The sequence below is a fragment of the Meleagris gallopavo genome, chromosome 16 (genome assembly GCF_905368555.1).
Source record: "Meleagris gallopavo chromosome 16, MGAL_WU_HG_1.1, whole genome shotgun sequence".
NCBI classification, from domain to species: Eukaryota; Metazoa; Chordata; class Aves; order Galliformes; family Phasianidae; genus Meleagris; species Meleagris gallopavo.
This window is the reverse complement of record NC_139419.1, coordinates 5,485,014-5,556,715: the sequence shown is the minus strand read 5'-3', so window position 1 is coordinate 5,556,715 and position 71,702 is coordinate 5,485,014. Positions and strand designations below refer to the sequence as shown.

Here is a 71,702-nt window from a genome sequence, read left to right as displayed (position 1 = left end):
TTGGGGTCTGTAAATGTTTCACCTGGACAGAAGAGGAAGTTCTCAGCTTTTCCTTTCCCAAAACCATTTCTCCAGTTCAGCTTCTTTGGCTCTTCTTTGAGCTTGAGTTTATATTGTAACAGTTGATGGATAAATGAGGTTGAAAAATTTCCGCTGCAAATCTTGTGGCGACATTCAGAAAAATGAGGATTGTTTGGATGTTTCTGGCGCTTCCTGCAGAATGCTTGGGGAGTAGGAAGCTCATTGGGAGGCCAGGCATTCAGCTGGTTCAGGTGTAACACATAATGCTAAGATAAATGAGCTCAGTCTCCCCGAAATGCTTCCAAACCTCCCCGTGCCATAGCCATGGAACACCACACAACCAGCAGCTCCAGGACAGAACCAACCAAGATGCGAGGAAAGAAGAAATTCTCTCTATATTAAACGGGCATAGCAATATTTAGCAATATTTTGGCAAATAATGAAGATTTATGTGAATCGTGAAATGAGACATTGAAATCTGAGAAAAGCAGTTAATTTCAGGGCATTTCCGTGCTGACAGTGGCTGATGGTTGGTTGTGTTCATCATAACGTTAGAATATATACCGCTGTCGGACGGCTGTTTGAATGTAATAGAGGGTTTCTTTGGCTGGAACTATACTTTGTTGGTTTTGGTTTTTCTTTTTTTTTTGGGTCCCCTCTCTGAATTTGAGTAGATGGACCAGTTTACAACACAAAATATAAACCAATGGGCATTTTTATCTGTGTCTCAAAACTACTGGTTTTCCTGCAACACCTGTCATTCCTGATGTCTCCCTGATGAAAAAAGCAAATTTCTTCCATGCAGAACTCTAGGGATGCCACAAACATTTGTGAGGGAAGGACAAAAACCATTGTTTCTATTCTGGGAGTTAAATGAGGTGATGCTTTCTACCTGTATGCAACTTCTTTATTTAAATATGTTTGCTTGGCACTGAGAGCACCTTGATTGATTTCTCAGTTCATGATTGAGTTTAATCTTGCAGCTCAAAGTAGTAGCTTATGTATGAGATGCATCTGCTCATGCAAAGCTTTTTAATGACACTGTATTCCTGAAGAATTTTAACACTTCCATATAAAGCACCACATCTGGGCAACAGCAAGGACAAAAAAAATCCCCTAATAACTGCAAAAATATCTTACTTTCTCTGTACATGGAGAAAAACAAAAGGAAACAAAGCAAATGTGTCTGGGGGCTGAACCAAAAGAGACTCCCCTGTATTAGCAATGTGGGGTCAGCACAGTCTAAACCATGATGGGTTTCCTTGAGCTCTGCAAGCAGCTCCTATGGGATTTGCTGGGCTTCTCCTATCACTAGTGGTACAGATCAGCATTAACCCACTGTAGGGCCCTGCTTTCACTGGCAGGAGTGTGGGTATGTTATACCCTTACCTTGCAGGGGTTCTCGAAGATTAAATACCAGCCATCGCTGTGCTGAGCTCATGCACTGCAGCAGGAAGAGTTCATGAGGCAGAAATCATTCTTGGAACTTGGAGCTGCACTTTAAATTTTTGCTAACATTTTACTTCCTGTTATTGCTATGGCTTCACTTGGAAAAGCAATCTATGACTGTCTTTGCTCTGAATTCACTGTACACGGGACAACACCAGCCACTGCCCATTTTAATTAGTGATAAATACGAGCCAAAAAACTCATGAGGGTGATTAAGATTAAAACCCTACTTGTGCCGTAGGGATGGAAAACACATGGATGTGTCAGCTTCGGACCTTGGCACTATTCCAGAGACAGAAATCATTCAGCTTCTGCTTTTTTACCTTTTGTCTGCTTGCACACTCTGAGCTCCTTGTTGCTCCAGTCTTCCTAGCATTGCTAGCAGCAGGAAACAAAGCAGTGCTGAGGCCACTCCTGTCTGGATGCTGGACTTCTTCTTGGAAACTATTTGTTTGAGATTCATTTTTTTTTTTTTTCTTTTCCCCAGGAGGATCTAAAATTTCTTCATGAGTCCAAAACTATGGAGGAGAGTCAGTGCTGAGCGTGGGGCAATTCTGCTCCAACTCGATGCTGCAGAGATGCCCCTCTCAAACTGGACATCAGCAGCCTGTGTGCAGTCATGGAGCGACTTCAAGTCTTGCAGATGAGAATATTTGGATCCTGAAGAGAAGCATGGTTTAAAAGTTTCCACTGGTTTGCAGATGACCTTGTTATAACACCCTCTTGTTCTCAGTGTTTATACATTGCACTGGGGTGAAGAAGGGTTGCAATGCTAGGGACAGCTCGAGCCCTGTGAGCTGGCTGGGAATGGAGGCACAGCCAGGATCTGGCCACTGAGAGGGCCAGGAATGTTACCGTATCCGCAGTTTGCAATAGCTGCTGGGTTGTTTGGTCAGTTTGTAGATTTTTCTGGGTAATCCTATTTTTGGATGCATTTTGGTGTATGGATGAAGTCCCTGATATCCCTGCCCAGGAGGAACTGTTCTTGCTGTGATGCCCATGGGAAACCATCACTCCCAATGATGTGCAGCAGCATCCTGCAAGACGACCATGATGCCACATGGACATCCCACCCATGTGCATAGGAAGAGGTGAGGATCCCAAGCAAAGCCCCTCTCCTGTTGCTGCACACGCCCAGGCCTAGGGAATTCCATGGATTTAATGTGGGTGCCCTGCAAAGCGCACTATGGGAAGAAGGTGTGCCTGTGTGGAAATGGATGGGTACACATGGGCACCCGCATCTTCACTACAGACAGCTATCACACATCACAAAGAGGCAGCAAAAGGATTTTTTCTGGCTCCTAAACAAACACCCATCCCAATGCAAGCCTAGACAGTGATTCAACCCCATGCTCTGCCACACCAGCCCACTTGCAGTGAAATCATTCGCAGGGCAGCTTCTCCCATGGAGCAAAGAGTACTGGTGAGGTGAATGGCACCAAGAATCCTTCACCTATCATAGCTGAAAGGCACATTCTTGGGCATGGTTCTGCTCCATCCTGCCCCGGCTGCAGCCCCATCCTGAGCACAAGCAGACCGGGCAGTGGTGCTGCAGCTGAGGGTGGGTGTGGAAGCAAGCAGCATTAGCAGAAACAAACTGCAGCTGGTGCAGCAGTAACCTGACCTTGTGCTTCTTTCTCCCGCTGTGGTGAAGCAAAAGAGAGGAAGCAGTGTGGGCAGAGACCACCTCTTGCTATGACTCACCCCACGCAACCTGCTTCTGCAGGGTGGGAATGCTTTGTTCCCCATAGCAATAGTATTTTTCTCCCAACTTATTCAGACCCGTTTAACTTACCTTGTGACTCAAAACCCTGTCTCTTACTTTCCTTGCTGTTGCTTAGCAGAATGCATAATATGAAAGCTGCTGTTCATTCAGGTTCTTCAGTCCTCAGCAGCTGCTGCAGCTTCCTAGCTGGAGTCCAAATGAAACACTGAAAGTTCGTCCTGCTCCTTATGAAATCCAGCAGCGAGGTTGTTTGCAAAAGCTATTTTTTTTCTTGGTTCTTTGCTTGCATCAACTTGTGCTGAGTTTCTGTGCTTTTGTCCTACTATGGTTTCCCTACAATGCTCAGCCAGTCTGTCTGCTTGCACAGTGCCTCACACAATGATGGAAATGAAAACCAAAAAAGTTTGTGAATAAGGGAAAAAAAAAAAAAAAACAAACCACAGACCCAAAACCACATTCAATGTTCCAGCCAAAGGAGAAAGTGCTGGGATCACATGGAAATAATTTTTCTTTGGGAGATTTCAGCATCATTTTGGGCAGTAGAAAGGAGAAAGAAAAATACACAGTGAAAGCTCAGGTTTTTATGCAGCTCTTTTCCAGAGAAGTAGATTTAGGGACCATCTCAAGAAGGTGGTATGTGGCAGCAGCACCTTCCCCGTGCAAAATTATGCTGGTCTCCTTCCATTCCTTAAAGGTCTGGGGGATAAAGCCAGATGCCAAAACACCCATGCTGGAATGCAACGAGTGCCAGCATCCTAGGAATGAGAAAGGAAGGAAAGCTAGCGCACATTTGTGGCCTTATTTAAAGCCAGAAAAAAATGTGAGTGCAAAAAATAATGCAAGCTCCACCATCATTCCTGCACTAAAGCTCCAGAAGTAGCACCTTTGATCACTCTGTGAACATCAGGAGAGAAAAGGTGTGTTTTGTCCTCTCTCAGTGCCCTTCCCGGCTTCAGGTCACAGCTCAGTGCTTTAAATATCCCCCCCCTGCAGTCCTGGCCAGACAGCAACACTTGGACCCCTCACCGTGGGGGCTTTACCCTATACACTGACCAGCTTATGCTCCTTTTTGGCACACTGCCTGTCCGCAGTAGCTCAGAGCTGTGGTCAGAGGCAGGGAAACAGACATCATGCTGGAAAAGGGATTTTGGACATCCTTGCAAATTTTTTTATTTTTATTTTTTAAAGGCAGTGATAACATTTAAAGATGTAGGGTGGATCTGGGTGATGTAATGGAGAACACAAATTGTTTGCAGATGACTTATGTCGGGAATGTTTTCATAGCGGCGGTGGGAGATAAAACTAACAGGTGATTAAAACAGACTGCAACACGAGTTTGCTTTTAATTCACAGATCTGCAACCAGAGTGACAACGAGGAGGACCAAAGGTTGTTGGGGAGAGAGGGCTGACGCTGTACCATGGGGAAGAGTTACACACTAGTGCCGTGCTCAGAGGCTTCATCAGCGAAATAACTGAGGTTTGCTGCTGTCCCAGTGTGAACTCAAGCAGTGTCCAGCTCTCCATGAGTCACCTCCAGTGCCGAGCTCCTCCAGCCCTCCTGGAGCACCTCCTGCTCTTGTCCTTCTCTGTCCCCATTCCCATCTCCATCCCATCCCTGTCCTCAGCCCCATCCCCATCTCCATTCCTGTCCTCAGCCCCATCCCTCTCCCCGTTGTCATCATCTCCATCTCCATCACCATCCCTCCCTGCAGGAGCAGGCTGTGCCCAGCACAATCCAATGGGGAATGCTCACACAGAGGGGAGCATGCGGCCGCAGACTTTCAAAAGCAGCCAAGGAAAGAAAACTCTTACTCACTCATTTTTTAGGAGGGACCTTAAAGAACCTCTAAGAAAAGAAATAACTTTGCCTCATGTATGCCAACCAAAAGCTTGCTTTTTTATTTTTATTTTATTCTTATTTTTTTTCTTGTGTTGAATTGGTAACTATAGTACAGAGGTTGATTTTGCCTATTTTTCTCATAGTAACAGAGTCTGAAATTAACCCTGGAAGGAGCTTGGTTCTCCACTTGGCTGTGTTGGCTCTTCTCAATGCAACCCCTGTAGCCCCCCTCACTTCTGGGAGCTGTTGCTGAGTTCTCCCTTCTTGCTTGGTCCCACAAAATCATCTGGGCTCCAGAAACAAATAGTCTACATTTACATACTGTGTCATTGTAGAGGTACTGCATGGCTTATTTGCATGCATACGAAAATAACTCCTAGATGTCACCCAGCAGAAAGAGTGTTTGGGGCTCTGAAAACGACCGTAGCTGGGCAAAAACTGTACAAAAAAACTGTACAAAACCAGTTTATATGAGATATTTTAATTTTCACTCTGAAACTTAGGACAGACATAAACTGTTATGGTAACGGCGTCTGGCATCAGAACCAGTCTCTCCAGATTAAACAGGTTCTCTGCCTCGTAAAACGACAGCCTCTTTCTAAATAGTAATCGTATTCAAGGAAGGAGGATATTTCTGTTTACACACATGATTTATAAAGCTTGGCTTTTGTCCGTGCAGGGAGCAAGGAAAAAAGAACTAACCAGTTTTGCAGCAAATTACTAAGGAAGTCAGTGTGAAGGTCAAGGCTCATCGATTCATCTGCCCGCACCTTGCTAGAGAGCATGGCAATAAGAGATTAAACCATACTCAGCTAGGAAATGCACATACCCATGGAGAATGTAAGGGTCACAAAGGATTGGCTGGCAAAGCCATGCTTTCGTTTGCAGCACTGGCATGCCAAAATGGGTCTGGCCTATAGGAAATTAATTTTTCTTTCTAATTACTTTGTTTGTGGTTAGGGACATGCACTGAGAACCTTTGTTCCAAGTACCACCTGAATGCTGGAGATGCCTGAGGAGGTGTGCTAGAAGTGCTGCAAGTGGAGGCACATTTTTTTCAATTTTTCTATATAATGGCTCAAGTTCTTGACTTGTCTCCAGGTCCCTAAATAAGAAGGCATGTTTCATATGGATTTTTCCATAGCACTGAACTTGGTGAGAGGGACATCTGTTTGCTTTCTCTCCTCCCTCCCAAGGCTGGGGCTCTGTGCCATGACAACGTCTGCATCACGTGGCAGACACACACAACTGATTCCTATGGAAACATTAAATATTAAACTCAGATTCCTCCCAGCATTCTGCCTGGGGGGTGATGCTGGAACACAGCAGCCCTCTGGCACTCCTGAAACGTGTTCAGCACTGCATGGGGGGAGCAGCAGGCTGTGTGCAGGGCTGGGATTAATGCCTCCACTGTGCTAAACTCCAACAGCAAGTGGAAAAAGTGAAGAGCAGCTCTGTGTGCACTGCCATGTCAGCCAGAGAAGAGTTCTCAGAGCTTCTAATATAGTAATTCCCAACCGACAATGGGATTTAATAGAATAAAGTACATATGTATGTGTGCATGACTGCGTGGTGCTTTTAAGCGGCCAATTGCACAAAGCCAAAAATAATTATGAGTAAATTGGAACTTAAATATCAGCGTGTGAATGATAATTGGGGACTGCTTAAGAACAAGTTGCTGAATAGTCTGAAAGCAGTGATTTCAAAACAGAGGGAGAAAATATTTACAGCCAGAGCCTGCTTCTGAGAGGAACTGAAAGCTTTGTGCATGAGAAGAAATTACAATTAGAAAAGGTGTCGAGGGGACATGGGAGGCTTTCCCTGCTCACACAGAGCAGTGTTTGCCAATGGGAAGCTGGAGGCATGCTGGTTAATTAGCCTTACACAAGGCTGCCCAAGCACCAGCACTGCTGATGGTCTCTAATGACAAGCTAATGGAGGGCAGCAAGACCGGCCAACAGGGGAAGAACCCACAGACACCGTTGCTGGCCTTGGTCTGAGTTTACTCAGTTCTGGTACACAGTCTTCAGCCAAACACCATTCACAGCCTTTTAATTAAAAAATGAAAGTGATGCTAACCGAGGCTGATACGGGAAGGCTGGAGGCAGGCCTGCAATGCACTGTCCAAGCTCAGTGCTAACGAGGTGCGGCCTAACGAAGCCTGATCACCGTGAACCGGGTCTTGCTGGGAAGCTGCTGCATATCCAAGCAACACTTAAAATTCACTACAGCCGCTCCAAGCTGTGACATTGATCATTAAAGCTCATCTGCAAGCTGTCAGACTTGTAGGTGCTTCAGGCTCTGTTCTGAAGTCTGACTGAGGAAATCCTGAAAGATTTGAATCTCAATTTTGAGTTAAGCCTTTGTTAAATAGAAATGGAACTTTGCAGTGGTCATAAATAACATATCCATCTTTCCTTGCATCTGTCTTCCTGTTGCATAAAGAGCAGCTTTGTTTGGCTGAATGACCTCTCAGACAGGACTTAGGGCAAAAATTCATTTTAAATAATAGGTTTGGTATGATTAGCATTAGCTGATCTTCTGGGATTTAGGTATGTGTTGGGAATGCTGCTCAACCCTTGGGGCCCTCCCGCTGGGGACAGCAGCACAACTTTTGGAACAGCTCTCACTGCTTCTGCCCGATGGTGGGAAGTGTTTGTTCAGATTTGTGCACACACCATGGAAGTTCTACACCGTGTAACAAGAAAAGTGGCACACACTGTTTTGTGAAATTTCTCCTCAAGCTCATTTTTTACAGTAAAATTAAGCAGTGAGCCCTGATCCTACTAATAAGGCACTCCACCTCCCACCCTGCTTGGACTCTTGGCATTAAACTCAGTCTGCTTTCTGGAAGGCAGGGGGTTTACCACTGTGTGCAGAATACCACCCCTGGCAGCACCACAAGCTGTTCCATCCCACTTTCAGAGGCAGTTATGGAAACTGGGTGTGGAAATGAAGTGTGCAGGTAGAGATGTGTTATTTAATGACCCAGACTGATGACAGATCCAAACACAAATACTCAGGACCAGGGGAGACTCCCTGATGTAGCACCAGTGTTCAGTATTTAGATAGGTTTGTTACACTGACTGCATTTGTACAGAAACCAAAATGAGCAGAGAAGAAAAATATTTCTCTTCGTTGTTTTGTTTCCAGAACAAAAGAGAGTTTTGATTTTTCACTTTAATTTCCCTTCCAGTTTTTAGATTACTTGTAATTATATGGTGCCAAGCAAATAAATGGTGCTCTACCTTTTTGTAAACGACTTGGAAGTTTGCTTTAATCCCTTGGTAGGGTTCACCTGGTATGTCATTCATCACGCCACCGCTCTGCGTTCTAGCAACTGGGCTCATTTAATTTGCTAGGCTGAATGAAATAGCTTTACCATGCCTACTTATATGGAAGTAATGATGGGTAGAGCCCCATAGCACATAATAATTGCTATTTTCCACAGAGCCCGCGTGCATGTCCTCAGAATAATCTTTAAAAAGTTAAAACTTCAGAGTCTGAGATAAGCTGTGGACAACAGAGTGGAAATGATGGAACAGTGTTTTCTTCCTGGGTTTGTTTTGGAATAACCACTTTTCACCTTTAAAATGGTGTTTGCTGGTTGGCTTGCTGGGCTGTGCTACACCGCTCTGCCTCTCCCACACAGGATGAGAGCATCCACTGGTCCTCAAAATGTCTGTGCTCAATTTGTGTAGAATTTGGTGAATTTTGAATTTCTGAGGGCAGGCGCAGAAGCAGCGAGGAGAAGCTGGCTGAGATATCCATGAACTAAAATGGTCCCCTCTATTCCTCTGAGAATTATTTTTCATTTCTTGAGTTGAGGTATGTTGTTATTAATATTTAAAGGACACCCAGTCTGTGAGTTTTGTAAGAACTGTGATTTAAAAGTGGGAACAAAAAATGTATGTCTGGGTGAAGAAATCAGAAATTAGGTCATTAGATAGTTAAATTAAAAAATTTAAAATGTGCCTTATAAGCAGCTTTCATCCTAAACTTTTGCTCATTTCCACTTCTGAGTTGCTGTAAACACCAAGAAGAAAGTCCTTTGAGTACGTTGACACTGAAGGAAACAGCAAAAGAAAAGCCTGCAGACAGTCAGGGCAGGAGTGGGTGCAGGAAAAGCTTGAGCAAGGCATGATGTCCCCAAGTGTGCTTGTTTCACTGCAGTAATGTTTGCACGCTCCTGGCTCACAGTGAGTGCAGAGCAAAGCATGCAGACCTGAATTCTTCTCCCTGACATTTGGGTTCATTCTGTCAGCCCTTCCTACCAGCCAAGGCAGGAGCACTTCCAGTGATAGCTCAATACACCTCCACAGCCACATTGTTTGTTAAGCCATGAATGCATCAGACAGCAAGGTACATGCTTTTGGTGGCAGGGAGTGGTGAGCTTGGTTGGTCTGGGACTGCTGTTTATTGTGCAGATTTGTGTCTCATATTCAGGCAGATGCAGTGGAGAAGTTCTGGAGGAATGGGCTCAGGTGGGCAGCTCCAGAGACAGCTACGCAGATGTGCTTTGCTTGCTGGCTGGCAGACCAAAGAGCTCAGCATAGCACCTTGTATACCACCACAGCCAGCAGTGGCCAAAACATAACAGAAATGCTAAGTCATGGCTTGATTGAGCACCTGGTGGGAAGGCAGGGCCAACCCAGGGGAGCTCAGGTGTATGCAGTGTACCTGATTGATTGGAAGGGAGAGAGCAAGGATCAGCCCTTTCCCAGACCTTATTTAAGGGTTGACAGGGGAGGTGAACGCATTTTGCTGGAGATCCCTGCATACCTGAGGCCTTCTGAAGGTAAGCAGCTTCTTCCCTTTATTTCTGTGCCTGTGGTGGTTGCATTTGAGCAAATTCTTACTTGCTGCAGCCTAGGACCTTGCTACTCTCATGTCATTGCTGTGCTTTCCATTGCATTACACCAAAAGCGTCCTTTTTCTTTCTATTTCTAAGGAAAAAGAGGAAGAAGGGCAGAATCTAGCAGCAATCTGCAGGAAAGCTTGACATTGACACATATCAGAAGTATTTTTAGCATCCGAGTGCACTTTTTCTTGACCACATCATGACACCCGAGACTACTCCTACAGCATCAGTCTGAGGGTAATCATTTTACAATGGCAGAGCGAAGGCAGAGAGGTTAAATGATTTCTTCCCGTCTGTGCAGCATGGCAGTAGCAGTCCTGGGAATAAATCTTAGGATCTGCCCACACCTCCCTCTGCTGCGCTGGGGGCTGTCATCACCAGGTCAAGGACTTGCTGCCACTTCTGACCCTCCTTAGGAGGACAAATCTGCAGTCAAACCTTTGCAATAAAGGCAGGCAATGCATCCTCTCAGTAACTGTGGTATTCCTGGTGCCCTTCCCAGTGTGCCCCACACAGATCCCATCCATCATCAAGTGCCATCTCAGCACTATGCTTCCAAAAGTGGCTGTAGTCTGAGGCTTGGAACAGCTTCCATGCACAGTAGCAGCAATTTCAGTGCTGTCCAAGGTATGAGGGGACAGAGAACATCAAGGACACTTCAAAGTGAAGGTGACAGATGTATGTTCACCACCTGAATCTCTTTTTCCTTGTTCAGAAGAATCTGCACTACTTTATTCCAAGAAAAACCTCACTCAAGCAGCACTTTAAGTCTCCACAGTATAAATGGAGGTCAAATCTGACTGAACTGGGTCCACTGGTGCCAGATCTGTTGGGCTAATAGATCTGTTGGGTGTAGTCTAGGAATTGTTTCTCTGAATAGGCAGGGGCTCAGTGTTTTCTGTTGTCAGGGTGAAAATCTGCCTCATATCCACCTCTGCACTCACCTCCATCCAGCAGCACAAAAAGCCACCTGAGATGTTTGTCCCCACATGGCAGGCAGTGAACTGCTGCAGAGAGGAGTAAGCAGCTTGTAGAATCAGTTGAATTTTTGGCAAAGAAATGCCCGGATTTTGGGCTCTTTCATTTCCAAAGGCTACTGAGAGAGGCTACTAATAGCTGGGGGACTGAGGATAAGCAAAGCAAAGAGTTTAAATCAGGTGTCTTAATACTGACAAGCTGGCCTTCGATGGGCAGTCAGTCCCACAAAATGTTTATGGGAGTGGCAAGGTTAGTATGGGGTCAGTGCAACAATTGTAGGGGTTGATTTCCTTTTCTCCTTGGCAGTAACATAAGAGCAAAGCTGCTGACAGCAGTCACCAGTGTTATTGCAGTCTGAAGGCCTCCCATGGACTGCCTGGGCATTTTAAAATCCTATTGCTGCAGAGCCATCACAAATTAAAAGAGCAATTATGGCAAAATGCGTTTGTGCTGAACCTACATCATCCATTGTTAAATAAAAATCACGTCTCTCTGTCTTGATTTCACTTTTAGCTGCAGACCAAATGCACAGGGCAAAGGCAAAGCTGGCCATCGTGCCAGAAAGCAAAGCCTACAACTCTTCTTGCTGACACCTATAATTAGGCTGGGTTCTTGTCTCAGGATGATGAGTGCTGATGGGAAAGAGGAGCAAAGAGGAGAAAGTTCCTGCCAGGAGTATCGTGTGGAGCTGAGCCAGAGCAGACCCAGGCCGTGAGCAGCAATTGCCAACAGATGTTTGCCTGGTCTTAAATTACCTTGTCTGCATGCCTGGAAAAGATAGTGTCTTATAAATAACTGCGCTTTGATGCTCTGTGGCCTTGCATATTCAGGTCCCCCTGTTAGGCATGTATGTGTTAGTCAGAACTAGCTGGAAATGGACTGTGGGTGGAATTTCTTTTGCCGTGTCCAGCAGTGGGGTGTTGTCAGCTCTTCCGGGGAAGTTTTGGAGGATGATGGAAGAATGACTCATCCTTTCTGTTCTGCACGAGGAAGCCTGGGAAAGCACTGTGCTTCTGGAGAAAAAGGTAGGAAGGTTTTAGATGTTGATGCGTTTCAGCAAAAGCCCAAATTCTCTTGAAAAGCAGACATACTTACCATGAATATATGGGAGATGCAGGCTGTATAGCAGCACTCCCCCAGCCCCAAGGCCTGGAGAGCCAGCATGGCTTTCTCCTGCCCCAAGCTCTTCCCTCACCAGCCTGCAGGGCTCTGCTTCCCTCCCATGCATGCTGTAGCTCAGCTGAGCACTAATGGAGCTGTCTGCACCTGTAACCAACTCCTAATGAGCTGCTGCCCATTCCAGACCACAACATGTCCTGTCTGTGCCACTGCCCGTGAGCAGTGCTTTCTGCATCAGTGCATTCTGAACTGAGAAAAACATGTCATCTAACATTCTGGGGAGGGAGAAGGGAGAGAGGCAGTGCAACTTGCCCATGGACTAACTTGAATCATTCTGCATAGCAATTTAACATGATGGAAAGCTGCAATTAGCCCTAATTAGGGCAGCCTCATTGCCTCAACGAAGAGCAGATCTGCTGTCAATTCTGTTTTCTTTCCTTTCCATGACACAGGCATGCAATTCAGCAGCTTAATGCTCCCAGCATGACATCCTCCCCATGTACACTGAAGAATGGGCACTGAGGATTTATAGTAACATGCTGCAGAGCCCTGATGTAGGGGTGCGTTTATTCATTCAGAACAAGAAACCAGAACACAATTACTGTGGAAGCAGGCTGTGCCCAGGGTGATGTGGTCCCCTGGCAGGGCTGGGGTCAAAACTCCTTCACTTGGCTTAGGGGTAGGGAGCACTTGTCCAGGCCTTGCAATTTGAGCACTCTTCACTGCTATGTGTTCTGAGGAGTCTCTGTGACATTTCTGAGAACTGCTGAAAGGGAGAAAACCAAAAGTTACTATAAAGTGTATCATCTTTTAAATTTTTGCCTCAGTCAATGAACATCGCTGGGTTTCCTGGAAAGAGAATTAGGACCCCTTTCACGTTGTTTTTGTAGTCTGATCCCTTTGCAAATGGTTTTGCTTGTAGATGGAGCATGTAATTGGTACCTGCCTTAGGATGAATGAGGGTTTCTATCCTCTGGCTTGGAATAACAGCCTTGGGATAACAGCTTGGGTTGCCCTGCTCTGTACTCAGGTCAGTCGAGCAAAGTGAATCATCCTCATCTGCAATACACGGTATTCAACGAGCAGAGATGCTCTCTTCTTGTAATTAAACGTAATTTCTCCGTTGCCCTGGAGAATACAGAATCTCACCTCATTAGTGCAGTCAGCCTTTTGCCAACACCAGGAAGAAGTTGGTGTTTTTTTTTTTATATATCTCTGTTGCACAGGATGCTGAGTACAGACCAGTGCCATTTTAGGTCATGCTATTAAGTGAGGAAAATCTCTATTACAGCAGATGGATTCACACCAGTGGATACTTTGAATTTTTTTCCTGAAATCAGTCATCTTTAGGGATTTATACTGCTCTTGTTATGAGAATGTCAAAGCCTCTCCAAATCTCCTTGTATCTGCCCGCATGCTTAAGGACTTGGCTGTGAGCTGGATTCACTCATGCAGGAAATTCTCCCTCCGTTTTCTTTTCATTCTGAAGCAAAAGAAATTGCACGCACAAATGTTGAGGCTCTAATGCAATGCTGCGTGCAACTTTCTGGTTCCGTAAAATATTGGTGCATGAAACCATTTCATCTCAAAACAATCATGATAATAATAAAAATATTCCTTCCAGGATGGAAGAGGAGAGGATATTTCAATGCCTTCCTTTGCAGGTGATGCCAGGGGAAGGCATCCTGGTGCCCAAGGAGCTCGGTGGTAGCAGGGCTCTGGGATCCCTGGGGTAAGACAACAATATCCCACATGCACCACCTCGGAGTGAGAACATGAGCAGCAGAGAGGCCAGCTGAGATGCTGGGAACGAGTACATGTCATCGTGTTTAATGGCTTATTGATGGGCTTACAGCTTTTCCTTCCATCATTAACATGCGAAGTCTGGGTTTAGATTTTTATTAATTTGTTTGTTCCTAGCTGTTCAATAGATCTTTTCGGCAAACATGCTTTAATCTCCGGGTTATTCACAAACATGCTTGCTAAATGTATTGCTGTCCACTTAATGAATTCCAGTTGTTCATTAGCACACCTATCATGTGATATTACTTCTGCTTCCTGAATGGATACGGTAAAATAGATGCATTAAATAAAATGTAAATTAATAAAAAAAAAAAGGCAGGTGGGGGAAAGTAAAGTTTCAGTGATGTTTTCAGGAGAAAGGTGTGAAAAACACCTGGATTCTGTGCTGTAGAGCACAATGGTTTCCTGTGCGAAGACAGAGCATGGGCCAAACCCATACCCTGTGTTGAGATGAGTGAGAAAGAGGAGAAAGAGACTAAGCTGAAGTGTGCACACCCCTAGTGAAGGTTACAGCTGCTCTGCAGAGCCTGTTTTGACCCACACTGTCATCTTCCAGGTGTAAACCTGAGTTGCAGTGCAAGCTTGTATCTCCAGCAGAGTGGAAAGGAATGCACATCTATTTCCCCAGGGAGCTTTCAGGGTCTCCAAGAGATCTCCCACCCTACACCCAAGAGGTAATTAATAAAGTATCTCAATATTATTTTTTTTGTTTGTGAAATACAGTCACAAAACTTTCTAACTTAGGTGTAGCTTACACTCTGTATTGAGATTAAATTTTAGTTCCCTAGAAAATCACTTCTGTTTCACAGTGGAGATTGAATTCAGCCCAAAAAGCATAAGCCCAACACTGCCTCCTTCCCCAGATGTCAGGATGGCTGCTTGGACAACTCACTCCCATTTTGTCCCTTGGAAAATGATCAAGAAAGGATATTTGGACACATTCTTCCTGACACGCTATGCCTCTTAGCAAATCACATTTTGCAGTGAAGATCTATTACTGCCATAGGATTCCTGGCAGATGTGGGATCCATCCCATCTCCATGGAGCCACCATACCCCAGCAGATGAGAGAACTGGGACCACAGGCTGAGCATTCTGGCACTCTTGCGTGAGTGTGCTTGGAAAGTATTTTCAGTTCCGCAGAACACCTTGTAATTGAATCAGATAAATACATGGAAGGCACTGTGATGTTCAGGTGCTGCTGAGCGCCAGTTGTATGATTACAGCAAATCTTTCAGCTCCTCTGAGCTTGCTGACAGTGACTTATTTTGGTATTTGTACGAGCTGTTGTTTATGATGGAGGAATTCACAGGGCAATAAACAGGATAAAAAACCAGGCTGAAGAATCTGATTACTGTAAAATCCATTTATTTCAAGTACACCAGTTACTTCTATTATGGGGCATTTTAGAAATAATCCTGCATCTTGAAGTAGTTTAAAGAAGATTAATTTTCAAAGGGAAAAACCATTCTCAGATCCATTTTATCTGCTTCTCGGACAAAGCGTGAAATTAGGAGCTTATCTACAATCACTAAAATCGAAGGCAGGTCTTTCCCTTGACTTCATTGGGCTATAAATCAAACAGGATGCAAATAGCAGAGCAGTGCCATTGTGATGACTGATATGTGGAGTGATGGGCTGGAGACACGTGCTTCCAATAAGCACGGAGGTGTCACCTGTCAAGTAACAGCTTCACTGTGCTCAGTGGCAGAGAGCCCACCTGGGGCTTCAGAGCTCACCCAAGAGCTTTCTGGATGGCTGGGAGATATCGAATGCATTCTCCTAACAGAAATCTCTGTTTCGCTGCATCCTTCCTTTCCTAATGCCAAGCTCTTGCTACTACTGAATCAATGAATTTTTTTAGACTGAGTTTTCAGTATTAACTCAGAAAAGAACTGATGATTGATAGTGTTAAACCAGAAGTCCTCTTTACTGTGCACGGACTAAAATTCCCCTGGATTTTTGATTCTTTTTGATTCTCTGCTCTATTGTTCTTCATTTTGGACCGACCCTTCTGCTCACTCCATTCAGTGTACTTGTTTTTCAGCAGCTGCCTGGGAATATTCACAAAGAACCCACAAATAACCCCAGCGCATCAAAGAACGCTTCTACGAGCGATCTGAAAAATAAATTAGAAGTAAAATAATCAAGACGTGGCAATTAATAAAACATAAAAATTATCTTCCTGATAAGTGTTTTTTATTAACCTTTTAGATAGTGAACAACATGGTAGCCTTTGCTCTAACCACTTGTCTGATGTACTGGGTTCTTTTGTATACGTAGTCAGACTGCTATCCTTGCTGTTGCAGTGGAATTCATTCTGGTTGCCTGTCAAGGAAAAAAAGCTACAGTTTCTTTCCAACTGCTGCAAGCATCCTGATCTGTATGCATAAGAGATGGTCCCATGTAAGCAGGTCAGAATAATTATTACTGCCTGGAATGGCTGTCAGAGCTAAGTTCCTGGCAATACTACTGCTTCAGATCCTCTTGCAAATCCAAAGAATTGGCAAAAATATTTTCCTGGAGCAGCAACAATATGTGCTGCTGATCCTCCCACCCAGGACCCTTTGGGATTTCTACATGGTGATGCAAGAGCCTATGTGTGCACCAGTGTCAGCATGGGCAGGTCTGCAGGATTTGGGTTCTGTGGTTCCCATGCAGTGTGAGACTCCCATTATGTCTCCCCTTTGAAACTGCCTGTCTCTAACTGTGCAAAACTGTGGTAAAATTAAGACAAGTGCAGGGTCTGATCCATGGCTGAATGGCTTTGCTTCTTGGAAGTCAGTCTATAGCATTGGTCTGCAACACTGGAAGTCTGTCTTGTGAATGTCTGTCTGACTTCAGATTAGCAAGGGTGCATCTCTGAGTGTGCTGCTGAAGGCATCTCGCTTGTTTAATTCAGGGGTTTAATTTAGCTATTTAGCTTTTGAGTTTAACTGATCAAAGGACAAAGTGAAGCTGAGCAGGATCACATTTAGTGTGGAAAGAACAATTGATTCTATTTGGTAGATTTAGAGATAAAGTGAGGGTTTTTTTGTTTTTTGTTTTTTTTTTTTCCCAGAGAGAACACAGCCATCCATCCATTGCGTTTAACTTTAATTTATTAATGCACTTCCTCTTTCCTCAGAAGCACTAAAATTCCTCTGCCCTGCTCTCACCTTCCGCAGGTTGGGCACCATCTGCATACTTTGAATCTGTTCCCCACAACCCTGATGTGAAAACTGCCCCATCAGTGGGCCCTGTGTAACGAGCTCTGCACAACGAGGCATGGGCCTTGGCTCAGAAACCTGGATTAGGCCATCTCAATGATTAAAAAAAAAAGCCAAACACATTTACTTTTCATTGTTAGGAGGGAGAGCATCATTCAGATTAGCATTCAGGCCTGGTGTAATCGCAGGGAGAATAATTGCAGATAGTTAATCTATTCAAACTTAATTCCTATTCCTAATTACTCACAAATAATATAATCTATATAAATCTCGCTTGAAGAGACAGAGGGGATGTTATTTTTAATGGTCTGACAGAGGAGGACTGGTCTGGTAACGAACTCTTCAGCCCTTGCCTTGCCTCAGGCACCAGCTGCAGAGCATCACCAAAACCTTGTGGATTAGATGAGGAACTCCCATGCACCCACTTCAGACTTAAGCCAGCTAGTTCTGTGGTAATTAAAACCAATTTGGTTAAATGCTTTCCTCCTGAGTCCCTGTTTTTGTTATGTTTGGAAACCAGGGGCTAAATGAAGGACTCAAGCACTGCTCTGGTATATGGCTTATGTGGGTTTTGCAGCTTTTGCTGCAAAGGTTTTGTGCTTTAAAAGAAAGGACAGAAGGAAGGGGAAACAACCTGGCTTGCCCATGGCTGCAGAACTGGCAATCAATGGGATGAGGAGGTAAGTCCTGGTACCCAGAGCACCATCCCTGCTGCCCTGAGCCACTCACCCCTGTGTGGGTGTAGGGTTTTCCATCACGTGTCCCATTTGTCTTTGCTTGTCCTGGTAGACCTTTTTCTTACACCAGCTCGAAGCTTCTCTTTCTCCTTCTGATCTAGTCTAAAATAATTATTACGATCTGAGAAATTGTGCCTGTCTTCTTGGGAATTAAATATTTAAACTCTCAGACAAATGGGCCTTGCTTGTTTCTGTTAAAGGTTCTTGCTCACAAATGTCACAGTAAGTTAAATGTACCTTGAAAAATAATCTCATTTCTGGTTACTTTACTTTTCATTCCATTTTACCTCCCTATAAATTATCTGTAGTAATTCAATCAGAGGGCTTGACACCATAGCTCCCGAGGGGACAGCTGGGAAAACAACTGTCACCTCCAACGGGGAAACAGAAATAGTTTGGTGAGAGAAGTGGAAAGGGATGAACATCCTCTTTTTGGCCACATGTGGTGAGATGCTCCTTAGTTTCCTTTGGTCCACAGCTGGCTTAACAGCATTTTTCTGCTGGGAAGACAACCTCCTACCACTGATGGTCACACAGAAATGTCAACATATTGTAGTGGTCCTGAAGTCAGAATATTTGGGTATGTGCATCTGGCAGCTTGCAAATGGGGTTGGGAAGAACAAAAGTATGGAGCAGTTCTGCAGTGCCCATCCCCTGCTGGGGCTGCACACAGCTCTGAAGGGCAGCACTGGAACTGGCTCAGGGAGAGCAGCCCAGAGCCTGAATGAGATATGATGTCCAAATTACTCCATAAACCACAGTTGGAAAGTTATTACTTCAGTCAAAATTGACATGTGGGTACTCTGAGTGCTGCTTTCAGTTAAGAAAAATCAAATTGCCACTGTCTTGAAGCAGAGAGTGTGCTGCTGTGGCCTGATATGTTCATTTAGGGCATCTCAGTGTACAAAACCTCATAACTGACTGCATCTCCTGGACGTGGCTGTTTGCTCCATTTTGAAGGATGCTGTTCAGCCTCCTGGAAGCTCCTATTGCCAGACTGGGCCAGGCAGTTCAGCAGCTGCTCCTCTGTGAATGGGAACAGAAGACGAAAGGATGTCCAGCAGGGAGCTTATGGAGTGAAAGCCTCATGAAACCCAAAACTTGAGAAGTCCCTCATTAGAAGAGATTTTGCAAGTGGTAACGCTGCAGTCTTTCAATCAATTCATTTGACGCCCACTCATTTTGAAGTAATTTATCACAATTAAGATAGGCATTGTAGCACTACGTTGAAAGCTCTGGCAGTTTGCATACTATTATGCCATTCAGTGATGTTTGCAAGCCTACTTTTTTTTCTTTTATATAAAAGAACAACATTTACATAAATCCTTATTTCTGAGCCCAAAGCCCATCTTTCATGGAAGGAAGGGCTGCAGGGTTGCATTGCTGGTCCTGGGGTGCAAACCTGGGATTTGGGAGCTGCGGTGGGTTTGTCACCCAGCGTCACTTGGGTCACTGCCTCTGAAAACCTCAGCCCTGAGGGCCCAACCTAGCACTGGGGGTCGTGCTCGCATCACTTCCCATCCAGGTCCAGGGGAAACTGAATCTGATGTATTACAGAGCTGCTGCCAGCCATGTAAAAGCCAGGGGGGAAGCAACCTGATCCATCCCCAGTGCTGTTTTTCTGTTCGTGCATCTGGGAATCTTCCTCTTTCACCAGCGATAAGAAAATCCTCTTGTTTCTCAAACCAGGGGATGTTCTGGGGGGCTGAAGTGGGGAGGTCAAATAATTTCTACTAAATCAACTAAAGCTGCAGCTCCCCAGGCAACCAGAGTGAGCAGAGCAGCACTGACGGCTGCTGGGATGTTTCAGTCTGAATTTTCCAGAGGAAATACTTCTATCTTGAAATTTACCAGGCATTATTTTTTAAGTAGTGGGGTCAGAAAAGATCAGGATCAGTAAGCAAAGCAAAGTGCTTCAGTGCAGGTCTCGCAATATGCCTTGATTGAGTTGTCAAGCAATGTATTCCCTCCCCAAACTTTCATTTCAATGAGACAGATACACCACAAAAAAGAAGTCTCAAAGCAGCAGAGGATGACAAATGTGTTTGGATTATTTTTTCCCCCACCCATTTTTCCATCTTCTTCTTGTGCAATGTTTTTCCTCTCCCCTCATGGAAAAATGTGTAAAATGCTCCTTGAAAAGAAGACAAAATAAGTGCATCCTGGGGTCCTCTCAGGCTCTAAAGCAGCTCTTTTCTTTAATTAAGAAAAATACACAGGAGGACAAACAACAGCTGGACTTGCAAATGGTTGCAGTGCTGGGGTTTGTTTTTCTCCCAACATAACGGCTCTGCGTCCACCCAGCAGGACTGAATGCAACCATAGTGGATAGATGGGGACAGCAGCATCCTGGCTGCTCCATGCCACCAAAGCTCTGCAGCTCAGCACTCGCCTGCATGAACTGCCAAGAAGAAAAATGGAACTCTTGTTCGGCGCCGTCAGCAGGCAAACAATTTGTAAAAGATAATCCTTCTGACAGATCATCTTCCTTTTCCTGCATGAAAACAACTTACAGGCTTCTTTTGGGCTTCTCTTTCCCCTTCACCAAGCTTGTATTTTTCCCAAGTGTTGTCAACGAGTTGAGTGGATTTCAGTGCAGCAGTTCAAGGATGAAAGTAGAAAACTGCACAGGTTTGAGCTTTGCAGGTGGCTCCAACTCTCAGCAAATGCCCCAGCATTTCTTCACCTTTCTGCAGAGCTCAGCCCTGGCTCTGTGGGCAAACAGCCTGAGGTCTAGTTCCCAGAGGCCCAATTTCGGCCAATCTCATCCCAGGAGAGTGAATAGCAGAGGTCTTGGTGATTTTTGATGCCTTCTTACCTGTGCAGGAGATGCCCCATAGCAGCCTCAAGCTTCAATCCTCAGCAGTGTGCTCAGAATTTTACCTCTGGAGACTGCTGCTTTTCTGTGAGTTAAGAAAGTGATTATTTGGGGTATGAACAGAGCTGAGCATTCATCACCACAAAAAGTAACATCTGGATTCATCACCTGAGCCAGGTGCCAGGACTGAGAACCAGATGCTGTAGAAAGCATCACTCCTGTTTTAGAATTTACATTTCCCAGAGCCACAGGAGTTATTTGGTTTGGACTTAAGGTGGAAGTCCAGCTCTGGCTTTCTTTGTTTCCCATAAAGCCACTTTCTAAGGAAGAATACTGTTTATATAAAACCCTCTTTGTTTTGCAGTATGATTTCCAGTTTTTTGTGCTTAGCATGTCAGTCTATGAAAGGTGTTAGCAGTAGCTGGGTTTAAAAAAAAGCAACCTTTTTTCCTGCCAAAATGAGTGTTTTGAACCATAAAAGAAAAGACAGCTGGGAGCACGCACAGGTCTCCCTCTCCTATGGTAAAATGCAGTGCAAAGGGTAGAGAGCTGGAGTGGGCACACAGTGCTGGTGGTTAATGCGGACTTGAAAACAGGCGCTGCAAAAATCCAGTTCTGGGAAATCCCAGAGCTGCCATTTATTTACATAAAACATATAATTGAAATGTCAGAAGAGAACAATTAAAAGCATCAACTGACATTAATGTTAATGAAAGCAGCACCGTGACTATCTGCTTTCTGTGAAAAGGGAAAGATTGGTTTGGGCTGCTTTTCCCTTTCCATTAATTTCCTTAATCTGCTCTCAGCTCACTGAGCATTCTGATCTGCTAGCTACAGCGTGCCTCCAACAGCTCAATAGATCTTCCTTCAGCAGTGCAGAGCAGCTCTCACACTTCTTGCTCTTGGCTTTTTGCACTGGAAACGATACTTTCCTATAGGTGTTTTTTATATCTTTTTGCAGATGATGGGAAGCAGTGCAGTGCCCCACAAGACGCCCCACCCCCTGCAGCCCCGAGCAGTCTGTTTGCTCTATGGTGTAATTGCACAACCTGCACAAGAGCTCTCCATCACTAGCACCTCTCTGTGTGCTGTCACGGGGTCTCATTGGGCTGATGGAGAGCAGCAACTGGGACAAAATTGGATGATTCCCACAAAAGTCTTGGTTCATTGCAGCATGCGATGCACTACTGGAACACAGCAGTCATCAGAGCTGGAAAAAAGCAGCAGAAAATGTATCTGTGAGAGCTTTGATTAAACTGTTAGCAGAGATTTTGGAGCAGATGCAAAGCATTTAAATAGAGGTTGCTTAGTTTAATTTAAATGCTGGTTTAGGGGGAAGCTATGGAATGCATTTACCTCTGTGTGCATGCACACATCTTGTGCTGCGACGCAAACTGGGAATTAGGAGTGTGTGTGTGTCTGTGTGTGTGATCACAGAGGCTCAATGCTCAGTTTCTGGCAGGATGCTTGATTGCTGGCACTGCCTCACATTGCTTCCCTTCTCTCAGCCCCTGCACACTTCAGTGGGGTGGTGTTTGGGTCACAAAGAAGTGACAGCTGTGACAAACCCACATAACTTTAGAAGAATCCTCTCCCATCTGCCTTTAGAGACGTGCCCAATCTGTGCACGTTGGGACACTGTCTGGTCACTTCTTGATAAAGGATCTTAAGAAATGTAATTTCTGAATGTTTCTACTTTCTCAGTGTCTGTGATTTGTTTTATTTTTTTTGTGACTGTTTCCACGTTACAGAGACCAGGTTAGAAGAAAGATGCTGAAATAGTCCCACGCTGCTGCAGCAGGGCATCACCTCCCCAGCATCAGCTGGAGCAGATATCCAATACCCAGCAAAGTAATTGGTTCCAGGGGATTGGTTCCCCAGTGGGGAAGAACAAAGCCCATGTTTAAGTTTACTGCAGATAAGACCACATAAAGCAGTAGATGTACTCACAGTAGAGGGAGCACAAATTGTAAGGAGGATGGATCTTCATGCTTCAGGGCTGAGCTCAGGGCAGAGGTGCATGGGTGCAGGCTGCTCTGGGGATGCTGTGAGATCAGGGGGTACCTGGGCTGAGTGTGAGCAGGAGAGGAAGGGATGGGGCACCAGGAGCTCAGAGTGCAGCACTAAGCTCTGCTTGTTGGTGCCTGCCTGTTCTGCTACATGTTTGGCTGGGGGAAGCACTGGGTCTGCCTGCCTGTGCTTCTTTATTTTATTGAAGCAGACAGCTGTGTATGGGTTTGCATCACCAGCTCCAGAGACACAGAGAGCTTGTAAAAGCCACTCTTGCCTGTAAAGTAAATCGAGCGTGTAACAGCTCCAGTCACCAAATCGTGTTGGCAGCCAGCTCTGGGAGTGCAGGAGGATGGCAGGTTGAATCCTTCCCAGCAGGGTTCTCTGGGGAGGAAGTGCAGATCTTAAGAAGTTTCCATTCAAGATCTACACGTCCCATGATGCAGGAAGCAATAATCAGAAATTAACTAAACGTTTGAGCTTGCTCACTCAGCTTTACCATCGCTTAGCATAAGTTGGGCTGTGCAGGCGAAGATCTGCCTTCCTGGTAAGGACTTCATACTGGGTTTTATGGGTTTTTATGCAAAGTTCTCATTAAGTTCCCTGAAGGTATTCTCAGCCTCTGCTGCCTTGGTCCATCATTTGGTGCGGTACCCCCCAACTCTGCACCTCCTCTGGGTCAGCATTAATCCCTGTGCCCAAGGCAGCGTGGTTTTTAATGGTCCCCACTGCCAGATATTTAGACAAACAACCATTGCACTTGCGTCTCCTGGACTTTTGCAGAAAGCACAGAGAGTTTTGCAACCAAAATGGCCTTTACAGAAATAAATTGGACTTTGCAGACTGAGATAGATGCATGCAGGTCCACATTAATCTTTTGCATGCTTGAACCCATTCAGATTTTAAAAGCCTCTTTTATGAAGAGCTCATACGCTGCAGCAATCATAAAAATGATCTTCTATATACAAGGCCCTCAGGCAACCCTTAATCATGAGCCCATATCTGAACGAGGCACTCCATCATAAAGGGCTGAGTGAGGGAAATGGAAATGCAGCCAAGGACTTTGGTAGATTTCAATTTACCCGCTGTGTGAACCTGCTCTGCACTGCGTTGCTGACCAGCCTCCTACTTTGGGAAGTGCAGTGATGGATGAAGTTGGGCACATTGGAGTCCTTCGGCCCTTGGGATGTTCAAGCTTCGATCCAGAAAGCTGAGAGAGAACAATTTTCCACTTTCTGCTGCTCATCCTTTGGCAACAGATGATTTACAGAACAGGGTAGTTTAACTGGCATGATGTTTACAGCTCTTGAAATACATCTGCAGAAACTTGAGAGCTGTTTCCCAGCTGCAGTCAGTGCCTGGCTCACGTGGAGGGAAGCTGCACAGCTCTCCCTTAGCATGGAAGGCTACTGGCAGTGTTTTGAATTTTTAAAGGATGAAACAATGGAGGTTTCTAAGAAGTAAGTCTGGATTTTCTCCCCATTTTCAGAGTTATTTCCTTTCTGGAAGTTTTGTTTTACAAACCTTGTGAATTACCCTATGACAGACATTTCAGTTTTCTTGATTAACCGTGCATGACTATGTGAAAAGGTCATTCTGTTTTTCATCCTTGCCATTTTTATATAAATCCTCCAAGAAGCAGCAATAAAATACTTTATCTTCCTGTTCCTTTAAAAAGAAATAATTTCTTTCCCCTCTGTGGCCCTTTCACCAAAGAAACAACCCATGCAAAAACCCTGCAGCAATCCTGCAAACAACTCTTGCGTGGATCTGCTACAAAGATCCCTCATTGCTCCTGTTCTCTTGTGGCACAGGAGCTGGTGTGGCTTTCATAGTCCCGGTGTGCTGTGTTGAGATGTTGAAGCTTCTCCAGGCCCAGAGCAGGACTTTGCATACTGGGAAATGTCCCCTTTGTGACAGCACAGAGTTCAGTGCATCCTGCTTGCCCTGAGAGCTCAGCAAACAGTGCTGCAAACAGCCTGGCTATCAGATACATCCCAGGAATCACACGGGGCACTAATGAGCATGTACATGGCCATAAAGTTGTTATTGTGACTTTTATTGCTGCTGAGACCGATGTTGGAACACAGTTTGCTTAGAGAGGCCAGCAGGTCTAAGAGACTACTCAGGAATTATTTAGAGAAATTGCTCAGGAAAAGATTTTAAAATAAATTCCCACTCTCTGCAGGTTGTTTTTATAATTACATTGCAAATCACCACGAAAAGAATCCTGAAGAACAGAAATAAACTCAGACCTTCTCTGTAAGACACAGCTGATGTTACTGGCTGTCCTTGTGCCCTTCAGCCACGCAAGCTGGATTTACAGATCAGTATTCTAAGCAGGTGCTGCTGATGTCATGTGTCAGGGGTCCAAAGTGGAAATGGGGATGTCTGAAACATCCTACCTGCACATCCCAGCGCTGCTGTCTGCCACTTCGGTATTAAATTTTGAGTGACCTGTGACATGGTACGAGGCTGAAATTATGAGGTAGTTGTTCTTAGCTTCAGTCTTAGAGAAAATAAACTACCTTTGGTTAAAAACACTGCACAGATATGAGCTCCTGTTTTTTCTTCGTTGCTCCCCTTGTACAGTGTTGTCTGCTCATAAGTAAAAAAACCAACAGTTTTTAATGTGTACATTGAGAAAAAATGATAGTACTTTTCATATAGATTAGCAGGTGGAGCTCACGACAACAGGGAGCTACAGCTCACTTGTGACACATGAGAGCCAGCTACTGCATCTTTTTAATCCTTCCTTGGGAAATCCTCAGCGTAAAATGCATTCTGAAAAAATAATATAGAAACAGGTTTACATGCTAGAGCAGTGGCTTTAACTATGACTTTTAACTAATCAGTAATTAAAGGAAGAATAATTACAGAAGCTTGAAGTTCTTCCATGTGATTCACACCCTTGCTTGCTTGTATCCCTCTATTACCATGTGAATAGGGCAGTGATTACACCCTGCTAATGTATTGGGTTTGCCAGGCCAAGATTTCCCTTGATTGGCCTAAAGCAAGGGCAGAGTAATTTAGTTCACAAAGGTAAATTAAACTGGGCCTTAATTAGGGAAAGATCCACTTACAGCCCAATATGGGGCACGGGGTTATTAGTACTCAACACAGACTCAGAGAATGTGACATAACTTTTCCTCTCTAATGCAAAACTCTTGAATCAAAATAATACTTTTGGAGCCTGGATTGCATACTTTCATGGTCTCCTTGACCATAATTGAAAGTTGAAGTCCACTTTGACCCCAACTGCCTCAGTTTTCTCCTGTCTGAGATTTAGATCCCCTTTCCTCTGGTATAACAGATGTTGGACTGAAGAAATTACAGTTGTTCACACTTCCAGTATTTTCCTGCAGGACTACAGTTTTTGAGACAATCAGGTCAGCATAAATAAAACCAACAGAGATTGCTTTTTCAGCCATGTAACCTATAGCTCAGATTCTCTCTGCTCCTGTGCTGCCCACCGAAAATAAGGTTTCGCAGGAGCTGTACTGACTCAGAGGTGGAAGGAGTGGGGAAGAAGGGGCCAACTTGCCCTTGATGGCCCTTTGGCCACAAAATAGATGTGTGAGTCAAAAGCCCTCACTGACACAGCTGGTTTTCAAAGAAATACCTGGTAGCATCTTTCAGCAGGAGAGCAATGGCTGAATACTGCTCTGCACAACCTGTGTCAAGATCATACAGATTGCTATCTGTGCAAAACAGAGAGTCTAATGGCTTCTGCTGCTCTGGTTAACAAAGCAGGAGTGTTCAGAAAAGCACACTGTCTAGGTTTCAGGGCAGATGAGGGGGAAGGGTTGATGTTTTTTCTCTCTTTGGTCAGCTGCTTTTTAAAAGTAAAAACCTGTAATGCAGGAAACCACAATGTAATTGTGCTCTGTGTCATCATTTCTCTTCTTTGTCACGTCGCATTTTCAACTGAGTGGCCTACTAAGCTAATGCGTGAATGACATTTGTTACATTGCTCTCCTGGAGTAGATGAATCTGATGTGCTCTCCATTAAGGGTAATAGTTCAAACACACGCCTTGCTTTCAGGGAATAGGTGGAACAGATCAAGAGCTCAATTAAACATCCAACTACTTAAGCTGAAAGGCACGATTGCTATTCAGGCTCTGTTTAGTCTCTTTTTTTTTTTGTTCCTGAAAAAAATCAAATTGAATTGACTTGAAAGTTAAAGATCCTTGATCTCATTTTCAGATTAGATACGTGGGAGTCATGGACTGGGAGCGTTTTTGCCAATAGTCAGATTGTCATCTAACCTGTGCAAACTTTTTTTTAACTAATAATGTTTGAAGAGCTTAAAAGTCCCTCATCTGTTTCCTCACTGATCATGCGATCTTCTATCAGGCTCACACTTTTATTGCTCTTATTTCATGCAGCCGTAAAATGCTAGAAAGCTATAAATTTTATGGGTTCATCTGTGTTATTATAATTACTCAACGTATTTGCTTCTTAGGTTGAAAACCATACTGTGCAAGTTATGTGAATATGATAGATACATATCAGATGCAAGGAATTGTCTTTAAGCTGCATTTTAAACTCACTATGTATGTCTGCACTCAGACCAAATTTTTAGAGGGAAGACTCAAAGCCAGCCATCATATTCTAATGCATTTTAATCCAAATACAAGAAAACAGCAACGACCACAGTACTTCTGTGTGTAACAGTATCCATGCATTTTCTATGAAAGATGCTAGGTGACACTTTTCTTCCAGACTTTGCATAGCTAGTACAGAGATTACTACCGGTAACCTGCTAGTTTCAGAACAGTTGGGTAGCGTGTGCGATGGGCCATGCACTTCTGCCTATCTATAAAAATACTGTTTGTTTTCACAGCTATTTCTTTTTCTAAATTCATCCGCGTGTCTTCCAAGTTCCTCAGAGACTGTTCAGCTTCCCGCAGTTTTTTCTTCAGAGATTCAATGGATTCTGTTAGTTCTTCAACTTCGTTGATCAGCCTGAACAGAATTACATGAGCAATATAAAAATGAGCAGAAACTTGTACGTGTTACTAAGGACACACGAACTGTAACAGGAACAAAAATCAATAGCTATAGAAGCATAACACTCAACAACGAGGACAGGAGGTATTGATCCCAACACTTTGAAGAGGACCTGGTAAGTGTTGGAGACTATGGGCTACAGACTCAGAAATGTTGATTCTCTTGGAGGTTCTATGCACTTAGTGAAAAACAGAATTTGCTTTCATAGCTTTTGTATTCAAGTTTCCCTTTATTTAGATAGTACTAAGAATGTCTTTTGCCATTATAGATGAACTATCCATCCTCACTTCACTAGTATCCCATTGTGTAGGACACATGTACCAAGAAACAAGACAAAACTTGTTGGATGAGTCACCAGTTTGACAGCACCTGCACTTCCTTAAGCCTGGCTTTTGATATCTGTTCACTAGCATGAAGCTCAAGTATTAAAGGTGATACTTGTACCAGAGATCAGGAAACGATCTTTAAATGCATATGACTTTTTAAAGAAGTGGCAGAACTGCAGTAAACCATTTTTAAAAAAACACATCACTTCAACTGAATGCTGGTGGTTAGGTGCTTTCTGCACTCTCTGTCTGTACACATTTATTTCCTGGGAAAACAAAATCCCTGTATGCTATGGGTACTGAGTAAATATAAACAGTGTAAGCATGGCAATTAAACACATGCCGATTCAGCAAAGTGCTTGCATGTTCCTTAAGTTGCATTAAAGGCAATTTACACACTGAAAGGCTTGCACAAGAATTATGTGCTGAATCAGGACTTAAATGACTGTGCCTGCAGTGGCATAAAGCATTCAGATTAACTGTAATTTCTTCCTCGCTGTATAAAGAACAGCATATCAGCTTTGAATGGCAGGCATCTTTGCTACAAGTACACTGCAAGCCTGCAAAAGCTGATCCTCCGCTTCTCCTAAGGGCAGAAACATGTGAAGGAGGAGAATCAATTACAAGGCTCATAATGAGATCAAAAGTGACAAATGCGATGTTCAGACCTTTAAATTGAAAGGATTTATTGACCTCCAGTTCTAAAATGGATTATTACTGAAAATCAAATGCCACCAGCCCAATTCTTCTGAGTACTAAGGACATGTCTCAGGCTATGGATATGTGCAGCCCATTTACATTCTCAGCACTTGAAACGTATTTCTTTCAGCACAGAGTCCACCTTGTGGTGAATTTTTGCTAATAGCAAAAGGGTTGCAAATTATTCACAAGTTGTCAGATTTTTTTTATTTTTTTATTTTTATTTTTTTTTGGATCATCTAAATAAAGAAATGAAAACATGCAGCTCAGAGAAAAAAGCATAAAGACAAATAGCAGACTGGTGTGCATAGATTTTCTATTTGCCAATATATTAGATTAAAATAATGTCTTCCTTGCAGTGATTTCAGAAAACTGAATTATTTCTGACATATCAGAATCAAATCTAGTAGTAAAAGAGAAAGACCACACATTTAAAAAAAAATAAAAATAAAAAAGTGCAAATGCTATCTTACATCACCTTTGGATAGAATAGACACCTTGGAGGACTTGTTTAGCAGTTTTTACCTGAATTGTGCTGCATCTCTGCAGAGCTCAACATTGGGCCTAAAAGATCTGTCATACAGCCTGGTTTGAGCCACTTTCATTGGGGCTTCTTTGTCTCTGATAGCTTGTTTGAGAGCAACAATGTTAGCTTCTTGATCTCCTATTTCCTTAAGGGTCTGGAAAAGACACCCAAGCAAAACTGTTTATTAAAAAAACAAAAGCACGTTGTCTCTGTGCATGCTACACATTTGTTCATGGTCCCACTGAGTCACAGTTTTGACCTCATATTTGGCCAGAAGTGCAAAGGTGGTTTGACATCTTTTTTTCTACTTCTACACTGAGAATCTGAACTCTGGTCTAAAAAGAGGCAGAAAATATTCTGTAGCCTGTTTAAAAGCTTTCCAGACAACACATTCCACCTCCTTGAATTGCTTTTAATGGTAAATTTTTTACTGTAAATTATCCCAGCAAAGTTCAAGTTATTTTGAGCAAAATTAAGAACTGCTGCACAGCTTGGAACTGCGTAGATTTCTAGTGAAGAAAACAGAAAAAGACAGGAAATTCTGAATCCTTTCTCCCTCATAACCACAGACACAAGCAGAAAATAGTCTGGCAGCTGCCATTACCCACCAGTACAAAGGAATGACTTATTCTTTCTATGCTATCCAGTGGCCCAATACAGAAGTAGGAGCTGCTCCACACGGGCGAGGATGCAGAGGCCAAAGATACTCTTTCCGTTTGACAGGAACTGCTTAATGAAGACATTACAGAAGAAGCATTGCAGACAGCAGTATAGGCTGAACTGGAGCCATAATCCATCATTGAAGACTCTTATCAGATTCTCAGCTGACACAGCAGTGTTTTATACCTGACATGGACTAAGAATTTTTTCGTAGAGGATAAGCCCACTGTGATCTTCTCAGAAGATGCTGTCATGCCTGTAACCAGCATTCAAAAAATGACACTTACTCCTTTCAAATGATGCTCTAGTTTGTGTTTTGTATCATCCAGCTCCAAACAACGTTTGGCAAAAGCCTCATTAACAGCAGCACATTGCATCCTCAGGTCCTCAGATACATCGTGAAGAATATTATCAATCAAAGCACGAAGATTAACTGAAGCCAGTCTTTCTCGTTCTGCCCTATAGATGTTGTCATGACTGAACTTGGCCCATGTCTCTGGTGTTGATGCACTGGAAGAAGGGAATAGTATATAAACAGAATCACAGAACTGTAGGGGTTGGAAGCTTGCTCTTTGTTCAGATTACACTTAGGAATACAATCTGAAATTGGTTTCCCCCCTGCAAAAGCATTGGCTACCTCTGCTTGTGTTTGCTATGTTGCATGCAGTCTAGACTTACCAACAAGGAAGATTAAGAGTGTTTTATAAAATTAATCCCTCATCCACTTCATTGCTTCTGAGGGAATAATGTATGAAAAAAAAAAAAAAATTACCAGCAATCTTGTGCACAGTAATTGCAAGCACAAGCAGTTAAGTCACCACCAAATAAACACATGAATACATGCATGCACTGCAGACTCTGTACACTTCAAAACAAAGACAACACGATCTCTGCTTATACTTTGCCACATTGAGCAGCAGAAGACTGCAGTAGTTAGGACACTGTAACAGAAATGCTAAGTCATGACTTGAAACAGTGATTGAGCACCTGGTAGGAAGCTAGGGCCAACCCAGGGAAACTCAGGTGTATACATTGCACCTGAGTGACCAGAAGGGGTGAAGCCAGGATCCATCCCTTCCCAGACCTCAGTTAAGGGTTGGCAGTGGAGGCAAGGGTAAGTTACTGGAGATCCCTGTATACCTGAGGCCTTCTGAAAGTAAGCAGTTTTTTTTCTTCTTCTTTTTTTTTTTCCTCCTCCCCTTTATTTCTGTGACTCTGACTGTTGCATTTGAGCAAGCTTGATGCAGCCTAGGACCTTGCTGCTCTGCTGTTATTACTGTGATTTCCATTGATACAGTGTCTGTAGCCCATGTGAAAATTATCTGAATGTTATCTGAAAGGGGGACCTTACAAGATTTATTGCAAGTAGTTGTATTAAGTGGCTTTGTGTACAGGAAACTTTCCCAAAAGAATGGCATGTCTGTTGGTGTTCACTAGGAAGTATCAATAGGAGTTAAATCAGACTTTAGAAGGATAAAGGCAATTATTTCCGAGAAAAGCTTTAACAAACCTACTTTGTATGTAATCTACTTTGCCATCAGTGGCATGGCATGTTAAGATGATAGCACTGCCATTACTCTTGAAGTAGCTGTTTTTGAAGGTATGATGTCACGCATTCAAAGGAACAGCAATAACATCATCAATTCACAGGAGCACTGCAGCTTTCAGTGATGCAAAGGATGTATTATACTTTAACAGTGTAATTGTGGAGCATAATGAGAAGAACTGCTTACCTCTCTTCAAACTTCACTGAGCTAGGGTGGAACTGGATGTTGGTGCTCTGGTTCTTGTATCTTCCACACTTATCATCAATGTTGTACGTTTCAACTTTGTCTGACCAGTCCCTTTCACAAACCTCTTTGTGGTCCCGATTTAATCTGAAAAGCTCATTGTTATCATATATGGTTAGTGAAAAACAATATAACTCAGCAAAACTAACACAAACGTTAATGAAACTAGGCTCTGATCCTTTGCCTGTCAAATGAAAATGGGAAGGCAGGCTTGCCTAACTGAACTTTCTCTCCCAGCCATCAGTTAGGGCAGTGAGCTTGCTGTGTTAACCACTTCCCTAGGCATTCAGCACTGTTCTGTTCACGCTGAAAGCTTAAGGTTTCTGTAGCCTGTGGCAAAGCAGTTGTTAGATTTTGGATTTTATATCTCAATCCTAAAACAACATGGATTTTTTTCAATAGCAGCTTCAGGTGGAGGTTATAACAACAGAATATTCTTCCCAAGACATCAAGCACTGCTTACAGGAGACCTAACCCCCTCTTGTTCTAGCACACTGAGCCTGACTCTAAGAACTGCAAAGAGTGATCCTGTATTATCCTGTGAGCTCTCCTTGCTAGACTGTAGATTTAGACAGTGTAATTCCTCCTCGGGAAATACAGGAGGGATGCCATTGAGGGTGGGAACTGATATGTTGTTGCTAATTTCAGAATTGCATTGCACGTAATTAATTAGAATGACTTCAGAGCACAAAAGGCAGTGTGCCTTTATCAACTGCTGACACCAGATGTCACTCTTAGCTAAAGAATTAAAACGATCCTGCTGGCCAACCATAGTACTAAAACAATCTTGAAACAATTATAACAAGCAAAGTTTAAATTTAACAGATTACTCTGAGATTGTAACTGATGTAACAGAGCAACTTAAATTTTTCTGCCTCTATAAGCATTCTTTTTAAAAAAATAAATTCATTTTATCTGGTAGAACCAAATAAATTGAACCTTTTTCTTTTTTCCTTTTTTTTTTTAATAAGCAAAATATCAAGGTATCTAGCAATTAACTCCATGATATGGAGTTAACCAGAGGATATGGATAATAACTTCTTTCCAAAGGATTTGATATAAATTAAAGGCAAATGTTCCTTTTGAAGTGCAATGAATGTTCATACTGATATGGAAGGCAGAGTTCAGTTCTATATTGCAAGTTCACACTGACATCTGGTGGCAAGAAACTCATCTTCAAAAGGCCCTTTGATCAGGTAAATAATTGTGAAAGATCTTACAGTACAAATACATCACATGCTGTAACAAGACAGTGATATCTAGATAATATTTTGTTATATTTACACTTAGTATTGGAAAATTGGAGAAGTGAATACACATACTGGAAATTATGAAAGGATATGGCTCTTCCTGTGCCTTACTTTAGCTGGTAATCCCTAACTTTCATCAGTGAGTTCCTCTTCTCAGGTTTATTTGACTATATTAATAATGATTGAGATATTGCAAGAACTTTCTTACCGCATCTGGTTACTAGCTTGCATCAAAGTTCTTTTCAAAAGCTCCTGGATATTTCTGATAAGCTCAGCTTCCTAGATAAAAATATTAAGACTTCTATGATATTCAGTGCAGTACATACCCTCCTGCAGAGTAACTTCATTTTAATGGTTGTGGATATATACTTAAATCTCCCATTCATTACCTACTCTTACCATATTATTAGAAGACAAGATCCTCTCTGGAGTTAGCAAATACTGAGTAACTCAGCTTTAAGTCTACAAAGGCAGCAATACTTGAAATACTTCCAAAGCCTGGGGATTCATTATTTTTATATTGCATGTGTATTCTATGAAAAAGCATATGTTCTGTCAGATTAAACAGAACACTTGAATTACCTGTGCAGCCTTGAAGTAGGGAACAGACAGGGCAGCAGCACTGTGCTCAGCATGAGTCACTGCCTTGCATGAAACCAAGGTGTCACTTTGGAGCTGGGCAGAACAGTGGCAGCATAAATTCAGCTGCCAGGAGCTGTTGCCTTGCAGCAGGGTATGATGCAGCAGACCAGCTACTCTGGCAGGACACTGGCAGCCAGAATCTGCCTTGCTCTGCAACAAACACTTAACTTGGAAATGCGTGAGGCAGCAGCTTCCAGCAGATCTCCAAAAATACCATTTGTCTGAACTACGGTGATAAGGAGCTACTTAACGAAAAGGGGTGGCAGTATCATAATCTTTCATTGGCCTCCTTCCTTTGAATGCTCTGCATTAACTAAAAATAGCAGTTACTGTTCTGTGGTTTAAGCAGTTACTGTCTACTTTGGCAGGTACAGGAAAGGCAGCCCAAGGTAAACCTGGTGACACGTGCCTACAGTTTGACTTTTGTTATTAGACCAACTGCTTTTGCCTCTGGTGAGGGGTGGCATGGAGGACTACAGAATTACCTGAGCTATGCAGCATTGTTGGAGGGGCTAAATTCCTTCAGCTATGAGAGGTGATTGCACAAAGCCTCACCCTGAGAACAGTCCCAAAGTCTGAACTTACAGCTTGTGCTGCTTTTAGCAGGAACGTTCATTGCAGCATAAACACTATCAGAACAAAAAAGACCATCATTTTTAATATTCTCTTACAGAACAAGAAGTACCTGGTGCCCGTCTTTGATGACAGTAACGTTGCTTTAGGGATTAACCATCAGTGCTCTGTGAAGTACTTTACTGAACTGGTGGTCATACGCTGCATAAAGGTCAGGCCAATGGATGGTTTTGTTTATTACAAAAAAGCATTTAATATCTGAGATTGGGTATCTTGAAGAGCTTTTTTTTATATGATGAGCTTCTAATTAATGTAGCTGTTGTTAGTGACAGTCATCCAGTGACAATTAAGGGAGTATATACTAACTAATGAGTTATAGCCAGAACAGTGCTGGCGCACGTTGATCCTCACAGTGTTCTTGACAAACAAATGAGTGCATATGTCCCTGCAGTGTCAGTTTCTCCATCACAAGAAACCAATAGGGAGAGTAAGAAAGATAATTTTATTCCAAACAGAGAAGGGCAACTGAGACTGGGGAGAAAATATTATTTCTAAGGGTCTGAAAGAGCACATTTAAAATAAATACACAGCTGAAGGTATCAGTTTACAAACTGAGAACACAAAGACTTGCTTTCTGCAAAAAGGAATTATTACAGTGGCTGAATTGTCAAAAAAAAAAAAAAAAAAGGATTTTAAAGTGTTATAAAGAGCTAGCACTTGGAAATTACTCTTACAGTAATTGACATTGTTTGTGTTGGGCAGTCAGTCTCCATGTAAATAAAGAGGCAATCATTTTCCTGTGTGTAACATACACAGTCTTAAATGAGAAAAGCTTTCCTTTGGCAATTACAGTCTCTCACATGGGAAAAGTGAAATAGCCTCAAAATAAAGAACTCCCTTGTTGAATGACCTAAAATCTATTTCTTAATTTCATTTTCTTTAGAGGAGATATGCACTCAAATAAGATATTTAAAACTGAAGGTATTATTCTCATAATTAATGGCAACCTAAGACTACTCAGAATGAATAAGCAGGTGTAAACAATGATGAATTTTCAACTTATCTAATCAAGGATTTCTCCTAGCTTTTAAAGCAGTTGAAAAGTCCTGCTGCGTGGCTGGGAGGAGCTGTGGCACTGTGCTGAAGGTGGAGATCCACTGATGCAGGTCACACAGCCCTGGCTGTGCTGCCAGCCATTACAGAGCAACTCAGCCAGCTGACAAGTGTAGCAGTGGCTAGCTCATGGGAGGAAGGCCACAGGTCAACTCTGCATAAATATCAGGTCTGCCAGAGTCAGCTGAGAATCCACTGCCTGCAGACATTAAAACAAAGCGCACTGCTTTTATGGAGTTGTCTATGTAGAGAACTGCTGGTTTGCTTGGCAAAGCTACAGATAATGCTGTTTGGAAAGGGGTTTCTGTTCATTTCCTTGCCCCATGATTGCATTTGGCAGGCATGCACACAACTGTATCATTCCTCCACTTTTTTAATTTTATGTAGCTGACAGGATCTTGGCTAATGCCTTTGTCTTTAGCACCAGGGAATACTGGGGCTGATTTCATCACTGAAGTAAATGGACAACTGATCAACGTTCTGAGTCTAATACAGTCCTTGGATTTTTTAAAAAAAAAAAAAAAAGACAAATGTAACTACATCTGCTTAGACCACAGTCATATCTGGCAGTCACTTAATGAGTCTGGACACTGGATATGTAGGAATAACCTTGAAACACAGAATATATGCAACTGAAGCATGATTTATTGGCAGTATATCACTATGTGGCAAGTCCTGTACTAGAGCATGCAACTTCAGTATTAAATGCGTGTACACAAGAACACTAAACCATGATTAAACTGATGTAAAGGGGTTTCAGAGGAGATGTCATATGGGCTATGAAAGCAAAAACCTCACGGAAAACAGATGCATGCATTGCTTTTACTAATTCTGCTACTTCCAGTGCAGCAGCTCAAAGAAATAACTATTCCACTTAAGAGATTTTGTCATCTTTTTAGTCACTAAAGATCACTCTTTACAGGGAAAAGAATTGTCCTTCAGATTCTTCTTAACCAGAACTATATTGAGGAAAGATTAATACGCTGCTAAGCAGAATCTATGAAGTTCTGAGTAACAGATGATTTTATAATGCATGTGAGGAGCTTTCACTTAAATACCTTAATCTCTCATTCCAGCAGCTGCTATTTAATTGGGGTATGTCTCACAATAGGTAATCTAAATATGACTCTATCCTGCAGAACAAATAGGAGAGATGAGCTAGAACTGAAAACTGTAAAGAAATGGACTGTGCCAAAGAAATAGGAAAAACTGAAATCTTATATGGATATGGAAAACTTTCAGCAGAGATATTTCTGCTTTATTTGTGAGTCATTTGAAATGATTCCTGCTCAACAGATAGTGAAAGTCCAATTAAATGTAGGGATTCAGAACTGCTTGTATGTGTGCATTTGGTGTTCCCTCGTTAAATGTCACGTGCCTAGGGGCTGCTGAAAGGTACTTATCTCAGCAGGATGCTCTGAGAATGTTCCACATTGCTGCTTTCAACTTTCTACAGCAACCCATGACCTGTGCAAAGCTTTTCCAAGACCACATGAAAGGCAATCCTTTGTCCAGATGTGTTCTTCCCCTGAGCATGCAGATTCCCCATGCACTTATCCCCAGGCGTTGGGAGGATTACAGTGAAGATGCTGTCCAGTGAAGCCAATATAAGCCTGGGCTGCTAGTAGAGGAGGAAAAATTTCAAATAGAGGAAAATGCTCTAGAATATAAGTTAATTGTGAAGTTAAAATTCCTTGTAGAATGCGAAGAATGTCTGTTTCCTCACACAGCTGACTTTAGGGAAAATGTTTCTTCTTTTTCTCATTTTTTTGCATGGAAGAGAATGAATGGCTCCTGATCACCTGTAAGTTACCATTTAGTAAGAAGTTAAGATTAGAAAGAGGCTGGACAAGTAAGCAAGATTCATAAATGTATGTAAGTACTTTAGTAATAAAATTTGCCTAGCTCCTCTAAGTAAGTAAAATGAATGCAGAGCTACCAGTGAAGTGGGTCATTAACTCTGAAATCTGCACAGTGAGCCAGAATTCATGGAAGGGCAACTTGAAGTGTGAAGAATTCAGTTTTAGAGACAGTACGAAAGGTAAAGTTAAAAGGTACTGTATTCTTTTTTGCAGTGAAAGAGGTACAGAGTACAGTGGCAGCTTAAAGAGCCAGCAAAACCACAGAGGGCACATTTAAAAAAAAAAAAAAATCTATTTGCAAACATTTGTGCCATAAAATCTATCCCTCCATGAAAATGGGAAGGGTTTCCTCTCATATTATATACTCCTCTTCCTTCTGTACTGCAAAGGTCATTGGCATGGCAACAGAATCTTCATTTCTCAGGAGTCCATCTGCTGCTGGTACATACGCCTCAGCTGAACTCACATCATTCTTTTTTGATGACATCCCACTTGGCTGCGGACACTCTGCCGTCACAAGCAGAGAATCACAATTTCAGGTGAAGAATTAGCAGCAGATGGACTTCTTAGCAATGAACAAACTATTCTCTGGCACAGAGATCAGGAGAAAATAAATGCGGGGAGAAATCCTTCCAGAAAGTTGAATTTTTGGAGGGGTAGGTCTTACATTTCACACATTTCTCTAAAACAGCAGCAGCTGATGAAAATAGTTTCTTTTTCTTTTTTTGTTACATGAATCTTGTAACTGCAATTCACAAAGCAGACTAGTATGCTGCTAAAATGTTCTATACACTAATTCTCTCATTTTTCTATTTTTGACTAGAACAACCTCCAAATATTGATCACCACTGAGCATTGGTCCTATAAAAAAAAATTATTAGATACTATCACCTCATCAGCTCTGTAATCCTCTTAAGTATTTTTCTAACAACAAACAACTGTGTTAATCAGTAACTCATCATGAATATACTTCCACAGTATAATGGAAGCTGCAGACCAATAAGTGATCGTTCACTTATTTATGGGACACTAGAAAATGTATCATTCGAGAATGAAAAATGACCCAGAATCTCTTCCCTGTACCATAAGCAATCAGAATAATTACATCAGTTTGGAGACAATCTACATGCTGTGCTGGATTTTGGTGACAGTTAACAAGGTGTCAGCTGGAGTAGAGTCCTTGAGGGGAGGGAAGGATCAAGCAAATTTCAAGAGAGCATCAGGTTTGCTTAAGTCATGCTGTCAGAAATACCATCTGTCTGTGCCTCCCAGCATGTCTGGAGCTGTCATCTCATGCAGGTGTCACAAAACTACATTGTACTGTTTGGAGAGAGCCATGCTGCTGTTCTGCAGTACAATTAAAGTGATGGCTTGTGCTGAGACGCAGTAAGTTGAGTGTTAGATCACCACTTTGGCAAGGCTACAGCATCAGAGTGTAATACAGGTAAAAGGCAGAGACTGCTCACTTGAGCATGGAAAACAGGCAAGCGGTATTTCTCTGGTTCTGAGTAGGCTGCTCATGGGGTACTGAATTTTTAAATGTAACCTATACAGGTGAGGGGACTTCTATCCAAGAAGATTCTGGAAAATGTTCAGTGCCAGAATAAGATGCTGAGTCTCATATGGGAAACTTAAGCTTTGAATTTGCTTGGATTTGGTCTGAGGGAAAGGACCTGGTCTCCTCTGAGTGTACTCGTGATTTTTAACATTTTTTTAAATGAGGGAAGGATTTTTAAGTAATCCTTCCTCAATTTAGGATTGAGTCCAGGCTGCCCAGAAGTGGAAACAGACCTCTGTTAATATTCAGAGAGCGTTTTCATGAGCTGCACTTACCACCTACTAACCAAGCTGCTCAGAGATCAGGGCAGCACTGCCAAAGGGCCACCAACACCCTCAGCCTTGCTCTCACCTTCAGCAGCTCCCTCTCCACCTCATCACAGACCAGGTCTGGGGGCTGCCTCCTCTCCCGACATTGCAGGTTATCAGTTGCAATGGCGTAGGGCACCTCAGTGGCATCGAGAGCCCTTTCCAGCCTCAGCTTCTGGGCTGCCAACAGGTTGGTCTCTGCATCCAGCTCCTCGATCTCCTTCTGAAGCTCTGTCTTCCAGAAGTGGATGTCCTGCAGCCGCTGCCCTAGGGCGGCCGTGGAATCCTTCTGGGCACGCTGTGTGGCAGCTGCGGTGCTCTCAGACAGCTCTTTGGCTTCATCCCTGTTGCGCTCAGACTCCTCGCAGCTGGCGAAGGCCTTGTGGTACAGGTTGTAGTTGCTCTGGTGCCACTCGGGAGGCAGGTACTTGGCAGTGCGGAAGCCGGCCGTGGCTAGGCCGCTGGAGGAATCGGGCCCCGTCTTCAACGCTGCCTCATAAACCTTCATGGGCAGCTGGGTGGCGGGCACTGACTGTGGTGCCGGTTCTTTAGTCAGCGGCACCCGGGCGAGCGCCGGACCGCTGGGGCTTCCCTCGGGATGCTCCATGGCGGCCGTGTCTCCGCTAGGCCGCGCCGCGTCCCCTCGTTGCCACGGCAACGATAGTAGCCAATGAAGAGGCGGGTCCCCCTACTGCGAAGGGAAACCCGAGGCGGTGACGGAAGAACGGCCCGCCCCTCGTTACCTCAATCACCAATCAGAGCGTTGCTTCGCCCTGAGGGCTCAGCGGATAGGGTGAGCGCCGGCCGGCCCCGCCTCCAAGCTGCTTGTTGCCGTGGTGACGGGGACACCCAATCGGGACGCAGCAAGGCATGCGAGGAGCACTGGCGGTGTCATGGCGGCGCCCCTGAGGGGGTGGCAGGGTTTCCCTGCGTAGGCCTCGGCGTGCGGTGTAACTGCTGTAGCTTACCCGTGCCTGTAAAAATAAAGATATGCTGAAACGTGCACATTGCTTTCTGGCTCCTCTTTTGTGCTGAAGATCTTCTCTGTGCAAGGAGATTTTTTTTTTAAATAAGAAAGGAGCCTGACAGAATTCTGGCCCTTGGTGCCCGTGGGGCGGGGGGCTTATTCCCAAATCATGGGATGGCTTGGATTAGAAGGGACCTTAAAGATCTCCTTCCAGACCCACTGCATCACTGCAACCCCGAATGCTCACTCCTAAAGCAGTTGGTGGCCATGTCAGGTGCTGTGAAATCCGTCTGCTGCGGCAGCCTCCCGTGTAATTCTCACCTGGAGGCCACGGGCAGCTTATGCTCGAATTTAATTTAATTTCAGGCGGTTTGCTATCACTGAGCAGGAGGGGAAGGCAAGGCTCAGTGCAGTAGGAGGGTGCTGGAGAGCGCCGTGACAACAGAGGGCACTCTCGTCCTTGGGCTGGGCACATCTCTCCTTCAGTGTCTTTTAGATGTAGAAGGTAGAAAAGAAAAAGCCATGTGCTCTGCTCCGTGCCACCCAGGCCAGCGGGCTCCTTGGAGTCCAGGAGAGGGATGCCTGGACTGTGCCTCGTCTGCATAAAATAGTAGATGAGTGTGCTCTGAGCCCACAGAAAATCTACAGGCATTCTTCCTACAAGACCTTGCACTCTTTGTAAAGAGGTTAGTTGGTTGGTTGTGACTGATAGGGAGCTTGAATCTGAAAAACACAGTGTGCATCTGTGGGCTGGCAGCATGGCCATTGCAGAGCTTCCCTGCCATCCAGCAGTGTTGTAAAGGAGACTGAATTCCAGCAGAGATGAGAAGGTATTTTTCTCTGAAGATTCCAAAGGAGCTTTTATTAGTGGTTCTTGATCAAAGCCCATTCAGTGTCACCCAGGCAGTTCTGCAGAACTGCCCACTAAGGACACAGTGGGACGTGTCTGAGATTGGAAACTTGGCAGCAGACTGGGCTGTGTGACTTGATGTGACTGGTAAGTTTTAATCTTCAACAACAGAGAAACACTGTATATATTAAAAAAAAAAAAAAAAAAAAAGTAAACTCTTTCTGATCCACTGCAAGCGTTACTTCAGTAAGCGGTTTTATGGTTGTTATCCCAAATGGACACTTCTTCAAGGAACAGATGGAATTGGAGAGTGTTTTTGTCAGGCTAGGTTTTTGTTGTTGTTGTTTTGGTTTTGTTTTTTATTTTCTTGTTTTCTGTCAGTCCACGCCTGCTTTCAAATGTTCACAGACACATCTTGTCCTAACAGGCTGTATATCGCATCGCTGCAAGAAAGAAAAGCAAAACCTATTGGCACCTGGCAGATTCAGGTGTTCCCATCATTATCCGGGGCAAACCCAGGGACCCTGTGTTTCAAAGCTCTTCAACAGCCAAGTGATTTAGTATGCCACTGTAACATATAAATTATTAACAGTTATCCAAGATGTTTCCGGATCACAAGATGACAAAACATACTGGAAGAGAAGAACAGGAATGTTTTCCAGCTCAAATATTTTGATGTGCAATAGATTTAGATTTCTCTTGGCTAGAATCCTTTCTGAGGGAAACAGTTTCCCCTTCTCACAGTGGATGCTCCTGTTTGTGTCAGGTGCTCCATGAGGTTTGCTGACTGCTGCTGTTGCTTTTCCCTGTCTTTGTTTGTTTGTTTGTTTGATTTATTAAATTAGTGGGCGAAGAGTACAGTTCTTGCAAATGCAGAAGGGAAAGTTCCCTTGCATCCTAAGAGCAGAGAAGTTCATTTCTTGTCTACAGCATGGAAAAAATAACTTGTCCAAAGGAAGTTGGTCTGAATCCTTTCCTTCTCTTTGCAAAGGCATTCAGAAGAGCTTAAAAATGTGACCCACTTCCACCGTAACATCTCTCCAAACAGGGGCCAATTATGTAGTATTCTGAAAATCTGATTTTCAAGTGATGATGATGCTGTGGAGGCTGCTTCTCAGCATCTGTTCTGCAAATATCCACACCTTGAGGGCAGGGGACCTGCTGAAGAGAAGAACCCGACTTCCTTTGTTATTCACGTAACAGAATCTCAGCACATGGGGGCTTTATCATGGTCTCTTTCTTGGAGTAAATAAGTGTAATTGCTAATTTAATCAGTCATATCAGCAGAGAAATCAGAAGCAAAACCAAGAGCACACCTCCATCTTTTGCCATATGTTTTCATGGAAGAAGGATCTTTGTTCCCATGTACAATGCCGGAACCTTGCTAAAAATGGAGGGCACATCACAAACCTTTAGTTTGCCAGTTATAAAGAGATCTACTGCATATAAGCTATACACTGTTTTCCTGGCATAAACGTAATTTGCTAAGAGATGTACAACCAAAATCTGAGCTGATGCAAAGCTGTGTATGTTGCTTTGCCTGGGCAGACAAAAGAACTCAGGGGAAACTGCTGCTGAGGCAAAGAAGAATGCAGGGCCAACAAATTCTGGATTGCAAAGCCTTGATTTGGAGGCTTTAGGGAGGCAGCAGAGATACCATGCTATCTACAAGTGCATCCTTTGTCTTCGGAATGGGCTTTCTGCTCCCAGCACCCAGCACCAGCTGTGTCTGTGTTTCAGGAGAGAGATGTGGATCACCTCCCAGTTCTGTCCCAATTCCTGTGGAGAGAAAATCTGGTTGGCAGGGAGATGTGGTTCCTTTGCATAAAAGCAGTACCATCACTTTCATATCTCTGTTGTGAAATGCCAGAAGGTGTTTACCCCCTCTCAACTAATGTAGTGGAGTGGGCAAAGAAAGCTGAACTGCTTCCCTGGGCAATTGGACTGGTTGATGGGCTTTGAAGTGCTCACTGCTGACAAATAACCAGCCATGCACAAAGGCAAGCAATCAGTCACACAAGTCAGGAAATACCATCTAGCATTTAACTGTAATTCAGCATTTTGCAATGAGGAGGAAAAAAACATAGCTGAGATGGACTGTTAGTACGTTGAAGTTCATATGATATATTAAAGGCGCATTGACCTGAGCTGCCCATTCTCAGGACAGACTGGCTTGAAAATTTAGTCTCCCTTTTTGTGTTCACAATGGACATTCTTGTGCTGAATTGTCTACAGAGCAATGAAAGGTGGCTTTCACTGCCTGCTGGATGCCAGACCCCAGTCCTGCTGTTTGTATTGGTGCTACCATCACATCACAGTTCAGACCAAGGACTGTAAGCAGCTCTCTGTTTTATATACATGAAATGCTGCAGCCAAGGATCCTGTAAATCAGACAGGCATTCACAAAACCTCTTCAATTTACATTGAATCTTGTCGTATTTGCTGCTGTTTGAACACTCCAGTTTCTTGAGTCATCTTGAGCAGATGGCTTTCCACATGTACACTGACCAGGATGAGAAGTCCTAGGACTGGTGAGGATTTGTGAGGCAGAGGCAGGACAGGAGATGCCTTCTCAGCACTGCAAGGCAAGGCCTATAAATACTGGGGGCTGGGAGCACTGCTTCAGAAAAGCCCACTGCTTGAGACAGGGCCTAATTCTCCTCATGGCAACCCACTTGTCACAATTTCACTGTTTGACTGCGAGTGGAACATCGATTTTCTTTATTTAATATAGCATCATTATACTTTTTATCTGCTGGCTGCATACCACAGTGATGAGTACCATAGCAGGGTGAGGGATAGAGAGCATAGTGCATTCGTCTAGATGATAGATAGGGAGAAAATGTGGTGAATTAGTTCAGAGGAGAGAAAATACAGTCAATTATTTTACATAAGGCAGAGTCTGGTATTCACAATCTCTGCCTGAGAGCAACAGAACACATGAATAAAAAGATTAAAGAGTTCAGAAGTGAAATTTTTGTTTTGGTATCAACATATGGGCAAAACATTACATTTCAGCTCTAGAAATAAACATGTGCTAGTCTCGGGAGCACTGATGTTTAGCAAAAGACTGAGACCAAAGGTTATCTAAGAACATAGGCATTGTTTTTATACCATGTCATATTGCTGAAATTTGATGTGTCTCTGCTGACTTGAACCTAATCACCCCCTCCTATAATATGATAGTTTCAGATAATGTTAATTATTTGTAGCAGTATTAGCATTGCTTCTAAAAAGCAGTTATTTTACAAACAAAATGAAGCGTAAATGGAGCCATTCCAGCATGGATGAAAACCCCATTTAAAGCTTCATTTCCCAGCCTGATATCTCGGAGGCAGCCTGTGTTTGATGGGAGCCTTACAGCGGGTAGGCTGTTTGACGGACAGCTATCTGTGCCAGGACAACACTGTTTTTATTTTTATTTTCCACCAGCTTGGAGAGTTTGCACTTCCTGAAATCCATCTTGATGGGACAACATTAATCAAATCTCTTTCATTATAGCACAGGGAATGGGAGCCTTGTCAGAAGGTCAGGATTTCTGTGCCAGCAGGTTTGATTAAAAAAACATTGGTAAGACAGAGAGTGAGGCAAGTTTGTCTCACCTGTGTGACACCCTGAGCATCGTGGTGAGCCACAGTTCATTGGTGTAAACTAGTTTAGTTCAGTAGGTCAAGGCAATGACATTGACAGAAAATCTGATCGCATGCTTACAACAGGACATTTTCCTTCTTTGTTGCGGGGGAGTTGGACTAGATGACCTTTAAGGTCCTTCCAACTCACAGCTTCATGCTGTGACCAGTGCTTTTTCCATTATCCAGGACTTGGACTAACCAAAGCAGCTCAGCTCTGTGAGCTCTTAACTGTTCATGCACTCTTTCTGAGAAAAAAAAAATATATATATATAAAAGAACATTTACCAGTGTAGGGAATGAAACCCTCAAATGTTCCCTAAAACCAGGCCTAGGCAGAGGGATGAGTAATGAGGATTAGAAATTAGAATCCAGAATGTGAACACTAAGAAGGATCTGAATGTGATTGTCTTTAATAAATAGGGAAGCCTACAACCAGGTTTCCTTTTGAGGAGCCAAGGGTTACTGATTCTTCAGGACACACTTCACTTGCTAGCAGCTATTAAGTACAAAATTTCACAGTGATATGGATGCTGTGGAGTGTGGTTCTGTTCTGACATCCTTCCAGTATCAGCCATTGAGTAAATCTTCATAAACTAGGGGGAAAATGGAAAAGTAATATCCTTGTCTTAGGAGGGAACTTAATCAAATTTGTACGTTTGAGTAATATGCATGGTATATATTACTCTCTTCTTACCATTAGCAAATGTGACACTAACAGATCTCCTGCAAAGCTATTAGTCGTTGGTAAATATTTACTTAGCAGCATCAGCTTATTTCTTTTCGCATGAATCATTTGTTCTTAATATCATCCTATTATTATTCTTACTGCCTGATCGGTCCCCTAAATTTCCAACACTGTCTCTGTTCCCTGGCAGACACCAGCTCAGCAGTTGACTTCCTGGCACATTGTTTTGGGTGATAAAACACTGGTTCTAGAAGCCCTGAAGGCAGGAGATGGTGAACATTTTCTGTAACTTCCAAATATGACAAAAAAATTAATAATATAATATTCCCTTAGGAAAGAGTAAACAAGAAAAATTGGCTTATTCTCTCAGACACTCTAAAGCAGAGGCAATGAGAAGTGAAGTTATTCAACAAATGCCTGGACCAAACTGACTATAATTCTTTGGAGAAATGTGGGTGTATCTCTGCTGGGAAAGTGAAAATTAAAGATGAGTACATTGGGTTCAGCAAAGCTCAAGGTCTCTTTTTTTTCAAACAACAAGTCACGCATCCATGACCTAACCCAGAAGGATGCTGTTTGCTTCTATCTCTCTGCTGACGACACCCGGCTCGGCTGTTCAGGAAGATGCTCTGGGTGGCAGAAAAAATGAACCCAAGCCTTGGATGCTCTGGACAGGCCAGTGTGCTGCTGTGGGATTTACAGACATGGCTGTGCTCCCAGTGTGAGACAGCCTGACACCAAGCCCACCACTGTAATTCCCTGGCCTTACATATTCCCCAGAATATATCTTAGTTATCATACCTGGCTCCTTTCCTAGGACTGAGTCCAAAACTGCTTCTGATCTTGACTGCTGGAGTATTTGTGTAAACACAGCATGCTGTACACCCTCCAAGTGCAGTCCCCAGCGAGTCGGCTGCGGTTCTCCCAGACAACAGCGTGATATTAAGATCCCCCATTATCAATGGTTTGACTTTTAGAAAGCTGTCTACATAAACAAAGCCTATTTATCCTGTGATTGTGCCCTGGAGACTGTCCTACAATCACTTTCATTTCCCCTTCTGCTTTCCAAGGCAGTTCCTGTCCCCGCGGCGCCGGGAGTTCGGCATGGATCCGCTCCCAGCTGCATGCCTGCGTGGTGTGGTGTGGCATGGTGTGATGGGGAGGCTTGGTCACTCGGTTCCTTCAGCTAAATAATGAATGTTCTGTTTGAAAATGGTTGAAAGAGACTCCTGACCCCTCAGAAAACTACACAAGAATGGCTCAATAAATGGGAATATGAGGGAAATTAAAATTTAATAGAAATTAACTGTGAAGAAAATGAACAAACAAGCTTTTGTTCTTTAAAAGATACAGCAAACACAATTTCAAGACCTTTGGTTGATGATAACAGAAACCCATGTTTCCTTGCTAACCGTCCCTCAGACAAACTCTTCTTTTTTAATCTTGATTGTCCTATAACAAATGACATTCAGGGAACTGCCAGCACATTTCATGAAAACTTTTGCTTATGTAAAAGGAGAAATTTTAGTGAAAGAACACTGCAGTGAGTTTACTCTCTTCTTGATTATTGCATTCTCTTCCATCTTACCAAAGAATTGGTGCCTCTTATAGTCCATAGGGAATATTCTGACATGGTTGAGCATCTTGCATGCTTTACTCAGTGACTGATGGCACTGGATCAAGTGATGGAAGTAGAAGTGAGAGCCCATTTGTGCCCACGAGTGCCCCTTTTTGAGTTTTTTAATCTATTGCTTGTTTACATGGGAAAATCAGGCAAATTAACCTGTGCTAATTAAGGGCTTGAACTTCAAGTGGATTCGTCAAACTGCATTCAGCCTCTGTGTGGACAGAATTAGAGACCTTTATTTGTTTTGTTGCGATTTGCCTCCAAAATGCATAAAGATAAACCAAATTAAGACCATTTGTTGCTGTTGTTCCAAAGAAATATGTGATGTGTGCTCATTCATTTTAAAAGTTCTTAGATTAATTTTGCAGAAAATGTCCCTGTGCAGACACATCAACATTCCTAATAATATTTGGCTGGAATGCAAGATAATAGCAAAGTCCAGGCTCAAATAAAAGGGATGAATCATCTCTAAATCACATGTTAAGATATAATAGGATAAAGGACAATTGTTTTGCTGGAGAGAAACTTCTACGCACTGCCCAGACAAAGGGTCAGCCTCAGCTCTCACCCAGCAAATTCACTGGTGGCAGTGTTTGATTCATGAGGATTTGTCACTCAGGACTCTGAAAATGAGCACAATATTGAATCAGACCCGACCCAGGGACATGTGAGGCCCCAGGCCCCACCAAGCTGTGAGGTACCAAGTGCTGTTTTGGAGCTGCATCCCACATCCCACATCCTTTGGTCCATCGTCAGAGCCAAGGGCTCACGCAGTGCTCCCTTGCACACAGCTCTAAAACCAGGGGCACTCTGCAAAAGCCCAGAATGTTACTTCATCTTTGCATTAGTACATCCCCAAATAGAAGCAGTGAACTTTATAGTGGAGGTGACTCCCTCTGCCAGATAAAAAAATAAAAAGCTGAAATGCCTACCCATTACTTAAGCACACACGGACCCATTTTCATAGCCTTCATCTCCTCTGCCCCTGGAAAAACAGCTCCTTGGAAATTACAGTAATTGTTTTATTCTCTTTGATCTCCACTAATAAAGCTATGGACTATCACTCAGCAGGAGCTGTTTCTCTTAGTTAGGATCTTTCCAACTGTACTTACATTAGGAAGACTCTGGGGAAATTTCAGTAAATGCACTTGAAAAGAGCTCTGCAAAACTGCTTAGACTTTCTGTGAAAAATATTTCCCCTGCATTTGTTCACTGGCTGTTCAGAACACTTCTCAGCTTGTTTGTTTTTCCCTTTATTGCAGTTGTTGGACTGAGGTGAAAGCTAGAGGAAAGAGTTGTGACTCCGTGTCAAGAGATCTTATGGCAGCCAAAGAACAGAGTGAAAATTTCTGCATCCCAGACAAGTCACTGTGGAAATCACACTTGCGAAATGCAGCTCTTGCTCTGCATATTTTACTGTCCAACCTCAGTAGGGAAGACGGAGGAGTGATGAATGTGCACTGATCCTCCAGCAGGAAACCCTTCATTTCTAAGGTGTGATATAAGAGCCCCCAGCATCCATAACCACATCCCATTAGAGAAAACATCATTTAGTTCCCTATGCAGGCAGCATGGGCCTGACTTAAAAGTAGCAGGACACCTCACCCTCATGGATATCAGTGTAAATTGAGGCTCCTACATTTGAAAGTCCCATTGCACAATTTTATGCATGCAAATGGTTGAGACTGTTACCCTTTGGTTGTGGTGGGAAGGTCACTGGCAAGGACTGGGAAAGCTGGTGGGTCAGCACATCACTTGTCCAAGTTATGGCTTGTGAGGTGAACTAGATTTTGTATTTAGTGTGCAGGCAAGCAATGAGTCAGCTCTGGGAGCACAGGTGAAGACAATTCTCCTGTGCTACTGGAAGGGGTGGAGCCCAGATGCACCTCTCCTAGATCCCATTTAAGAGCTTACTACCACTAAGGAAGGATCTCTTTTAGAGATGCTCCTCTTGAAGTCTTCTCAGTGAGCACAGCACAAGAGTAAGCTTTCCATCCATTCTTCTCTAGTGTGATAACCTGTTTAGCCTAACTTTCCTGTTTATTTCTTAATTATAACATCTGTATATTCAGTGACTGCACAGATGCCCTTCTGCTGCTTCTTGCTGTTGGAGAGGAGGGTGGCAGTGGCCTCCACACCAAGCATGGAAGGTCCAATCGGTATCCATGTACCTGCCTGTTGCATAATGAGCATTTGAAAACTAGAGTTATTGCACCAGCTGCTCTCTCGTTGTTTCTTTTTCCCTCCAGCTAGAAACTCTAAAGCTCAGAGGACCAACTGCATAGCCCTACAGTTGTATTTACTGCACCTGGCAACCTGCCACAGGCACAGAGAGGGTGGTGCATTCTACTGAGTGATGGAGAAACGTCACCCCTAATGAAGGCAGAGAGCAGGACTGGTAAGGAATAAAAAGTCCCTTCCTTTAAACTAGTTTTAATCTTTCTATGGCTGGAAATGGAAGATCAGTAATTAAAGCTTAACTGAAAGAGATCAGAAAGCTTTTGAAGTTAATAAAACCTGTAATGCGCACCAAGGATGATCATATTTAAAGCACATGCGGGCTGAAGTCACTGATGGGACTTGGAACCCATGCTCTCTCCATACTGATGTATGGGGTTCCTCTGCTATAATTCCTGTCCCAGGTTTGCCCTGGGCTGTCCCATCAGGTAACACACAAATGTGATTCCTAGCTCAATCAGTCACCTGGGCTGTGTGTTCTCTTCTGCTTTGGTCCAGGTGGCAGTGGTTTGCTCAGCTGTTTTCTAATGATGGGACCATCAGTGCAGGAGGTGCCTCCAGTAGCTCAAGCATCTCAAGCTGAATCAATCAACAATGCTGAAAGAAATAAAAATGGAGAATTCTCCCTCTGCAATGCTTCAGCATGTGCTCAGGGCACTGCCCTGCATGTAGCACAACTCTGGGCTCTCAGAAATTTAGCAAAGGCATTTCTTTTCCAATTTAAATAGCTTCTGGACAGAATCAATGCTCTTTTCTCATCTCCAGAGCTGACATTTGGGAGAGGGTAGAGAGAGAGAGAGGTTCCACCTCTCCCCTGGTACTCCTGAGAAGCCAGTGAGAGCTGAGACTTCATCTGCATGGAAATGATGGTAGAGAAAGGGCCAGGAGCAGCCACTGGGTCTGGCTGTGCTCCACTGGGGGGAGGCTGGAAAGAAGAGGATGCTTTAGCCCTTGACTGCCCTTATTCCAGCATTGGGGGGGGGAGAAACAAAACAAAACAAAACAAAAAAAACACTAAACCATGGCAGAAGACTGCCTGGGAGGTAGGGCTTTTTGTATTAACTCAGCAGATCATTTATTTATTTATTTATACTGCAAATGAGCTTTCTTTAAAGGTCACTTTTTTTTCAACATCTGTGCTGGGAAAATGCTTTTAAGTTTCATCTGCTTTGTGTGTGTGCATTTTCTAAGCCTTGAGTTTACTTATTGGAAAATGGTCTTGGATCATGTTGGTGTTAGCAATTGGGTTTTAGTTGTCAAGTGCATGCAAGAAAGGCACTTTAACTCTTTATATGCCCAATTTCTTTTTCATTGGATTCTCAATACCATGCCTCTAGACCTCAGCCTGTCACCCAAACCCTGCCTGCTGCACCTTTCATTCCTCTTGCCACCCATCCTCTACCTGCATCTGGGACCCTGATACTCTTTGTTTCTTCTTCTGTCTCTGCCCTGACATACAGAAAGTGTTACATGGGCTCTCTCAACTTGTGCTTGATTGCTGATGAGCTGCTTTGTCTGCCTCCTGCTACTGCCTCTGCTCTGCGGGAGCCTGCATGGTTGGAGGAGAGTCTGCAGCCTGATGTTGTGCTCCTGGCTGCAGTCAGCCCATAGCTTATGGGTGTTCATGGGCAAGGTAAAGCCTTACAAAATTTGATAGCAAATCCAAACTGTTATTACGTCCTTTAATGTCATAGTATTTTGGAGAAAGAAAGCTCTATGCTGCCAAATAACACCAAGAGGAGAACATTCTTGTCGGGATGCAGCAATTCAGTTTGCAGCCTTAAATCCTTATTAGGGATTAGCTCTCTGGCCAAAACCTGTTTCCTGAGGATTTTGAGAGACAAACATTTTCAAAGGGTGCCCAAGAAAGCTCATATTATTCAAATTTTGTCCACTCTCAGCCAAAACTTCAAGCAGGAATTATCATGAAATGTGTGGGTTTAGAGGTGCTCAGGAAGATGTAGAGCAGAAGCTCACGTGGAATGCACCTGGTAGTCTTTTCTCAGGGCATCATCAGTTGTCCCAAACCTATTTGCTTGATTCCCCAAAACCAATTTTCTTTGCAGGAGCTCTGGGCCAGGATAAGCATTGCTCCCCATATCACGTGTCATATGTTCTTGTGCAGAATTCCTTTATCAAAAAAAAAAAAAAAAAGCCTTAACAATTGGCTTCCCTGAATGTATTGCACAAACTCTGTATTTACTGATTACAAAGCAGCACTAGATCAGAAGGAGACTCCCAGGATGCTCCATATGCGAGTGTGTCACATAGCTCGTTTATATTTATCAGCTTCTGTCTTCAAACTAGTGAGATTTTTTGCTTCGTTAATCACGTTGCGAGGTTGTTCCCAAACCTCGTGCCTCTGATGGCTAGAATTACATTTCTGATTTCCATCTTTATTTATAGCCAGTTGATTCATGTTGCCGCATAGTCAATACTAGAAATACAAAAATAAAAAAATGACATTTAACAATCTGTCTAGACTGAGGACAAGGAACAAGTAAAAAATGCACATTCTTATTGTTAGCTAAGATTACGATGGTGCTTTTTGCTAACAGCAATTTGTGTTTCAGGAGCTGGTGAGCAGCCTATGAGGATGTCACTTTATGAAACCAACTGCTTCCCCATCAGCAGAGTTCCATGCAATTCGTAGCCCAGTGCAAACGCATCCAAGGTAGCATCTGGACCTGTATCTACTGAATGCTTTGTCTTTGAGGGGCTGGAAGCTGTTGGTGCAGCCTCCTTTGTTTGTGTGCTTGTAGAAATAGAGATTGGCTCTTCTTTCCTGGATTGTATGGCAATAAAGTTCACATTACAGCCAAATTCCAGATGCACAGAAACTCTATTGTCTCCAGGAGATGCTGTCCATCCCATCTCCTTGAAAGCCAAAAGACTACATCTGAAAGTATTTCATCTTCAAAAGAGTCTGCCTCCCACAAGAATCCGTCTATTTGGAGCTATGAAAAGGTAGTTGTTTGTTAGTGTTTCCTAGCAATGGCATAAGTATCTTCAGGAAGAGCGCTGAAGAATTGCATTCCACAAAGAGGTATTAAGAGGGTATCTCATCGCTCTCCTCTAGTGGAGGAAATGCAGTGTAAAACTGCACAGCTTGCGTTGCCAGCACTGAGCTGTAATCAAGCTCTCACCATCCGTGTGATTCAAGGTGTCTCCTGGTGCTCACACTTCCCAGGCATGGCTCAGGCTGCTCTGCAAGCTAGAGCAGCTCACAGACCGGTGATGCCAAAGGGCTGGCAATGGCTCATCAGGAGGGGAAGAAAACATCACTGCATTCATGTTCCTTTTGTTCAGATGCTGCACCAGCAGAGGCTTCTGCTGTGCATGATCTCTATGGTGTGTGATCTTTACATGGAAATACTGCTCCTTGTGCTGCTCATGGGTCCTTTCCAAGTCCTGTGGAGCACAAAGGCTGGAGGTGGCTGCTGCAGCACACAGGAGCATAGGAAACCTGATTTTCTCTGAGCCAATGGAGACAGGCTTGTCCTTCTGCCTGGATTCCCTTGCAGCATCACTGGCTTGAAACCTTTAATGCTTTGCCCTCCCTCCATTGCCAGGCAGCTACCTGTGTGCAGCTGTTGCGTTCATCACAGGCACAGGCTCTGTGTCTCCTCTTGGCTTGGAGGAGGCAGGGAGCACAGTGGGGGCTGAGCACAGAGCCAGCTTCTGGCCACCACCTCCTGCAGGGACTGGGGTGTCCCATATGGCTGTGAGCTGTTCTCCATTGCCATGAGCACCGTGCTCACCTGGCTCACAGGCAGCAGTCCCAAAGCTGGCACACTGCTGCTGGCAATGCTCCACTATCTCATACATGCTGCATTTTTTTCCCTTGGCACATATACGTATCTGTAGTATGGCATATGTTTCTTTTTTTCATTTGATTACAAGAGGCATCAGAAGTTGTATATTGATTTATTGCCTACAGAATATGGCTGCAAGATCCCACTGAATCTGCTAAGTCCATAGCTCCAGCCCCTTCATGGGTTGCAAATGGAGAATGCTGTGGATTCTCAGGGTCCCCCATCTCCAGCCACAGAATTAATGCAATAATCTGTGTCACAGCTGGAAGGCAGAACCACCTCTGCCACAGTCTGTACCCACTAAATAAATAAATAAATAAATAGTGGGGAAAAGCAAAGAAAACTTAGGGCTGAAAGAGAAGTGAAATGGGGGGAGAAGGAAAGACTGCAGCCTGGCAGAAAGAGCGGTGGGTTCATATGCAGTCACTGACTGCATCTTGCAGAAGAGGTTTGGGGCTCTGTTTCTTCAGCCAGGATCAGCTGGGCTCTATGGGCTTTGCACCGCTCAGCGGTGCTGGAAGCTGGAGCTCTTTGCAGCGCTCTCAGCCCGGATTGCAGCTCGTCTCTGCAGCACAGCTCTGACCTGTCCCTGCCAGCTCAGCCCACAGCAGTGCTCCCTCCGGTCGGGACCTCGCAGTGCTTCAGCAGCAGTTGAGGAATTCTGCTTTCATACTCCGCTCTCAGCTCCTTTATTGCTTTAACAGACTTTAAGTAATCAGCCTGAAATTTTCTCCAAAACGTATTCCAGCTGCTCAAAAAAAAAAAAAAAAAGGGAACAGAGGGTAAAATTTCTTCTTATTCCTCATTCGAAAAGAAAGGCAACGGTGTGCTTTGCTGTGAAAAGTCTGGATTTCAAATCCTGATGTGAGCTTCAATTTGTGTTGGGGTGCAGCTGCACTGCACGTGAAAGCACTAAGCAACGGGGGAATCCTTCTTTTGGGGGTGACTTCCAAGTGGAAATGCTTGGAAATGGTGGAACAGCTGCCATCGCTTCTTCAGGAAGCTGAGCGCATCGGTCGTGAGCTGGTGAATTCAATATCATAGATCTTATTAAAAACACAGTCAGTGGATGGAGCCGACCAGCAATTGTTGCCTGCAGGAGCAGGCTGACAGCAGCAGGCAGAGCCCAGCTGCTTAAGGGCACCCAGCCGGCTGCTGGGCAGCGACTTGTATTATTTTGCTTTTGGATTACGGGACTCTTTAATTAAAGGTCTTGACTTTATAATCCAATCAATCTAGATAAATAACAACTCTCTTTTGCAGATAAAGTTGTCGGCTTATCGCTGCCCAGCAGCCATATTTTAAAGACGAGCTGTAAAATTACCCAGCAAATCAGCTTACATCACATCTGGTGGCCGCAGATGTGGACACATCACATCTGCGTGCAGGCAGAGCTCTGTGTGCTGACAGCCACATTTCAGTGCCACCTTGGGCACGTGTCCCACTCCACCACCAACTCACTGCTTCCTCAGCACTATTACGCTCTCTGCTACTCGTCCCATTCATCCCACAAACCCTCAGAGTTGTTGTAATTGTAAGGGGGAGGTTACAGTGCCGGAGGATGAAATGTAATGCAATTAGTAGAGTATTTTACCCATTTTTCACCTTTTCCTGCCAAATAGCTTTGTTCTAGTGAAGGGTATCAAACAAGCATTTCATTGTGATTTAATTGAGCGGTTCCTTGTGACACGCAGACATCAATGAACAGTTATGGGAATGCTTTTTAGGGATCAGTGGAGAAGGCAGCATGCTGGATTAGCATACAAATCTGCAAGGGATGGATCGTGCCAGTCTCGCCTCAAATAACTGCTTGTCTGTAGGAGCCTTGGTGTGCCCTGCATCCCTCAACCTGTATAAAATACAGGAGCAGCACAGGTGATAACACAGCCTTTCCCTCAGCTTTCTGAGACCCACAGTTACACAGGAGCAACCAGGATAGGAGCCACGTTGCTGAAACTCTGAAGCTATTTGCCCACTCTAATGCAGAGAGCTTGGGACTGACCCCAGCCCTCATTCCCACTCTTGTTTATGAGCAGCCCTTTTGCACACCTTGAGAAATTGCATTTTCTCAGTACAGTTTCATGATGGTGTTGGCAGAGATGGAGGCATGGGTGAGTTGGGCAGCCACTAGGGCTGAGGATGAAGCTCTGCAGGGTATTGGCAGAGCTGAGACAAAATGCCTGTACAGACCCATGCAGGCTAAACGTGCCCCTAGATAGCACTGCTGTCTCATTTCCTGGAATGTATTACCTAGGCCTAGCTGACAAAAATAAACAGAGGGGAAAAAAGACTATTCTGTAATGCAATCAAACTTCAATTGCCCATTTGTTTTTGTCCTTTAAAAGAGCTAATAACAAGGTAATTGGTGGAGATATCTCCTGGGCTCCATCAGTGAAAGCAAGAGGGAGATTTTCCCAACACGAAATAGAAGAGAGGCACATTTTTCTAGAGAAGAAAGCAAGGTATTACCCAAATTAAAGGAATCCATATCGATTTCTACCTCATGTCCAAGCAAGTGAAACCTTGTTCCTTTGAGCGTTGGCTTTTAATCGCTCTGAGACTGTGTGACAAAGCATCCCTGGTATTTGCTTCTTGGCAAGGAGGGCTGTGAGCCCACAGCAGTGCAGCAAGGGCCAAACCTGCGTGGAAACACTTTCCCCATGTTGTTCTGCTCACACCTTTTCTGGCTCTGCCCTGTGACACACCAAGGTGCCTCTCCCAGCTGAGGGGCTCCAAAGGATCTCCAGATGCAAGGGCAGCATCCAGAGAGTGGTGGTGAGGTGCCAAATTCCAGCAAGTGCCCTCAGAGGGCTTTTTTTCTTCTACATACACATGTTTTTCATAGCTTGAGAAAAGCAGCAGTGCCACAGGCCACCCCCCAGGTACTGCCCAAGCCGTCCTCCTGTTTATTGCCATGTAGTACCTGTGCCAGGAAGACCCTGGGGCACAGAGGAAGCATAAACTTTCAGTCCTCCATTACCTTGCACGTTAATTAATGTTATTAAGATCCTGCTCCGTGCCGCTTTTATCCTTTGCAAAGTACTTAGGGTTTCTTTAAGATCCAGGAGCTGTATAGGAGCAAATTATCATTTTATTGAAGTGATTGGCTTTATCCCAAAGCAGGTTCTTAACGAACAGGCTCTAAAGGTTAAACTCTCTGCCAGGGTAATATGTATATCACATTCCCCAGTTCCTTTTGTGTTCAAAAATCGACAGTTTCCATCTGTGAAAAGAGGAATTTAGACATGCTGATACTCTGACATTTAAATGTGAGCAGTGGAAGATAAACACAGTCTGACATAAAGTAAATGGGGTGATATTAGGGAAAGTTAAATTCCAAAGACTCTCCTGCTTCTTCCTGCTGGGGTTCTGTGCACAGAGGAGCACTGCTGTGAGTCTTGGGGTTTCCTGCAGCAGCTCAGCACAGTGCCTGGCAATGTGGGATTCCCAAAGCAAAGGGCCAGCCCCGGCAATGAGGTTGTGAAAGCTGTTCCTGGATATGGATGAGCCTGACATCCCTGCTCTGCAGCCAGCACTGCTCAGCTCAGAAGAGATCTGGGGTGCATCTCCCAGCTTGGTCTCAGCTGCAGTCATTGTGCAGCAGTGCTGGATGGCTCTGAGCATCCCAGATAGCTGCAACCCAAGCAGATCACACTGCAGACAACTGATGTGCTGCTCTCCAGCTGTGGGAAAGCAGAGGTCTGAGCAGCAGGTGTGTGCTGGCGGGGGCAGCTGTGGGCACTGGAATCATAGAATCACAGAATATCCTGAGTTGGAAGGGACCCATAAGGATCACTGAGTCCAACGCAGCGTCTTTCCTCCTTAACAAACGGGCTCCCTTCCATTGCTACAGCAGTATAGTAAATAGCATCATTACGAACAGAAACACAGAAAGATGGAAAATGTGCAGAGAAAGGTGAGCTAGGGAAAGTAGTGACGTTCTATGGGGACAGCTGGATACAGTGTCCCCTTGGCAGGGTCTCAGTCTGCTCTGTTTTTGGTGTTGACACATTTTGCCCCATCCTATACCCAGAAAGCATTGAGCTAAATCAGGGAATCTTGTGTTTGTGAGCATTTCTGACCTCTCTGCCCCCTTCAGTAACCCTGTAACCCCATACCTGTATGTGACAAAAGAGCTTTTTGGGATCTTGCCTGACTTTCTCTCTTCAAAGCCCCAGGGGTACGTAGGCAGGTTAAATAATGCAAAAGCTGCTGTAATTATGCTGTGCCATTTCTCTGGAAACATTTAAAAAATATAAGCAATTTGCTTTTTTTTTCCCCCGTCCGGACTCTTTTGAAAGGGGTCTTGAACAAACCTAATGGTTTAATGAGACATATGACAACGTATGACATGAAAGACAATTTTAGTGACTTTCATTACCCAACTCAATTAGGGGAGAGTAATCAGCAAGTTCCCTGCTGTGAGCATGCAGAATGAGGTAGAACAGACAGACCCATTGCAGAGCAGGCACAGAGATGTTCACTGTACACCCCAAAGCTCAGTGTGAGGAGGAGAGGCAGTGAGTCAGGTCAGTGCATGTTCTTCCATTTCTGATCCTGCCCAGAGCCCACATGCTGTAATAACTCATGGAATGGAAAAAAAATCCATGGATTTTCAAAAAAAATGGTGTCACCTGCATTTCTATGGCAGATCTGGGAGCACAGATCTCAAAAGGGAGCAAGGGTGGCTTGGAGCCTCCTCTGCTTCACTTCCTCCTCTTCTCTTGCATCCCATGTGCTATTCATGTAAATCATTACGGTTGGAAAAGGCCACTAAGATCATCAAGTCCAATTGTCACAATGAATAATAACAAGTGGACAAACCACCCATCTGAAGCTCAGATGATCTCAAAGACAACTCCTCCAGCAATCTCACATCACCAGCTGTGTGCACTGACACCACCTCTCCAGTGTCTCTTCCAAAGGGCATTTAGCACATAGTCCTTTCTGCAGAAGCAGCCGGTGCCCAGCCCTCCATCCATCAGTCCTTCCAGCAAGCTCCTTTTGCTGTGAGGATGGATGGAAATGAGCCTACAGTACAGGAGGGATTTTCTCATCAGCTCCTAGTCTTTAGGTCCGACTTAGCCATGCTAACTCCTTATGCGCACCTCTGTGAGACCGTCAGCCCTCTCCTTTCTCCAGACCCATCTGCACACTGCCTGTTATGAGGTGTGCTCCCAAGATCAGCTCTGGGGATGCCAGCATGGGCTGTGTGATGAGGGCAGGGTCATGGCATGTGCCAGTGAAGCTGCAGAGTGAGTTTGGTAGGCTGTTTTCATCCACTAGACAGTTTCAACTATTTTGCTGTCTGATGCTGGCTGGACGCTGATGCCTGGCTAGACAGTACAGATTCCAATTTGTCTCTGGCACACCTCTCATAAATCTAATTCTGTTCACGAATGAAGTGCAATACACCACTGCTAACAGAGGTAACCAGGTAAAGTGCTCTGAAGAGACATATGATGAGTGACTTCCCCCAAACAGCTCAGTTGATGACAGCTGTACCTGCTGGCCCACACTCAGATATGCTGCAATTTCACTCATGTTCAAGGGTAATCTCCATTAGCAAAATGCATTCATGTCTACAGCGTAAATTCTTTTACCGGGAACATGTCAGTCTGCAGTCAGACAGCTTCTCTGGCTTCTACAGGGTTGGATCAGGCACTTTCCCAAATGGGTGTGAACAGAGATCAATTTAGACATGTCCTTGCATTATTGCAGGAGGGCAATAACACAGCATCATGTTGTTCGCCGTCACTTCCAAGGAGCAGGGTGTGATCTCTACTGCAAATCACTGCCAGTCAGTGCTGGGGGAGGAACTATCAGCTGCTGGGAAGTAAGCGGCTATTACTTTCCATTCCACTTCTGTTCAGATTCCTTAAGTGATATAGATTTAATCCTGTCCAAATGAGGAAAGCAGATGCAGGTTACAGGAGAGACAGATAATTATTCAATTAAAATTCCAGACAGGACTTTTGCTTTTCTTACTCTCATTATATTTTAAAGACATAACCAACAGCATATGCAAATTAGCTCCCCAGATTATTAGCGAGGGAAACCCTTCCGCATATTTAAATGCACAAATGTGACCGTGGCAAGCACTCTGAGGAGATTTCTCATAGTCTCTGACATCCTCTTAAAGCCTCCAGATCACCAAATCAGTTCCTTGGGCATGACTGTAAGTGGAGTTGGGCTGAGCTGTGTCATCAGAGTGGTCTCGGGGCTCAACCACCTGTGCAGACACACAGCCCTTCTATGCCCATTGCTTGCATCTGGTTCTGCCATCACTTTGCAGTCACCCTGCCTAGAGGTCATGTGGGCTTGTAGGAAAGTGCAAACTGAAAGCACAAAGGCACACACAAGGTGTTGTAGCCCTGCAGAAGTGCCTTACAAAGCATCCTGCATTCCCAAAAATGTGACTTCAACTTTATCCCTTAATGTTCCCTGACAAGATAATTTAGTCATCTTAGTGAGTACGACATCCATCCCGGCACTCACCCAGCATCCTGGGTGTATCTGACACAGCAGTCTTAGCGCAGGATGTCTCGTTCAATAAGTAACAACACAAAAGAGGGGGTGCTATGGAAGAAGATGGTTGCCAGATATTCAGCAATACTGACAGTTACAGCAAGGCAAAGGGGATTCATTTGATGGAGGAGCTGAACATTTGCTGTGCTATGCAGGTTTCTCAATAAATGAAAGATACTACTATTGTGATTATAATATGAAATTGTTACAACAAATAATAATTACCAGAGCAACCTAAGAGTAATCTATTTGCATTAAATTGCAATAATACCTTTACTGTTTTTTGGACATTTGAAAATTGTTCTAGTGGAGTTTCACTCATCAATGCACAGACAATGTATGGAAATAACAGACAAGTTATTTCCTCAGTAAGTATCATATATATAAAGCATCATGATAGAAAACTCTGCATAGTGTTGTGTCTGAGGAACCAAAGGTTACGAGCTGCACATCACAGGATCACAGAATGCTATGGTCTGGAGGGACCTCTAGAGATCATCCAGTCCAATGCCAATGTTGGTCCCCTTCAGTCTTGGGACAAAAAGGAAACGAACTGGGGGCTTATGGAGGTCTTCTGCTAGCATGGGAGGTGATAATATAAACTGAGTGCATTTTTATGACAACTAGCATTCATCTATCTACAGGAAATAGTAGCAGAAAGCTGATGAAATAAAAAGCTCTCGGCAAGATATCATTCCAACACAGTGAATTTCATTAGTTTCCTGGCACGAAGCAGAGCAGCTCCTCAGATCCTGTCCTTGCACACCTACCACGGGCCACACAGAGTGACTGAAAAGGTGACAGCCCCTGTTCAGCAGAGCATTACCATGTGCAATAGCTCAGCCCAGCTCCAAACAGGAAGGCAATGGGGTGGGGATCCTGGCGCACCAGCATCTGCTATGGCTGTATTAAGAGGCAAGAGGACATTTATCTCCCTGGCACCACATCAAATCAAGTGTAATTCCTGACCATTTGCCAAACAGGAGCAGTGGCTGTGCTGAGTGTCCTTTCTGAATCATATGCGTGGATCATGAGCTCCCATCGGCCACAGTTACACAGGGCCTCAGTATCCCTTGCAAGAGTGGCTCTGCTAACCTGCCCAGGAAGGTCAGAGCTGTCTTTATTACACTGTGAATTTCTCTTGCATGTGGCACATTAAATATTTGGGTATTAAGTGACTGCGTCATGCCTTCAGGTTGCCAAACACTGTCCAATTAGTTTATGCTAGCTAATTTTCCCTGCACTTCATGATCTAGAAGAATTCGGGACTTTTCCTTTACAGGCACGCAGAAAAATCTCTCCTCTATTATACATGGCTTTTCCCAGAAACCCTGACATGTAAGTCCTTGCTCCTCAGCCTTTATCCCTGAAAGGCCCAAGGACAGTCGATCCATCCCAGCCTTTGCATCCAGGAATGGTGGAGAGCTATACAAGATCACTCTTGAGGTGTCTGTGAGGGAGGAAATAAAGCTTCATTACCAAGCTGCAATGAAACACCTACTTAAAAACGCTCACCTGGCCCTGCAGTTTGCCTGCTGCTTTGTGATTAAGCACAGGACTTTAGGCCAAAGTGATTACTTACAATACAATGTAATATGGCTGACCTTCACAAAACCAGCAAAAAATGTTTGGAAATCTTCCAGAAAAAGTGAATCCTTTTAAAATGAATGCTGTATATCTATGCAGGACGTGTAAAAACAAAACCAAAAAAATCACACTTTGAAAATATTACTTAGTGCACTGCATGAGCTCTGAAAAAGCTCAGCTTTCCTTTGGTGCCCTAAAGCTCTTGCCAGACTCTGCTGCTAAGTAGCACTGAGTTAATATTTGACATCCTCCAGCTATTCCCTCTAGCAACCAAAGGGCTGTAAAGACAGTATTGCAAGCTAGTCAAGATATAATGAGCAGGTGGAAAACATTGGTGAAGTGTTGTGTGTTTTCTCCTAGAGCAAGAGCACAATGGCAGCGTTATCCTTGCAAGTCTTGGTACAATTCCCTTGTGCATGCCTAGGAGCCCTTCGCGTGGTTGGGAATGGAGACTGGAATGGGGCCTATGCAGCAAGTACCTAAGGAACAAACATGAGCCTTCACTTTGGTCTTGGTGGGATGATGCAGCATATGGGGTTCCATTAAGAATGTCATATTCTAGCTTCAGTGCTGCCAAGAAATCCAGGTGATATTTGTTCACACCTTGGCCTTTTTGACTTTTGGATAGGACAAGCAAATCCAATCCTTTGAAAACAGTTGGCCTTTCTACCTGTTATCTCTACAGGCAGATCTAGTGTTTTTGGCAAAAATATGCAACAAAATACTTCTTAAAAATGTCAGGCTTTACCTCGTCAGTGTGGGTGGAGACATCTGTGAAGAATGAAGGAGTCATGCTTTCAGGGGCAGCTGTATTTTCCATGTGGTCTTCTTTCTGGTGCTGCTAATTCACATTTCCTTTTGGACATGTTTTCTATGTTTTCTTCTTCATCATTTCTATTTAGGCAATGAAATGTTCATGAAAAGGATTGGTCTGCCATGCACATCTTCAATACCTCACTCTCAGCTGGATCTCTCCGTGGTAACTGTGCATCAAATCTAATATTTTGAGATCTGACAATGTGCCACAAACTGCTAGGGGCTGGACAGCACTGAGCACTAGAGTCCTGCTTCTTGTCAGGTACCCTGGAACCATAATTGTGCAAGAAGTAAAACCAACCCAAATTTGGATTTTAAGGGGCCTGATTTTGACAGTGATTTGCTATGTATCCACAGTAATGAAGCAACAAACACCAGTGAAGTACTTCAGAGCCCTCATTTGTATAAAATTAGATGCTTTCCTTTCCCTCTCTGTCAAAACTCCATCGAAGAGTAGAATCTCTGTGCCCCAGGAAGCTTAGTTGTGAATATTTGAGCTATTCCAGCCCTCGTGTTATAGCTTGGTGCCTACAGTCGCAATTTATTAATATTTGTATGCATTATTTCCCACCAGACTGCCTGGAAAAACACTTTCTATCTTGGTATGTATTTTTGCTTAATTTGCAGTGGCTTGCAGACTCACACTCCCTCTAAATATTATGTACACTGATCTAATTTATTTACAATTAGTTCAGATGAAATACTGATGGAAGATGATAGTGTCACCAGTAAAAGAGAAGCCAGTCATCCTTGTATGCAATTCCTTACCCATGCCAGTCAAACACTGAGGCATGGGTATCAAGTCTACACAGATGTGACATTTAGACCTTAAGATAGCAGTTGCCTTTACAAAGGCAGTGAATTAAGTTAGATGACTGATGGGATCAGACTGATAGATGATGGTACATAGATTTGGCCAAGCATCTCTGATTTCTCTTTCATAGCTCTAAGTGTCACTGCAAATTGTTTTAACATAATTTTGAATGTGTAAATCTGACCGTAGGTAATAAATCAGCCTGAATGCATCAGCTAGTGGCCTTGTCTGTGCATTCTAACACTTTGTTGTGTCCCTCTGGTTTGAATATAGCTGTCATTCTGTGACAGGAAATTTATGTACACAGAAAGGGAAGCATTTAAGTGACTCAAGACTACAAGAAAAAACTTATGAGTAGCAAGAAAAAGACTTGAGCTCCAGATGGCTGAAGTTAGGCAGCATAAGTGCAGGTGATGTTGCTGCAGGTTTATGAGTAGGATTTCTGAACCACGCAAGCACTGGTGGATAGAAGCTCAGTGTGAATTTGGAAAGCATCTATCTGTTCAGTACCCATTCCTGGGTTATAGTCTTGCCTGGCAGGGATTGCTTTGGAGGATTACTCATGCTTTTAAAATCCACAGATCCTACCAAAATAAAAGGATCCTTAGGTCGGCAGAGATGGCTGTTACTCAGATTCATAGTTGCTATATGTCCAAGCTTGTTCCCACTGCCTTTGAGCAGTAACACTACAGAAAAGGATTACAGATTTCCCTTCTCATTACAACAGCTCTAGTAGAATCTGAGTCATCAATCATACTTGCTCCAGAGTCTCTTTATGCTCAGAAGCTGATTAGCTGTTGAAATAATCCAGCTTTGATGGCAAGCAATGCCTTATTAATACCACAACTGACTGCTTTTCTCCCATCATTTGCTTTTAATGGATCCCGTGCTCCTTTGTTCCTCCTTCTGCCTGTGGAGCTCTCAGAAAGGTTTGGTGACTAACCGTCTGCTTGGATGCACATTCTCTGCATCAAAACAAAGCCTAAAATGCAAATGCCGCTGGTTGTGTTCAGGTTTTAGGATCTCTTCAAAGCGTAAGCATATCTGACAGTCTTTCTGCTGCAACTAAGCATTACACAGGGATTTACTGTACTCGTCTGTGTAGGGACGTGCTGGGTCCTCGGCAGACTGTAATTCTTGTGCATGGTCTCCATCTGTTCCACATGAAGAGCAGCCCTGGAGGTGATTCCTTTCCCCTGTGGACACAGGGAAGATCTGATCCCACAGCCCATGATCTCAAGAAGGTGAAGCACAGTCACAACCCCGTGTCGGATGGAGGGGACTAATTCCAGCAGGAGCAACGATCAGGGTAGAGAGATGGAGAGACACAGCTGATATAGACAGACCAACACCAACACAGCCCCTTGCCAGCCTTTCCCTGCCCACCTCCCTAGCTGTAGGCCAATGAGAGAGAGAACATGAAAGGATTTGATCTGCTGCTGTTAAAAAGAAAATATCTTGTCCTACAAAACTTCCTTCATCTTATGTAAGTTACCTCAAAGATGTCCTTGAGATGTAGCAGTGAGTTGTTTTTCCTGTGTTCGTTATGTAGCAGCTAAATGGCAAAATTTGTTGCTGAACACTAAGCAATTGATGCTAAATGGCTTTAAATTAGCCTCCACTAGTACTGCAGCTGGCAAAGCTACCTTCTCCTGGCTTAGTCAGTTGCTGGGCATGGACTGCTGCAGAGCCCAGGTTTCACCTGGGATCTTTCAAACATCAAATAACCTTGCAATAGTTTTTCCTTCCATTTCAAAAACACAGCAGGACTCCTGTCTGGATTACCATATCACAGAGGAGGCTCTGCTGCCACTGTCTCATATTTAGGAAAGCAATGGAGAAAGGTTACTGCTGCTCCCAGGCAGTAGTTGCAGTGGGGATGTCCGTGGCTTGGGCTCTGTGGTGCTGCCTGCTCTCCAAGCATTCATCTTTAAATCACTTCCTTCTTAAGCTGAATGATGAACTATGGCACTAGTGCAAATATTTAATCTGAATCTCTTAAAATTTTGTCAACATACTTGGCAATGTTTTGGGGAAATAAAACTACCCAGTGATACGATGTCTCATTTATATGTAAATTGCAAAGAAATTAGGGAAAGCAGAGGACTGCCACTGTAAAAATTACATAGATAACAAGTATTCTGTGTTTGTGCCTCCCCTTTTTTTTTTTTTTTTTTTTTTTTGCCATTTTTCAGCTGGGATTATAATAAGAAACAAGTGCTTTGGGTGTATAACTGGCTGGCCTGATTGTCAGAGCACAGTGTGTCTTCAAATCATGTTCCTTTCATGTGCCTCAAAGCTGGGCAGCAAGAATCATCAGTCAGTTTTTTAAATACAAGCCTCTGATATTACTATGTATTCCAACCTCCCACTGATACACAAAAGAGCTATATGCACATTTTCCAATGTAAAGGAAAGCTCTCAGATACAGCATGCCCAGTTGTTCTGGTTCTGAAAGAACACAGCTTTGCAGTGTAAGAAAAAAAAAGAGCATGAGGATGAAGATACCAAAACAGATCAACACTTCTGTAATGGAACTGCAGCAGTGAGATGCTGGCATGTTCTACCCCAGAAAGACAGCTCATGGGACATGCTGTCTCTGCCCAAGAGTTGGGAGGCTCAGTGCAGCCCCTGATGGAGACCACTGAAATTTATAGAACACAGATAACGTGGGAAAAGACTTCCAGAGAAAACATGGTGTCATGGTTTCATGATTTTTCATTATCGGTATTCCACATCATAACATCATGCAATGTACTGGGGGTTTGACTGCTGATGCTCAAGTTCCGGGTGCCTGTCCAGCGGAGAAGAGCAGCTACGTTTCCCCAGGGGGCTTTGCGGTCAGCGAGGAGATATAACTCCCGGCAAGGTCACCTGATGCTCTCTTCTCTGCCTGCGCTGCTTCGCTTGCGCTTCTCTGCCTGCGCTGCTTCGCTTGCGCTTCTCTGCCTGCGCTTCTCGCCTGCGCTTCTCTGCCTGCGCTTCTCATCTCAGCGTTGTGGTAAGGCCGATCCACCATCAATTTCACATTCTCTCTCCTTATAAAATTCTGTTGATACCATATTTAGTAAATTACTTTGTTTTACCTCAGATTGTTGCCACTGTTTTCAATTATTTCGGGGTCCCTTATTTTCTTTTTTTTCCCGGGGGCGCGGATCCGCGGATCCCTCCGCCCTTCTAGTCACGGAACCGGGCCGAACCAGCCCGTAAACCGTTGACATTCTTGGTGGAGAATGCGGGCAACAGTTGCTTTTTAGCTTTTTGAACAAATCTCTCTCTCCGCTCTCAGACAGCTTCATTGGGAAAGTTTATCTGTTTCACCAGTACTGTCTGAAAGCGTGACCTTGAAAAGTCCAGGCGGACGGCCAATACTCTAGGATATTTGTAAACTTTGAGCCTTGCTATCTTGTTTCTGTAAAAGAAAAAAAAAAAAAAAAGAGAAAAAATGCTTTCTCTACTGAAACTGCCTTTTAAGGGGCTGCATGCCACTGTCTCTTCTTTCTTAATGCTAAAAACATACTGGGCCTTAATTAAGTTCACCACTTTGCTCTATGGAGCAATAGGTATATATAGCCAATTGAAAACATGGATGGAAATAACTATGTGGCATCTGCATATTATGTGGCATACCATTCCAGAGGGAGCTGCTAATTTTACAGGGTTGGGGATTTTTAAGCAGGTTTCCAGCCTCTCCTTTGAATTCTTTATGTGGATTTTCAATGCTCACCTGATCACGTTATTAATCTCCGTGAATGTACTGCTCACCATTTCACTTATTATTAGTATTTATTATATTTTGAGGAAGTCTGCCCCAAAACCAGTAAATACTGAGTGGCAGGGAATGTGGAGAGGCCTGGGTGAGACTTTAGAGAGATGGAAATCTTCGGTGTCATGGAACTTTACTCCAGAACACCTGAAAGACCCTGAAAATTTAAACAGATATTTGAGACAGGAATGTCGCGGCTCAGGAAGATCTGAGGAGGCCCAAATTATTTGGGGCCTGGCTAATGCTTACCGGGCCTTATTCAATACTATCCTGGAGAGGGAGAGAGTTTGTGAAATTGAAAAGGAGAGTCTCAGGGAAACAGTGCAAAATGAGCGAGAGAGTCTCCTGGTCGAGAGAAACAGCCTCCAATCTGAGAGAGATGCCCTCCGAATTGAGAGAGACTCCCTGCAATCCAAACTCAACAGTCTTCAATCTCAACAAGACACCCTCCAATCTGAGCTAGATACTCTCATCATCGAACGAGACAGGCTCCGAGCTGAACTGGAGGATGAGAGCATTGGAACTGACCAACCTGATCAACTACAAGAAGCACCACAATTGATGTCACTTGCCCCTGTAAGAGGACGGAAAATGAAACGAATCTCGACTCAGTTAGAAGAGAAGAAAGAAGAGGAGAGAGGTCCAGAGGAGTGGCTCCAAGATCCACAAGAAGCACCCCTAAGTCCAGGGGAGGGGCCCTCAGTAAGACCACGGTCACCGGCGCCAATGAGGGCAACAAGAAGTCCCGAAAGAGTAAGAGGTGAGCAAGATATCGTTACCATTGTTGATCGATCTCTGAAAATGAATGAAATTCGAAGTCTGAGAAAAGACTTTTCACGTCACCCAAATGAGCCTATTGCCACTTGGTTACTTCGATGTTGGGACAATGGGGCCAACAGTGTGTGGCTGGATAGTAGAGAAGCTCGCCAACTGGGTGGCGTTGCTAGGGACTCAGCCATTGACAGAGGTATTAGTACATGCCAGAACCAGGCCTTTACCCTCTGGAAGCGGATGTTGTTAGCTGTAAAAGAAAGATACCCCTTCAAAGATGATCTGATGCCTGAGAAAAAGAAATGGGCTGATATGGAAGAAGGCATCTGTTATTTAAGAGAATATGCTGTGGTGGAAATGCTACATAGCCCCGATTTCATTCCTGACGAGCCAGACCAAGAGCATGATCCCGAGAGAGTCAGGTGTACACCAAACATGTGGCGTACATTCACAAAGACCGCACCAGAAAGGTACGCCAGCACATTTGCAGCAATGTATGGCAGAGGGGAAAGAAGACCCCTTATAAGTGAATTGGTTAATAAACTTCAAGACTTTGAGTTACATTTAAGCCCTCTGCGAGCTTGTGTTTCAGCCATTACAAAGGTAGCTGAAAAGCTGGACAGAATGGAAAACAAACAAGAAGATATAATAGACAAACTATCAACCGTGCCTGAAGCTGATAAATCCATGGAGGTAACGGATACATCAAATGGGGACCAGAATTCCCAAAACAGCCTATTGGAGGGGCTCATCAACTTGATTTCCTCCCAGCCGGTGGCATCTAATGTCTCAGCCATCAAAAGAAGACGTTCTCCTGCTCGAGCAAGTGACAACAGTAAGACCACATCACGTTTTGCCTTGTGGCATTACCTACGTGACCATGGAGAAGATATGAAGGAGTGGCATAAACAACCTACTCCTGTACTTCAAGCACGGGTAAGAGAGTTACAAGACAAATCAACCACCAAGGTGAACTTCTCCAAAAAGGTGATTGCTCCAGTTGCTGCAGACAATGAAGGTAACAAATAGAGGGGCCCTGCCCCCAGCCAGGGGGGGGAAAGGGATAATAGAGTTTATTGGACTGTGTGGATTAGATGGCCTGGCACATCAGAATCACGAAAATATAAGGCCCTGGTGGATACTGGTGCACAGTGCACTCTAATGCCCTCGAGTCACCAAGGGACAAAATCAATTTATATTCATGGGGTGACTGGAGGTTCCCAAGAGCTAACTATGTTGGAGGCCGAAATCAGCCTCACTGGTAAAGACTGGCAAAAGCACCCTATTGTGACTGGCCCAGGGGCTCCATGCATACTTGGTATTGATTACCTCAGAAGGGGATATTTTAAGGATCCCAAAGGGTATCGATGGGCCTTTGGAATAGCTGCTGTAGACACAGAAGGTGTTAAGCAGTTGTCTATTTTGCCTGGCCTGTCAGAAGATCCATCTGCCGTGGGGTTGCTACGAGTGAAAGAGCAACAAGTACCGATTGCTACAAAAACGGTGCACAGACGGCAGTACCGCACCAACAGGGATTCCTTGCTCCCCATTCAGAAGCTGATTCACCAACTAGAGAATCAGGGAGTGATTAGCAAGACTCACTCACCTTTTAACAGCCCCATATGGCCAGTGCGTAAAGCCAGTGGAGAATGGAGGCTGACGGTGGACTACCGTGGCCTGAATGAAGTCACACCCCCATTGAGTGCTGCTGTGCCAGATATGTTAGAACTCCAATATGAATTGGAGTCAAAGGCAGCCAAATGGTACGCCACCATTGATATTGCTAACGCCTTTTTCTCCATTCCTTTGACCAAAGAATCTAGGCCACAGTTTGCTTTCACCTGGAGGGGCATTCAGTATACCTGGAATCGTTTGCCCCAGGGGTGGAAACATAGCCCAACCATTTGCCATGGGTTGATCCAAGCTGCACTGGAACAGGGAGGTGCTCCTGAGCACTTACAGTATATTGATGACATCATCGTGTGGGGCAACACAGCAAAGGAAGTTTTTGAGAAAGGAGAGCAAATAATCCAGATCCTTCTGCGTGCTGGTTTCGCTATTAAGCGAAGCAAAGTGAAAGGGCCTGCCCAGGAAATTCAGTTCCTAGGTATAAAGTGGCAAGATGGCCGTCGTCACATCCCAACAGATGTGATCAACAAAATCAGTGCCATGTCTCCACCCACTAATAAGAAAGAGACACAATCGTTCCTGGGTGTAGTGGGTTTTTGGAGAATGCATGTTCCAAATTACAGCCTCATTGTAAGCCCCCTTTATCAGGTGACACGGAAGAAGAATGATTTTATGTGGGGTCCTGAGCAGCAGCAGGCTTTTGAGCAGATTAAACAAGAGATAGCCCGTGCCGTGGCCCTGGGGCCAGTACGGATGGAACAGGATGCGAAGAACATCCTCTACACTGCTGCTGGAGAGAAAGGTCCCACTTGGAGTTTGTGGCAAAGAGCCTCAGGAGAGACCCGAGGCCGACCCCTGGGATTCTGGAGTCGGGCGTACAGAGGGTCTGAAGAGTGCTACACTCCAACTGAGAAGGAGATCTTAGCCGCGTATGAGGGGGTTCGGGCTGCTTCCGAAGTAATCGGTACAGAAACACAGCTCCTTCTGGCACCTCGACTGCCAGTGCTGAACTGGATGTTCAAGGGAAAGGGTCCCTCCACCCATCATGCTACTGATGCCACTTGGAGTAAGTGGATTGCGCTGATTACGCAGCGAGCGCGGATGGGGAATCTCAACCGTCCAGGAATCCTAGAGGTGATCATGGACTGGCCTGAAGGCAAAAAGTTTGGAACACCGCCAGCAGAAGAGATATCACGTGCTAAAGAGGCCCCACCATATAATGAACTACCCGAAAATGAGAAGACATATGCCCTATTCACAGATGGATCGTGTTGTATTGTGGGGAAACACCGCAGATGGAAAGCCGCTGTGTGGAGCCCCACACGACAAGTTGCAGAGGCCACTGAAGGAAAAGGAGAATCGAGCCAATTTGCAGAGGTAAAGGCTGTCCAACTGGCCTTGGATGTTGCTGAACGGGAGAGGTGGCCAATGCTTTATGTTTACACTGACTCGTGGATGGTGGCAAATGCTCTATGGGGGTGGTTACAGCAGTGGGAGCAAAACAACTGGCAAAGAAAGGGTAAACCTATTTGGGCTGCTGACCTGTGGAAAGATATTGCCGCCCGAATAAAGAATATGGTTATAAAGGTGCGTCACGTAGATGCCCATGTGCCCAAGAATAGGGCTACTGAAGAGCAGCAAAATAACCATCAGGTAGACAGAGCTGCCAGAATTGAGGTGGCCCAAATAGATCTGGACTGGCAGAACAAGGGTGAATTATTTCTAGCCCGATGGGCCCATGAGACCTCAGGCCATCAAGGGAGAGATGCGACATATAAGTGGGCTAGAGACCGAGGGGTGGATTTAACTATGGATGCTATTGCGCAAATCATTCACGACTGTGACACGTGTGCCACAATTAAACAAGCCAAGAGAATGAAACCTCTCTGGGAGGAAGGGCGATGGCAAAAGTACAAATATGGGGAGGCATGGCAGGTTGATTATATCACCTTGCCACGATCTCGTAATGGTAAGCGTTATGTGCTCACCATGGTGGAGGCAACAACTGGGTGGCTTGAAACCTATGCAGTACCCCACGCTACCGCCCGAAATACCATACTAGGTCTTGAGACACAAGTCCTGTGGCGACATGGTACCCCAGAAAGAATTGAGTCAGATAATGGGACTCATTTTAAAAATTCTCTTGTAGGTACCTGGGCTAAAGGTCATGGTATTGAGTGGATTTACCATATTCCCTACCATGCACCGGCCTCAGGTAAGATTGAACGATACAATGGGTTGTTAAAAACTATGCTGAAAGCAATGGGAGGCGGTACATTTAAGCACTGGGAGAAGCATTTGGCAGAAGCCACCTGGTTAGTCAATACCAGAGGATCTATCAATCGTGGTGGTCCAACCCAGTCCAGCTCCCTACATACCGTAGAGGGAGATAAAGTCCCTGTTGTACATGTAAAGAATATGTTGGGAAAGGCAGTTTGGGTTATTCCAGCCTCTGAGAAGGACAAACCTCTTCGTGGAACTGTTTTTGCCCAGGGACCTGGGTCCACTTGGTGGGTGATGCAGGAAAACGGGGATGTTCAATGTGTACCGCAAGGGAACTTGATGTTGAGGGAGTGCAGTCAGTAATTCCTAGTGCGTGTGTTTATATTTTGTTTGTCTATATTAAGCATGATGTAGTGATGTGGAATAAGGGGTGGAATGTCATGGTTTCATGATTTTTCATTATCGGTATTCCACATCATAACATCATGCAATGTACTGGGGGTTTGACTGCTGATGCTCAAGTTCCGGGTGCCTGTCCAGCGGAGAAGAGCAGCTACGTTTCCCCAGGGGGCTTTGCGGTCAGCGAGGAGATATAACTCCCGGCAAGGTCACCTGATGCTCTCTTCTCTGCCTGCGCTGCTTCGCTTGCGCTTCTCTGCCTGCGCTGCTTCGCTTGCGCTTCTCTGCCTGCGCTTCTCGCCTGCGCTTCTCTGCCTGCGCTTCTCATCTCAGCGTTGTGGTAAGGCCGATCCACCATCAATTTCACATTCTCTCTCCTTATAAAATTCTGTTGATACCATATTTAGTAAATTACTTTGTTTTACCTCAGATTGTTGCCACTGTTTTCAATTATTTCGGGGTC

General features: G+C 44.1%; 2 protein-coding genes across 4 annotated transcripts in view; both read right to left on the bottom strand.

Moving 5' to 3' along the window:
* C1QTNF8 (C1q and TNF related 8) overlaps positions 1-3,602 on the bottom strand; it is a 9,412-nt gene extending 5,810 nt beyond the window's left edge. Inside the window, exon 1 of one of the 2 annotated variants that reach the window (XM_003210635.5) lies at positions 3,266-3,602. The gene's annotated coding sequence lies outside the window, so the exon portion shown is untranslated. Of the gene's footprint in view, positions 1-1,793; positions 1,931-3,265 lie in introns of those variants that run through there. The other variant, XM_085237648.1, reaches the window with a different exon arrangement.
* A 23,577-nt stretch (positions 3,603-27,179) lies between these two features.
* On the bottom strand, positions 27,180-39,570 carry TEKT4 (tektin 4). 2 transcript variants are annotated; one of them, XM_003210634.4, is made up of 6 exons: positions 38,936-39,570; positions 33,045-33,115; positions 31,530-31,673; positions 30,084-30,306; positions 29,136-29,290; positions 27,180-27,540 (listed from the first exon to the last, which is right to left on the bottom strand). In XM_003210634.4, exons 1-6 carry the CDS (start codon positions 39,497-39,499, stop codon positions 27,324-27,326), a joined length of 1,374 nt encoding a protein of 457 aa, XP_003210682.1. In that variant the 5' UTR covers positions 39,500-39,570; the 3' UTR covers positions 27,180-27,323. The 2 variants fall into 2 exon arrangements, with proteins under 2 accessions (XP_003210682.1, XP_085093749.1); XM_085237623.1 differs by lacking the exon at positions 33,045-33,115 and having other exon boundaries at positions 31,530-31,681.
* Between the last annotated feature and the right edge of the window lie 32,132 nt (positions 39,571-71,702).

Excerpts from the sequence above, each read along its gene's own strand:
- TEKT4 (XM_003210634.4), bottom strand. The coding sequence starts at position 39,499 with ATGGAGCATCCCGAGGGAAGCCCCAGCGGTCCGGCGCTCGCCCGGGTG. Across the intron at positions 30,307-31,529 it reads TCAGTGAAGTTTGAAGAGAG|TGCATCAACACCAGAGACAT; the intron begins GTAAGCAGTTCT and ends CCCTTCTTCCAG. Across the intron at positions 27,541-29,135 it reads AGAGATGCAGCACAATTCAG|GCTGATCAACGAAGTTGAAG; the intron begins GTAAAAACTGCT and ends AATTCTGTTCAG.